At 39.8% G+C, this 72,089-nt stretch overlaps 2 protein-coding genes across 2 annotated transcripts; one reads left to right on the top strand and one right to left on the bottom strand.

Annotated features, from left to right (window-relative positions):
• Positions 1 to 17,945: 17,945 nt before the first annotated feature.
• Positions 17,946 to 19,493, bottom strand: LOC131654974 (uncharacterized). Its single transcript, XM_058924895.1, has one exon. The coding sequence runs from the start codon at positions 19,491 to 19,493 to the stop codon at positions 17,946 to 17,948; it is 1,548 nt and encodes a 515-aa protein (XP_058780878.1).
• Positions 19,494 to 39,982: 20,489 nt separating this feature from the next.
• LOC131654962 (uncharacterized) lies at positions 39,983 to 52,603 on the top strand. The gene is made up of 3 exons (XM_058924885.1): positions 39,983 to 40,805; positions 40,899 to 41,344; positions 52,238 to 52,603. Exons 1-3 carry the CDS (start codon positions 39,983 to 39,985, stop codon positions 52,601 to 52,603), a joined length of 1,635 nt encoding a protein of 544 aa, XP_058780868.1.
• Positions 52,604 to 72,089: the final 19,486 nt, after the last annotated feature.

The raw sequence follows: 72,089 nt of genomic DNA, 5'->3' as shown, positions 1-72,089 counted from the left end.
CATGGTACTTGTTTACGACGGAGGTGCTCGGTATTCGTGTCCCCCGAAGGACAATGAGTCTGTTCGATTAAGAGAGCGGATTTTTGTCTTTTTGTTTTATTTCATTAGGTGCTCAGCATGTACCCAGGCCGCACCTGTGTTTTTAATTGTAATATTGTTTGAGCTTTTTAACGTTCCAAGGTCGAGCGAGTTCTTCTCCTTGTAGGTTTTCCAGATAATACGCCCCGTTCTCGGTCTTTGCTCGGACGCGATAGGGGCCCTCCCAGTTGGCGGCCAGTTTGCCCTCTCGGGAGTCTTTGTGGTTTCTTTTGAGTACTAGGCTGTCTACCTCGAATTCCCGTTTAATGACCTTTGCATCGTGTCGTAGGGAAATTTTTTGCTTGAGCGAGGCTTCGCGGAGTGCGGCCCTCGTCCGGATTTCTTCGACCAGGTCAAGCTCTTCTATAATTTCCTCGAGGTTGCCTTCTGTTTCGAGGGGTTCCTCGGTGCGCCTGGAGGGCACATATTCTTCGACGGGGATCACGGCTTCTGTCCCATAGGTAAGTCGGAAAGGGTTTCCCCGGTGGTAGAGTGTGGGGTAGTACGATAGGCCCAGAGGAAGATGTGTAGTTCCTCCACCCATCCCTTTTTGCTTTCGTCTAGTATTCTTCTAATGCCCCTTAGGATTACTCTGTTGGCGGCCTCTGCTTGCCCGTTTGCCTAAGGGTGTTCGACTAACGCGAAGTGTTGTTTGGTCCTTAATTTCGTGACGAACTCTTGAAAGCGCCCATCGGTGAACTGGGTACCATTGTCGGTGATGATGGCAAAAGGTATGCCGAACCGTGCGAGGATGTTCCTTTTGTAGAAACCAATGGTTCGGCTTCGATCCATTTGGTGAAGTAGTCGACCGCGACTATGAGGTACTTGTTCTGATTGCTCCCGGTCACGAACGGATCAAGGAGATCCATGCCCCACCAGGAGAATGGCCAGGGAGACGACAAAGACTTGAGTTTGTTGGGGGGTGCGAGGTGCATGTCCCTAAAACATTGGCATTTGTCGTACTTCTTTACGTATTCTTTGGCGTCGTGCTGCATGATGGGCCAATAGTAGCCGGCCCGGAGTACTTTCCGAGCGAGGGATCTCCCTCCTAGGTGTTGGGAGTTGATTCCCTCGTGTGTTTCTCGGAGTATGTGGGGGGCCGTGCCCTCGTCGACGCATTTAAGGAGAGGTATGGAGAATCCTCGTTTGTAGAGTCGATTTTCGATCAAGGCGTACGAGCAGGCTCTCCTCTGGATTACGGAGGCCTCTTTTTGATCATCGGGCAGAAGATCGCTTGTTAAATAGTTGTATACGGGGTCAACCAGCAGGACGCTTCTCCGATTGTGTTTACGAGCGCTAGCCCGGACGAAGATTCGGTGCTGGGTTTTGGTAGTATTTCCTGGATCACGGATTTGTTACCCCCCTTCTTCCTCGTGCTGGCTAGTTTTGACAGGACATCTGCTCGAGAATTATGTTCTCTTGGGATGTGCTTTACTTTGGCGCTCCTGAATCGGGCCAGTCTTCCGCGCACGAGGGTTAGTTACTCGGCGAGGGTCTCGCTTTTGACTTGATATTCGCCCGAGATGTGGGAAGCGACCAGTTGGAAGTCAGTGAATACCTCGATTTCTTCGGCTTCTAGATCGTTCGCAAGGCGCAATCCGGCGAGCAGAGCCTCGTATTCGGCCTGATTGTTGGATGTTGGGAATAAGAGGGAGAGGGACACCTCTATGAGAGTCCCTTCCCCGTTTTCTAGGATAATTCCTGCCCCGCTCCCAGATGAGCTCGATGCCCCGTCTACGTATAGGTTCCATCTTCGGACATTGTTGTTTGTTGTTTCGGGGAAAGCCATTTCGGCTACAAAATCTACTAGGACCTGCGCTTTGAGGGCCTTTCTTCCCTCGTACTTTATGTTGAATTCCGCGATTTCTAGCGACTAACGGAGCATCCTCCCGGCCATGTCCGGACGTGCAAGCAATTGTTTTATGGTTTGATCTGTTCGTACGATTATAGTGTGGGCCAGAAAATAGTGCCTGAGTCTTCTTGCTGCAGTCACTAGTGCGAGTCCGACTTTCTCGATCTGCTGGTATCTAACTTCGGGTCCTTGGAGCGCTTTGCTCGTGAAATAAATGGGTCTCTGGCCCTTTGGAGTTTCTCGTATTAGGGCTGCACTAACGGCCTCGGTGGCTACGACGAGGTAGAGATACAAGGTCTCTCCAGTTTCGGGTCGGGATAATACTGGTGGGCTTGAGAGGGCTTGTTTGAGATGGGAGAGAGCTCGCTCGCATTCCTCCATCCATTCGAAGGCGGTTTCTTTACGCAGGAGTTTGAATAGAGGGAGGGCATGCTGAGCGGATTTGGCCACAAACCTGGATAAAGATGTGAGCATGCCGTTTAGTGTTTGGATTGGTTTTTTTGAGTCCGGAGTGGGCAAGTCTGAGAAGGCCCTGCATTTTTCTGGATTCGCCTCAATTCCTCTTTCGGTCAGGTAGAAACCGAGGAATTTTCCCGCCCGGACACCGAAGGTGCACTTCTCGGGGTTGAACCTCATTTTGAACTTTCGGGCTTGTTCTAAGACCTTTTTGAGATGGGCGGCGTGATCGGTTTCCTTTTGGAATTTGACGATCATGTCGTCCATGTAGACTTCGAGCATATCGCCAATTTCGGCCTGGAACACTTTGTTCATCATGCATTGGTATGTTGCGCTGGCGTTCTTCAGACCGAAGGGCATTACGTTGTAGTAATAGTTACCCAATTCGGTCATGAAGGCCGTGTATTTTTTGTCAGTTTTAGACATGGGTATTTGGTTATACCCGGAATATGCGTCCATAAACGATAGTAATTTAAAACCGGCAGAATTATCAACTAGTTTATCTATGTTGGGCAGGGGATATGCGTCTTTCGGGCAATGCACATGCGCCATTTTCCATTTGATTTTTTAACAAGTACAACGTTGGAGAGCCAAGTGGTGTATGTCGCTACTGCGAAAATTAACAGAGTCGCCACTAACATATTTATCCTGAAAAGGAAGGGAATGCCAGCAAACCGCAAAACAAAACAACGGTCTCACGACCAGAGAAAAAAAGGTAAGGGAGTCGGTTACGCGAGGGGAAGGTATTAGCATCCCTCGCGCCCATCGTACTCGATGGTATCCACGCTTGTGTCTAAATCTATGGGTGTGTAACAAATCTACGCTAATCTGGACTAAAATGAATGCAGAATGTAGGGAAAATAAAGGATTGTGCTCGTACGGGCCCTACCCCACTGCCTACGTATCTGTTTTGCAGAATCAGAGCTACCGTAGCTCGGCTAAATAGTTTCTGTTTGTTTTGTGTTTTTTAGGTGAACAAGTTACATTCACACTCCGCTGCTCGACCTTTGGAGACTTATGCTTGGGAATGGAGCGGAAATAACAAGCTCTTAAGAAAAGAAAATCAAATAGTATGGTTTGTGTTTTAAAGAGTACATGAGGAAAATCTAAGCTAAGGGGGAAAGCTTGCTACCTAATGTTATCATACAAAGGGTACAAGTCTAAACTAACCTATCAACCTACGAAGGAGAGGGAAAGCAAACAAGAGTATCACACAAACGAGCTCCGCTCGTAAAGCAAACAAACCAACGGCACTGGCCGAATGGTAGAAAAGTGGTCCCGCCATAGCCAAGGGGAGCGAATCACCCGAGTCAACCAAGCATTAGACCTCGCGAAAATGATCGGGCCATAGACAAGAGGAGCGAGTCCCTCTCAGCAACCAAGCCGTCACGGATCGGAAAGGAAAACGGTGCGTGCGTACACCGAGCATCAATGTCGAGCGACGTGAGCTATAGGAAGTGCAGGGGCCCGGTTGCATGAACCCTTTTCCTCACATACTCGATAACTAGATATTGTGCAGGTTCAGAAGCAAGCAACGCGTAGCGTGCGCATACTGAACGGGCTCGATGAGACTGGGCGGGGGTTGATTACTAACCCTTTTCGCATGCCTTCCAAGAGGACTTAACGGAGTGCCATATAGGACTTATTACACCGTGACTCCCTGCCGCAAAGCACAAATGTAAACACACCAAAAAAAAACAGAGCCTCTTTCGAGGGCTTGGTCAGATGCATGTCTAAGTCCTACTTCTCATGTTAAAGGATGATGCGAGAAAGCGATAGAGTGCGAGAAAAATAAAATGAAACGGGATCAATACCAAACGGATGATGATCCGTAAACTGTAGCGAAGAGAGAAAGAAAACTAAGGATCCCGCGAGCGAGCTAGCAAAGCAAAAGCAAATAGTCAGCACACCGATTAGCCATGAAAGCACACAAATGTCGACATGCGTGTCGAGCATAATCACAATACACCTGCAAGAGGAACAAGCAAACCAAACAAGCAGATATAAAGTAATAGGAACGTGTCTCCAAGATGAGAACACGAAGCGAGTGAATGAAATCGTGTCCCGCAGATAAAGCGGAACATTCAGGTAATAAGCGCCGATTCGTGACTATCCAAAAGCCTTGCACACAAGTTAGAGATAACAACATATCGCAATCGGAATTGCGTTGGTGCTTTACACCGAAAAAGGATAACGAAATGAGAAATTTGACATTAACACACTTTTAAAACATAAATCGAGCGAAAGTAAGATAACAACCAGAAATAACACTCAAATATTAGTCAAATATGTACACAAGTATTATGGAAACCAAAGCAAGTATTTACAAGTCAAAAGATACACCGAAACGGTAAAATCGGGTAAAAACGATAAAAACTAAACTTGTCGGAATCAAATCAAAATTTTATGGTAAGCTAGAAACATGCCAAAGAACTCAAATATGCGGTCGGAATTTATTAAATCGGCTCGGAAGCACGATTTCCGAAACGGGACAGTAGTGAAAACGATAAAAAAGTCGGCCGAAACCAAAAATAAACCTCACCATCAGCTCCGGAAGCATTATTCTACTCAAGAAACATTATTCACATTCGCAAAAATTCAACACGGTTCAAGAGTTATGACATTTTGAAGTAAAGCCGACACACCGCGCGCGTTATGGAAAAATTCGGAAAGAAAGCAAATAGCATGGTATAGCAGCAAGTTCCAGCACTTATAGGCATTTATTAACACACGAGAAAGCTCTACTATCACTTATAATTAACAAACAAACAACACAACAAAGTTTAGACAAAAATCCTTCAAAAAACTATGTTTTCATGAGTTGAAAATAATGAAATGCAACACGAATACAAAGCCAAGAAAATTCTGCATTATGTTACCTTTAAAACAGCCCCAACAACTCATAGAAATCACACATAAACACAAAGAAATGGCTCATGGAAATTGACACATCAAATTATATTATTGGCAAGAGCAAAGATAACATAGAATCATGATTTTCAAGAGTGTAATCACTACAATTCTCCACATTAAACTCACATTTGTGCACCAAGTATATTCAACTTCAATCATTATCATCAAGCACAACAACAAAAAGAATCAACCTCAAAAATTCAGCATCATGTTCATGGTTATAATCTCTCATGTCAACACCAATTATCATGCTTAAGTTGAAATTCACATTCTAAAATTGAACCAAACAAGTCGTACTTCTAAAATTCATCCACATGCACCTTAATTCACAACAACTCAATATTATCAAATCATCACAACTCTCATAATCAAATCATCAAACACTTTATGTGCATATTGTTATACCCCAAAATTTGCCCGCATCTTTTTTCAGAGAGAAGGCAACTGACTTCTGTCTAAAAATTGGGAGTTTCATATAATCTTGGATTTTATTTCATAAATATCCCGGTTTTATGAATACTCAGTTTTTTAGAATATTTTTTATACGGTATTTTGGTTCGCTGTTGAATTTATTCTTACACAAACACCAAGTACTGTTTATCACTTCACACACGCTGTTTATTTGAGATTTATTTGCAGATAAATAGTACTGACGCAATTGGTACAGAATTAAATTTTGCAGGCACAGAGACCGGGGATTCAGACTGTACTGGTAACAATTAAATTATTATTGGTTTTTTGTTTCCACTAATTTTTGTACTATATTATTGTTTTCAAATCTCTTTCTTTCTTTTCAAATCTCTTTCTTTCAAATCAAATCCTAACTTTATTCTATACACCTTTCTTTTCAAACCCTACCATACACTTTTTTTCAAATCCTACTACCACTCAAATTTTCCTTTTTTGTACGGTATCGCTTCATTCCCCAACGTCTCCATCCTTCTTTTCTCTCTATAAATACCCCTCATTTTTTCCATAAAATCTCACATCAAATTTCATTCATCTCCCAAATTTCTATCATATTATCTCCTAATTATTTTCTCTTCTTCCCCAGCAAAAATGGAAAAATGGGTGGATACGTTTTTTCTTATGGTCATCACTGTTTTTACGGTGATCATGTCCTTTTTCTGTCTGCATAGTCCTGAAAAATGCGGACCTGGGATGCTTACACTTCCGTGCATCTACTTTCTGTTGTTTATAGCATGGGTCTTTAATCGTCATATTTAAAGTTTGTCGTATCTTTCGCTTTCAAACAATGTACCGTTCATTATATTTGTCGTACTGTTCGTTACATTTTTTCTGTAATATTCGTACCGTCAGTATTAAATATTATACTATCTGTTATATTGTCGTTTAATTATCGAGATAATATTATGTGTGTTTATTGCTAGTTAAATATTTATTTCTGTGCATTAAATCCTTTTCAATTTTATTATCGGTAATTTCGTTCGCGTACGGTATATTTTAATTATTTATTATGTTTGTGTTTTTCTAACAAATCATGTAAATAATTTTTCACCATTAACACAACAAAAACAAAAGAAAAAATTAACTTTAACTGTTAAGTTTTCCCTTTAACTGCTATGTTAATACCCGAACAGCCAGTTAACAGTCAAACCCGATGACAACACGATTCTCCGTGTTTTGTATCATCAGTCAAATCAATCTTTCACATTTCAAAATTCCAAGATTTTTGTTCTAGAAGTCTTCTGATAATCACAGGATCAGCAAAGACTCAACACTGCACAAAAATCAGGTACGCTTAACTGTCTCTTACACAAACAGTCCCTAATTAGGGTTTTTGTTTTTTTTCCAGGAGAACAAGTTTTTTGAGACCTCAAATGGATTTCAAGGATCTCCATATGTCTCAAATTACCACCAGACAAATTTTCAAACTTCGATTCGCTCGGACGCACAGTCAGCAGCTCAAACAGTCAACAGACGACTAGTTTGACCGAAAAGTCAACAGACAGTCAAAAATGAAATTTTTTGTCAACATCCATATTTTGTCAAAAGATTCATCATTTGATCAATGGTTGATCATAATTCATCAAGAAAAGTTCAGAAATCAACAAAATCCTAAGTTTCAAAATTAGGGTTTTCTCCTGAAAAGTCAACTGAACTTTGACCAGCCGTAACTCTCTCCTCGTTCATTCAAAAAATTCCAACCAAAGCTTGTTTTGAATGAAATTAAATTATATTTCAAATGAAATTGATCCCATGGTCATTGGATTTACCATTTGGAAAATATGAGCTCAGACATTACAGGTCATTTTCAAAGTCAACAAAAAGTGGTTTTTGTCAAAGCCCATAACATCAAGATAACTTCTCCAAATGCAAAACAGGTTCCAAAGTAGCTTGTAGAGGACATCTTGAGGTTTCTAAAAATTACAAGAACTCTGTGGACCTCCGTTTTTTCGGGCCATACCTCTGAGCGGGAGAGATACGTGAACTGACTCTTTTTTATCGCTTAATGCTTTCGCATTTTTGAAAATTCACAGAGTCGCCGCCGACCTTTTATTTTATCCAATTAAGGAAAGGTTTATAAAAGAAACAGAAAAAAGACCTTTAAGAAATTCTGGGTAAGGGGGTAGGTTATACAAAGGGAAGGTGTTAGCACCCTTTGTATCCATGGTTATCCATGGGCTCTTAAGTTTGCTTAGCTCACTTGTTTTTCGATTACTTTTCAATTGCTTTAGAATGCTCATATGTGGTTTCAAATACCTTTGTAAATTGAATTTTGTAATGATCCTTGTGTGGATGTATACAAAATGTTTGTTTATCTTTCGAAAGATGTTTTGAAAAGAACGTTAACTTTGTAATGATCCGTGTTTGGATGTATACAAAGTATTGTCTTTTCGGAAATTTTGTTTTGAAAAACAACAGTGTATGAGAATTTTGTTTGTTTTGATTTGAGCAAGCAAACTAGGAGGTCTACCCTGAGTTGTAAGGTCTTTATCCTTATTTCCTTTAAAAAATCTATCCTTTCACCGGATACAAACAAAAGGTTCGATTTTGTACTCGAAACAGTAGAATTTTGACTTTGATTTTGAAAAGAATGAGAAGGGATTACCTTAAGAGGTGCAAGTGTGATTGTGTTTGTATTCAGATATTTTATCTTTGAAGTTAGTGATCTAACGGTTCAATTTTATCTTTGACATACACGCAGTTTATATTTGCTGGAAATTAAAATGCGGAAATGTAAAGTGCGGAAAGTAAATCTACGCTATTACATCGATTGTGCAGGAAATGTAAACTAGCCTATTTACATGAATTTGACATCCTATACATTTATCTAGGAATTTAAATTGCAAGAAAAATAAAAGGCATGTTTTTGGATTTTTTATGATTTATTTTAATTATGATTAATGCATGATTAATTAAAATAAAATGAGGGAAAAGATGAAAATAAATTTTAAACCTAAAAATTAAGTTCAAAATATGTACAAAATATTTGTCAATTAATTTTAAAACAAAACTATTTTTTTTGGAATTTTTGAAATTGATTTGAAATTGATTAAGCTAATTAATACATAATTATACAAATAATTATACAAATAATTATACAAATAATTAAAACTTAAAGAGAAAATTATCCTAAATATGTACAAAATTAGTTTATAATATATAAACAATATTTAACATAAAGAACAATTTTTTTATGATTTTTTGATTGGTTAGAATAATTAAAAAGCAAATATATAAATATATACCAATTAATTATGCAAAATATTGAAATTATGAAGAAAAATAAAATATTTTTATTTCAGAAAATAAAATATTATTTTAGAAGTCTAAAAATATTTTTTGCGTATTTTTTGGATTTTTAAAACTATTTTTAATTAATTTAACAAAGAAATTAAAATAAAAATAGAAAATAAAAGGATATTAATCAGATGTGGTTGATTGGAGAGTCCATGGTGTGGAACACTTGTCAGGTGCGTTGGATGGAAAGTTGAGAAGATCCAAGGGCTCAGATCATGAGGGAGCATGATATGATGGTGGGGAACATGTGCTGAATCCAAGGAGATTCAAACTTTATGACTGGGACCCACAAGTGCACGCGTGGATGGGAAGACTGGTTGACCAGCCAATGATCAAGAGCCACGCGAGCGGAAGGAAGAGTCAGCTTTGACTGACGAACCACGCTTGGACGCGTGGTCGTCTTCAACCTCCGTCTCTCTTATTTTTTCAAACAAATAGCGGGGGTTTTAAACCTCCTCTATTTTTACGATAAAAACGCCATTTTTGGTAGCTTCCCAAACCTGCAAAAATAAGCGTTAGGAATAAAAACAAGTGACCCAGATCCCCTAATTAGGATGCTCTGAGTCCAAATATGATGTTAGTTTCGCTGTTTGAGAGCTGTAGCTATGGATTCGATGGAGTTGAAGTTTTAGCACGCATGAACCTTTGTTAATGGCATGGGATGATTCTCACGTGGTAGCTTACATGTTAAGGCCCAGATCTAGCTTATGGGACCACATGAACTCATTGGAATGATTAGATTACATTGAGGTTGATTAAATATATGAAAACAAAAATTACTTATGTATGAACATGAAGAACACTATGCATGTGCTACGACTCTCATGGGACCATATTAAGGGTTCATTCTTACTTTATATGATCTTAGAAGATGATTGGAATGATTGTTTTGTATTGATATTGATTGGAATATGGAATTCGAAAATTACAAAGTGTATGGAAATTTTGAGAAATTTGATGAGTTTTCTTGCTATGCCTTGGCTATAATTTCGTGTGTGTCTTGTTGTTGATGTATTCCACTTCATTTATAGGCCAAGAGCTGCTTGGAAGTGAAGCTAAGAGCATTGATTGCTTGGTTGAAAGTTTGATTTTTAAATATTAAAAATCCTTGAATATTTGACCAAGTCTTCCTCTCCTTTACTTCTCTTGCCTTGTGCTTCAATTCTCTGCAGAAAATCAGAGATTCCTTGGGTGACTCATGCTTAGATTGTAAGCTACCCATTATCCATTCATTTTTCTTTTTAATTTAATCTTAAAATAAGATAAAATTAAGCAAAAAATGAATAAAAATGGTATGGGCTTAGTCTTGGTCGTGGGAGGCCCATAATATTATGGAAATGATGTTTGAACCATGAAAACTTGGCCCCATTTGGAAAAAATGCATTTTTGAGCAATGTTGGTTTCATGCATTTTCCCAAAATTTAGCCAACTTCAACAAGGTGTAAATCCCTCAATTTTTGTCATATGAAGGAGTTCTTGCACTTTTTGGAAACCTCAAAGAGTCCTCTAACCAATGCCTTTGGTCTCATGTCAAAATGATTTTTGATGCTCCTTGTGTGTCCTTTTGAAAAAAGTGTCTTTTTGTTGAATTTGAAAATGACCTGTAATGTCTTTGGTCATATTTTTCAAATGGTGAATGCAATGACCATGGGATCAATTGCATTTGAAAGATAATTGAATTTCCTTCAAAATGAGCTTTGGTTTGAATTTTTTGGATGAAGGATGAGAGAGTTATGACCAGTCAAAGTTGAGTTGACTTTTCAGGCAAAAACCCTAATTTTGAATCTTAGGGTTTTGTTGATTTTTGATCTTTCCTTGATGAATTATGATCATCCAATGATCAAATGATGAATCCTTTGACAAAATATGGACTTTGACAAAAAATTTCATTTTTGACTGTCTGTTGACTTTTTGGGTCAAACGGGTCGTCTGTTGACTGTTTGAGCTGCTGACGGTGCGTCTGAGTGAATTGAAGTTTGAAAATTTGTATGATGGTACTTTGAGATATATGGATGTGCATGAAATCCATTTGAGGTCTCAAAAGCTTGTTTCTCCTGTAAAAACAAGAAAACCCTAGTCAGGGACTGTTTGTGTAGGAGACAGTTAAGCGTACCTGATTTTTGTGCAGTGTTGAGTCTCTGCTAATCGCGTGATATTCAGAAGACTTCTAGAACAAAAATCTTGGAATTTGGAATTGTAAAAGATTGATTTGATTGATGGTACAAAACACTGAGAATTGTACTGCCAGCAGTTTGGCTGTCAACTGACTGTTCAGGTATTGACGTAGCAGTTAGAGTGAAAAATCAACAGTCAAAGTTAATTTTCTTTTTTGTTGTTTTTGTTTTATGTGTAAAATTAAAGTTTATTTACATGACTTGTTAAAAACACAGACATAATAAATAACTAATATATACTGTTACCAGTACAGTATGAGTTTCCTGATTCTGCGCCTGCAAAAGATTTAACTCTGTACCAATTGTGTCAGTACTATTTATTTGTAAATAAATAAATAAATAGCATGTGTGAAGTAATAAACAGTATTTGGCGTTTGCGTAAGAATAAATTCAACTGCAAGCCAAATTACTGTATAAGAAAAATTCTAAAAACTAAGTATTTCATATGTCAGGATATTTGTTGAAATAAAAATCCATGATTATATGAGACTCTTAATTTTCAGATTGGAGTTTTCTTGAAAAAAGATGCGGGCAAATTTTGGGGTATAACAAACTCCTTCATATGATCAAAATTGAGGGAGTTATGCCTTGTTAAAGTTGGCTATTTTTTGGGAAAATGCATGAAACCAACATTGATCAAAAATGTTTTTTTTCCAAAAGAGGCCAAGTATTCATGATCCAAACATGTTTCTAATGATGTTAAAGGGCTCCCACGACCAACATAAGGCCCATGACATTTTTATTTCTTTTTTAATTTAATTTTATTCCATTTAAAGTTAAATTAAAAGAGAAATGGTTCAAGATAATGATTCAAGGCTTTTATCCTTAGCACGAGCCATCAAAATTGATCCAAACTCTGCAGCATAGAGATGTATAGCAGGCCTATAGCAAGAGGGGTGAAGAAAATTGGAGCCATGGCCAAGAAATTCAAACTTTTTATTATTAAAAAATTCAAAAGTTCAAAGACAATCAATGCTTGTTAGCTTAAGTTTGCAGCACTCTTATTGCTTATAAATTGCTTAGCACACTTCAGTAATAGAGGACACACGAAAATCCATCAAAGAATAGCCAAGAAACTCACAAATATTCAAAAAAATATCAAACTACTTGTAATCTTCGTTTTCATATTTCCAGCCACTATCAATACAAAATAATCATTCTATTACTCTTGTATAACATCATAGGTGAGGATTGAACCATAGCATGTGATTGAAACGACCTCAAACATGTGCATAATCATCTTCATGTTCATAACTATGTAGCTTTCATTTTCTTATGCACACTTAATTATAATGCAAACTAACCCTTTGAATGGAATCATAGCATGATATAGAGTAGATCTGGGTGGTTACATGCAAGCCCTAACGTGATTTTGAAGCTCCACCATTTTTGAGCTTCAAAGATGTGAAGCTTTCGTTTTCCTAGATGGAGGAAGTTTCAGTCGAAACTAACACCACCAATGAACTCCCAGCATGCCATTTAGTGGATCTGGGTTGTTCTTGTGGATTTATTCTCACGTTTTTGCAGGTTCCAAGAAGTATGGAAAAAGGAAGAAAAATCCGCAGGTAAATCGGCTGCTAAATCCGCAGCAAAATCCGCAGGAAAAAGGAAGAAGAAGATGAATAGTGGCGTTGAAAGTTTGACTGCCTGCGTGGCCAGTCCTTGCTTCTTCATTGGCCAGTTTTGGCGCGTGTGGGCCCAGTCAGAATTTTGAATTCTCTTTGAATTCAGTGCAATCAGTTACACCATAATATCATGTGATCTCTCTCTTACAGCCATTGGATCAATCTGATTGCCCATCAAACGCACCAAAACACGCAACCATACCATGGACACCCTAGCCTACCACACAGGATCACAGTTTTAATTTATTTTTCTATTTTATTTAATTTTCTTTGCAAAATTATTTAAAAATAGTTTTAAAAATCAGAAAAATATGAAAAAAATATTTTTAGGTTGATAAAATATTGTATTAATTTTTGACACAAAAATATTTTATTTTTCTTAATAATTAAAATATTTTGTTTAATTAATCAATATATATATATATTCATATATTTCTATATTAATTATTTCTAACCTATCAAAAAAATCAAAAAAATAGTTTCTTTTTATTAAATTAAGTTTATATATTATAAATTAATTTTGTACATATTTAGGATATTTTTTCTCTTTAAGTTTAATTTATGTGTATAATTATTCGTATAATTATATGTTAATTAACTTAATAATTTCAAAATCATTTCAAAAATCACAAAAAAATTAATTTTATTTTAAAATTAATTAACAAACAATTTGAACATATTTTAGACTTAACCTTTTAGGTTTAAATTTTATTTCTAATTCTTAACCTTTTAATTAAATTAATTATGCATTAATTTTAATTAAAATCAACCATCCAAAAAATCCAAAAATATTTTCCCTTTATCTTATTGCAATTTAAATTCATAGATAAATGTATAGGTTGTCAAATTCATGTAAATAGCGTAGTTTACATTTCTCGCACAATCGATGTAATAGCGTAGATTTACTTTCCGCATTTTACATTCTCGCACTTTAATTTCTGTACATACAAAACTGCGTGTATGACAAGAATAAAAATTGAAGCGCTAGATCACTAATCTCAAAGATAACATATCTGAAAATAAAACACAATCACACTTGCACCTCTTAGGGTAATCCCTTTGTTACTCTTTTCAAAATCAATTCTACTGTTTCAAATATGATTCAAATAATTTCTTTCTGTATCCAGTCAAAGAAAATTTTCTAAAAGAAATAAGAAAGGACCTTACGAACTTAGGGTAGATCTCCTAATTGCTTGCTCAATCAAAAACAACAAAAGCTTTTCCACATCACTGTTTTTCAAAACAAACTTTCAAAAAGACAACACTTTGTATATATCCAAACAAGGATCATTGCGAAGTTAAAAATCTTTTTTTGAATCATCAAAATATCTTTCGAAAAGATAAACACTTTGTATACATCCATACAAGAATCATTACAAAGTTAATTCTTTACAAAAGTATTTAAAACCAGATACAAGCATTTCAAAGCAAGACAAACGATTCAAACAAGTGAGGTAAGCAATTAAGAGCCCATGGATAACCATGGATACAAAGGGGTGCTAACACCTTCCCTTTGTATAACTTACCCCCGAACCCAAAATCTTTTTAAGGTCTTTTTCTGTTTCTTTTATATACCTTTCCTTAATTGGATAAAATAAAATTCGGTGGCGACTCTCTGATTTTCACAACTCAAAAAATAAAAGAAGAGTCAGTTCGCATCCCACAAAAAACCGAGGACGACAGAACTGGCGACTCTGCTGGGGATTTCAAAAACAAAATGTTTTCAAAAGGGGTTACCTTAGAGATTAGATCACTTCGATGTTTTCAATTGTTTGTCTTGTTTGCTCTATTTTTCAAAGGTTTGTTTAGGTATTGAATTTACTTGTGTGAAAGATTCTAACCCGAATCTCGAGATACCTTAAGTATGTGACAATAGACCAAGGAAACTGTACGGCATGTACCGATACAGTTGATCTGGTAGTCACCGTTAGTGCGACACTTTGGTCTGTACTGATATCCCTTGAAAACGATCAAGGAGTATGTTAGGCTTCCGAAATGTCATTAAGCACTAATTTGTCTTAGAACCTTTAGTTGAACTTGACTTGTGGCCTATTAAGTGTCTGGCTTTGAAATTGATCGAAGTTGGTTATCCTCGAGGAATGTTTTGATCGGCCGTCCGAGTGCCTTATTGAGATGTTGTCTCCAAGGATCATAGAACCCGAATACCATTTTAAGACAGGTTTAAACCAACTCAACTTCAGTGGGGAGGGTATCACCTATAAACCTCGTGCAAGCCTTTAAACCTAAGGTTATTGTGTGATTTGTGTGTGTTTGCCACATGTTTGACATCATGACATCATAAACATCATAAACATATCATTTTCTCACTAATCATTTCAAGGATCGAAGAGTTTATTTTTGTTCTGTGATTGCAGGTAATGGCTCCCGCTACCAGAGATTACATCCGAATCAACATCTCAACAGTACCATCTGAATTAAAGGACTTAATATCAGAATTTCCCAGAAATGCTCAATTCACCGAGAGGCACGGTCACCTACTCCATTTGGTTACCTCAAAATTTGAAGAAGACATGATACGAGTCCTGTTCCAGTTCTTTGATCCCGAACATCATTGTTTTACATTTCCTGATTACCAGCTAGTACCCACCTTGGAGGAATTCTCTGAATTAATTGGGCTACCTGTTCGAGATCAATTACCTTTCACTGGTTTAGAAAAGATTCCAAAGCCTAAAATCATTGTTGCGGCCTTACATTTACGAAAGCCAGAAATCGAGTCCAATTGGGAAACAAAGAGTGGAGTCAAGGGTTTTCTTGCTATGTTCTTAATGGGAAAGGCTCGATCACTATTAAAAGATAAAAGTTACCAAGATTTTGAAGAAGTTGTGGCTCTTTTGATTTATGGGTTTGTTTTATTCCCTAATCCCGACCAATTCATAAGTGTGCACGTTATCAACATTTTCTTAACCCGCAATCCGGTACCTACTTTGCTGGGAGACATTCTACATTCTTTACACACTCGTACCATGAAAAAGCGAGGAACTCTTATGTGTTGTGTACCACTACTGGCTAGATGGTTTACATTACACCTTCCCCGATCAGTATTGAGAAACGAGCAAAGGATGCAATGGTCTCGCAGGATTATGTCTTTGTCTCATTCAGATATCCGGTGGAACAACTTCTTTCAAAAAGACATCACTCTCATTGACCATTGTGGGGAGTACCCTAATGTACCACTCCTTGGCATTAGGGGAGGCATCACCTACAACCCCTCTTTAGTTTTGCGCCAATTCGGATATGCACGAAGAAATGGTCCTCATGACATGATTATCCATGGCATTGTGTTCGACTACGAAGATGATTCCCAAAGATATCGACGAAGGTTTATACATGTTTGGGGCAGTGTCTACAAAGTAGAAAGCGAGACTTTAGGACAATGGAACTCTATTCCCATGGAGCCTTACCTCAAATGGGTGCGTGCTCGTGCTCAGAAGTTCATCATGCCATATCCCGCTATCCTACCTGTGACCATTGAGCCAGAAGTCGAAGGGGAGGAACCTCGAGTTATTTTACATCCGGACATGCCGACATGCCTAGAAGAGCTGCATAAATCTTGGGTTCAACTAAGAGAAGAAAGAGACACCTTCAAAGCACACTGTCAAGACTATGAGATCGGATGAACACGAACGCGGACACGACACGAACACGAACGCGAACACGAAGCGAAGTCGAAGTTGAGAATCCGGAGAGAGTGAGAGGGGAGGCGCGCAAGATATAGAGAGAGGAGAATTAGAACTCGAGATTTTGATCTTCAATCCATGTTGTTCTTGAATTTGATGAAGATCAATGAATGTTCATGAAGATTGATGAAAGTTTTATGATATTTGTGGTCTTGATCTTTGGAAATTGAGAGAGAATTGGGAAAAAGTGTTTATGAAGATTTTTTGGTAAATTGAAGTTATGAGAGAATATGAAGAAAAATAACTTATATAGTGTGAGTGGTGAAATGTCCAAAACGCCCTTAATTATCTCTTTTTTGACTCGTTTTCGAGGAAACTCGGCTCGACTCTGAATTCCAGAACGAAACCAATGTCATTATGAAGATGACCAAATTCGTGACTCGTAGCCGTGAGAATCGTCTCAATCCGATAAGCGATGAAGAAATTACGTGCGTTTGAATGACGAGAAACGTCGATTCATCTGGCACGACTGTGCAGAATTTTGTGAGTACCGCTCAAAGAACTCGATAAAACTCCATCTTCGGCTTGAAATCTGAACAAGCATGTGTGACGAAGAATCGAAGCTAACAAAATTTCTGAGAAAATTCCGCCGGAATGGAATTCATACGATAAAAATCGAAGAAGTTTTGAATTTTCGAACTAGGCGCGACATACCCGAAAACACACTTTTTATCGAAAGATTACGGCGCTCTTCAAAATGCTGGGAGCTTTCAGTGCATAATTGGTCTTCGGGAAAAACATATGAAATCTCGGGGATGACGATACGGAGCTCCAATTAAATTTTCGAGCGAATCCGACGAGCGGATCATGAGATATAAGTTTTCTGAGGCCCGAAACCCTACATTCAGCACCTTTTTCCATTATAAAAATCCAAGTAATTTGCAAATTCGACGACATTCCTCAAAGAATTGGCTTCCGAGCCGAACACGAAAGTTGTAGATATCGTCGAAACTGTCGGAGTCACGCGGAAATTCAGCTCATATCACATTCCCACTAGGACTTGTGAATTTTCTCATATTTCCACTGTTTGAACCATATTGCAACCGCACTTCCTTAAAACCTCAAGAACTCTTTATTGTTTTTTCTTCAACTTTTGAACAACGAAATTAACGTCATTATTAACTTATAGCTCAAATAAAGAGGGAAAATTTTGGGGTGCAACAGTGTACTTGGTCTCAGATATAAATTTCGCCTCTAGGAGGTCTTTTACAGCTAGTTCGGCCGCGGTCGTTTTCTCTGGTGATTGTTTTCTCCTCCTCTGGGCGACGGTCTTGCAAGCGGGATCGATAGTCAGGTGATGGCAAGCTACCTCTGGGTCGAGTCCAGACATCTCGGCTGCGCTCCAGGCGAACATATCGGCATTCTCGCGGAGGCAAGCTTTGAGTTATTTTTTTGCGAGTTCCGGCAGGTCAGCTCCGATCTTGACTCCTCTGGTCGGATCTTCCCCGAGGGAAACGAGCTCGAAATCTCTGTCTGGAATAGGCCGGAGGCCCTTCTCAGATGTCTCCGAGTGGGTGCCCTGCTCGGGCTTTTTAAGGAAGCGGTTGTCTAGGTCGACAGTGTCGATGCGCGGGATTGGTTTGTTGGGTTCTGAGATGGCGCTGGTCACTGTCTTGTCTTGAGGAACTGTCTTTATCGATCTCAGACCTTTGGCGGAGGCTTCGAAGCACCTTCTGGCCGCTTCGATGTCACCGTTGAGTGTCGCGACATGTCCTTTGGCCGTGTAGTATTTGAGTTTGAGGTGCACGGTTGAAGGGACCGCGATTAACTCGGCCAGGGTTGGGCATCCTAAGATGCACTGGTAGATCGAGGGGCAGTCAATGACTAGGAATTGGACCTTGACGACCCTCGTGGTTTCTACCGATCCAATTGAAACGATGAGCTCTTTGGTCACAGTGCCATTGAAACCTTGTAGGTCTGATCCTACATAGGGGGTAAGGTGGCTGTCATTGAGCTGCAATGTTTTGAATAGTTGGGAGTACATGATGTCCACCGAACTTCCTTGATCGACCAGTATGCATCGCACGTCAAAGTTGGCCATCCGAGCTCGGATGAGGAGGGGTATGGTCGCGTTGGGCACTCCGTCGGGCAGTTCCTCTTTGTAGAAAGATATAGAGGATGGGCTGCTTTGGGCGTGGTCGAGAGCGGCGGTTTTGCTCGAACTGGCAGAGAGTAACTCGTCGAACTTTCGTTTTACGGATCCGACGGTGAGTTTGCTGAATCCCCCTCCGGATATGACCATGACGGAGGGGAACGTTTCCCACGGAATGAGAGGAGAGGGGGCGGCTTCCGACCTAGCCCAATCAGGGAGGCGAAAGTCCTCTGGCCTGGTGATGCTCATGGCTACTTGCATGGCGGGCGTGACCTCCGTTGGCTTTTCTTCGGTGACCGGTTTGGCTTCTTTTGCAGCTTCTTGCTTCTTCGCGTATTGCTTCAGATGCCCTTCCCGGATTAATATTTCTATGGCATCCTTTAGGTGGATGCAGTCCTCAGTGTTATGTCCGTGGCCTTTGTGGAATCGGTAGAACTTCGATTTATCTACATTTGGTCGTGCCTGCATGGTCTTAGGGAAGCGGACCTTGCCCGTCTGAAATTCGGCGTTCGCGCATTCATTTAGGATGCGTTCCCTCAAAGCGTTGAGCGGGGTGTACTCTCGGAATTTTCCGGCCGGGGCCTTGTAGTCCTTGGGATCTCGGCCCTTGTCGTCTTTCTTTTTGCCTGTTCCCCGACGGGAATCGTCTTGACGGCCATTTTTACTGCTTTCTTCCTGCCTGGAGTTACAGACTGCATGAGCGGCTTCTTTCTCCTCATACTGTATGTATGTCTGGGTTTTGAGAAGGAATTCGTCCAGAGTGGCCGGTGTTTCGATCCCAACGGCCTTTGCGGAGTTTGAGCGTGGCCGGAGGCCTCGCTCGAGCAAGAATTTTTTCATATGGACGGTTGTGGATACCTGCACGACTTCCTTGTTGAATCTTTCTATATAAGCCCGTAGGGACTCGTCTTTTCCTTGGATGATGGCTTCCAAGGAGGATTCTGACTGGGGGTGTCTTCGGGAGGCCGTGAAGTGTCTGGAAAAAAGTTTCCCGAGCACATTCCACGAGGTGATGGACTCATCGGGCAGACTTTTATACCAAGTCATGCCTCCTTTGCGCAGGGTGGTAGGGAACAAGCGGCATTTGATGGCACCGGACACTCCTCTGTAATCGAGAAGGGCGTCGATGTTCTTTATGTGTTCGTCCAGATCGGTGGTCCCGTCGTATGTGCCCAGCGACGGGGGTTTTTCAAGACCGGCCGGTAGGGGTGCTTCCAAGATTGAGTGGGACAGAGGGCCCCTGCGCTCCTCTTCGTCGTCGCTGGCGGAAGGAGTGGAAGATCGGCTTCGACTCCACCGATGTCGCCTCCGGTTATCATCGTGCTTTGTCAGAGGTGACCGGGATCTCCTTTTTGGTCGAGGGGACTGTGATCGGTGTCGGGAGCGGTGGTCGCTCGACCCTTTCTTGGAGGGTGGACCCGCGTTCTCCCTGGGGGGGGAGACCGAGGGCGTTTCTTGGGAACCATGTCGTGCTTAGAGCGATGCTTGTGACCGGGGGGAGTCTTCGATCGATGTTTTTTCTCGAGTGCCCCGATCCCGTCGTTTTGCTGCTGAATGAGCGCGTTGGTCTGGGCAAGAGCGGCCAGAACGGCGGTCAAGGCCTGGTCCTGGGGGGGGCTGGCCTTTGGAGAGGAAAGGGTTGCCCAGAATCTCTTCGTGGTTGTCTTTCCCTCCTGTATTCTCGAGATGCTGGAGTGCATCGTCCTGGAGATCTCTTGGGGAGGGAGATGCAGTGGCTTCGTCGCGAGGAACGGTGTTTCTGGAAGGAGGTATGACGACGAAAATGTCGTTTTTGGTGAGTATCGTAGCGTCTAATAAAGAGGAGTCTTCGTTATTGCCAGCCATGAGTGAAAGTTGTTCTGAGCTTTGGTTTCTGGGTTCTTGCAGGAGACAAGAATGAATCAAGAAAGTGCAAGAAGAGGAACGGGGGAGCTGTTGTTTCCCACAGATGGCGCCACTGATCTTACCGAGCAGATCAGATGGCCAGCAACAATGAAGACTTGAAGTTCCGAACGGTCGAGAGGGGAAAAAAGGGTTGTACCTGCAAGGCACTCCGATGCCAAAGTAAGTATGTGTTCCACAAGGTACAACAAAGTGAGAGAATTTTTGGGGGTAAGAAAAGATACCTTGCCCTCTATGGCAAGAGGGCTATTTATAGGGTGTCCTTATGCGGAATTGACTCCTCCTTCTGAGGCGGAGATTTAGGTGACGCGCGAACTGGCTTCTTACCGGACACGAGGCTCTCTCGTGGTCGGTTGTCTTGGTGTTTGTCCGGCACGATCCGAGGGGGGTTGCCACGCGTGGTCTAACGCAGCTTGGGCCGAAGGCTGGATAGGCCCAATTAGAATGATTGGGTCGGTCCAGAACATGTACTGTCAGTATAAAATATTTTACACAGTTAATGCATTACAACCCTTAAAAAAATATTTTATATGTGATTTAAAAAAAAAAAGTCAAACTTCTACAAAAATTAACGACTATATATTTCTATTAAATCCAAAAAATTATTTCAAATCAATTGATGGATTTTTTTTTTTTGGTTTAAAACCATGTGATAGATTGAGTATTACTATTTAATAAGAGGTGGTAAATTTGAAGAAAAAAACTTGAAAAATAGTGAAAATGTAAAAGAAATTTCTCGATTATATTCAATGAATCTAAATACATTTTCACCATAAAAAAAATATATTAATTTTAACATGCAATTCAAATCAACATGGTCAATAACCCAAGACTAATTCAGTTCAAATTACAACCATCCATAAATTCAATTAAAAAAAATTAAAATTAAAATAAATTTTATATTTTCTCTTTCTTTTATAATGAGTTATTTTATTTCTATGGTTGTTTCTATCTAAGAATTTAAGGTAGTCTATATATAAACGTTATTATGGCTACATGCATAGTAGTAGTACCAGTAAGCACTTTACCTCGTCATAGTGCAGTTTCTCTTTTTGCTGCATCAATATGGAGTGTCAGATCCGAGCCACATGGGTGCAGCTCAAATTTATAAATTCATGCCCAATGAATGTCCTAACAATTCTGATCTTAAACTATTCAACTATATAGCATGCATGCATGCACCTACAAAATCCAATGCCTTTTCCTCTCTCTCTTCTGTTTAATTTTTGCCTTTTTCAACTCTACCTTTCTTACTGTGTTCGCAGGCTCCTGCGTAGCTACCTTAATTTAAAGGCTATGTATGAGCTAACAGTATTTATGAGAAATATATGGAATATTTAATTTAATATTTAAAAATATTGATAAATAAAAGAATATATAATCATGGAAATCATATAACATATTAATTTTTTAATTATAAATAATTGTAATTTGATTATAAATCTTTTTATATATAAATCAGGGTTAAATTTGATTGACGTTTAAATATTTCATATTTTAGTTTTAGTTTTTCAATTTTTTTTTAATGAATGGTTTTTTTAAAATTTTCATCCACTTTTTTGGTCTCTCCAGTAATTTAGCAATAAAATTAGCGATAGTTTTAGTGACTGAATTAGCGACGATTTTTGCAGAAAAGGAAGTAAAAATGTGGATGAAAACTTTTAGAAGAACCATTATTCAAAAAAAAATTTTATAAAAACTTTAATCGAATTTAATTTATTTATAAGGAAGAAAAACATATGTAACCCTATAAATAAATAATGCATAATTAATGAATATAGACATATTCTAACCCTTGTCACTAAAACCCTGTTATATCAAGGTCAATTGAATTTTTCATGTTTAGCCATAAGCTTCCAGTGCCCTGTAAATACTTAAGTATCCTTTTTATCACTTTCTAATGATCTAGAGTTAGGACACTCACAAATTGAATCAGTCTTATTGACAACAAATGCTATGTTTGGTCTTATACTTGTTAGCTACTAAATTACACCTATTGTTTATTTGTAAAGTGTTGGATTTAGCATTGGTTCACCATCAGTTGTGAGTCATACGCCTTGTACTTGGTCTTGAAGATCCATTTTGAGTATGATGTTCTCTTGACCTTAATATGGCACCAGCTTCCAAGTTTGATTGGATATGAGAGCCTTGAACTGTTTGTCCATTTCTTCCTTCCATAGTGTCCTTTCTATTACTTCCTTAGAACTTTGTGCTTCTCTTTGATTTGAGTCAGTTTCTTTCAATCCTACGTAGGGACCTTTGGTTGGTGAATGTCATCTATGCTTTTGGTTTTCATCTTATGGATGTTGTTATCATTGTCTTTTTGTTGATCATGTGGAGTGGCAATAGAAGTATTTATAGTATTATTGTTTGTTGACACAGTTGATCCAAATGCAGTACTAGTTGTGTTGTTGTTTATTGAATCATTTCCTTAATCAATGTTGGTGTTACTTAAAGCTACTTCGATTGCACCTTTTTGATTTTCAACACTAGAATTTCGCTCAATTGTGTTGAGGTCGTTGTTACATGTAATACGAGAAATCCATCATGAAAATGGAAGAAATTTTCATTGAACACTACATGTCTTGACACAAAGATTCTTCTATATGAGTTGAGATACGTATATTCTTTATGTGAGTTACTACAACCCAAAAATATGCATCTAGTTGCGTGAAACTCCATCTTGTGTTGATTGTATGGCTTAAGGCATGGGTAACAAGCACATCAAGGGCTTTACAGGATTTTGATTGTGTGAATCCGCAAGTATACAGGGTGTATCAGAGTAATATAAAAGGTTGTCAAACTCACAGAAACCTAATGGTCAATCTATCGTTTTCTATTGTTACGGTGTTTATCTAAGGCTATCGCTAGAAGGTTTGAAATAAGCAGAACAAAATAAAATAGTAAACTTTGAATAAATTCAGAATAATAATGCTAGAATGTAATAAAATAATAAACTTTGAATAAATTCAGAATAATAATGCTAGAATGTGATTCGCATTGATCAATAGTACTCTTATTATTTCTAAATAGGATTACTTACTAGGCAACATTTTCTACCTTGAAGAAGAACTAATTGAATAGGAATTGTCGCTTCCGCGTATTCAAAACCAGATTTTACTCTATAACCTTTATTGTGGTTGTCACATTCACAGTTGTGTTTGCGTCAAAGAAGTAAATCTCTTTTTAAGAAATTAGATCTTATATTTAGTTGAAAATTACTATCAATTTGAAAGTTTACCTTAAAAGGGTTCCGACTCTCGCTCGGATAACCGGGTCCTAATCCAATAAATGCATCCACAAATAGTTATAAAATCACTTTCCAGAAATATCAAACTTTCCTAGTTAATTAACAAATACCTTCTGTGGTGTTTATTAATAAAAAACAAATCAATTTTAGTCTTAAGTAATAGAAGACTTTCGTTCTTACCCGACGTGTTCACAGCTTTACTTTCGTAATAGCGATCAGATTAAGTTTAGAAAAATTGCATAAAAACCAAAACAGCTCATAGTATCAATCCTAAGAAATAAAATATAGAGTATCATCGACGGTCCTCACATTCCAGCACAAGTAAATTAGCTGGCATAATCACGGTAAAAGTAAAAACGTTTGTTTGAAAGACTGAATTAAACATGGTGATAATTGAGAACGTGCGATGAAATAAGCGTGCGAAATAAAGTAAAGTAGATAGATTATAAATAATATGCTTAATTAAATAAGAACCTGCTCCAAAGGGAGGCTTGAATCAGGTGCAACGGAAATAAACTTCGACGGAATGTTAATGGCAGAAATAAATTTCGACAGAAAGTAAATGCAGGAGGATAAATAACTTCAAAGTAAAGGTGCTTCAAACTCGACAACAACAACAATGCCATAACTCTCTGATGTGAATAATTAAAGCCTTTTGAATATAAATTTATGCCTAAGTTATATTAAGTTTGGATGAAACAAAAAGTGAAAAGAAACTACTATTTATAATGCTTAGAAACCCTAAAATGTAACTTGGTGGTTGTTGATTTCATGTGAGAGAAGTTAGGGAAGAGTAAAGGAAGTGGAGACCTAGCCAATGCCCATTTTCCAACTGCCTGGAAAAATCAAAGAGTGGCGAACACCATCTTCCCAGAATGGAGAAGACTTGGTCTTTCTGATCGTTAGTGGGTGGAACACGTCACTCTCCTTTTGGCTTTCTCCATAGTGAACGCAGTGTTGAACGCCTTGAGTGCAAATTAATTATTTTCCTTTGTTTTCTGTCCAATTTGTTTCGTTTCTTCGCGTAAACCTCTCATATGGTCAAATACCTGAAAAGCAGACAAAACACCAACATAACACTAGGATTAACAATTAAACAACGATAAAACATGTGTAAATCAAGTCAAATATGTGATTCGTTTCAGTGTTATCATATTATACTCTGGTTTTTTATTGAAGATAAGTGAGTATGGATTTCCATTTGAATTTATGAATGAAGGAATTCTATTCATAAAGTAGACAACAATGAAAATTAAATGCTTTCCACCAATAATGAAGTGGAATTTTGGCTTGTGCTAACAGTGTTAACCCTAGCTCAAAAACATATATGTGCTTTCTTTCAGCCCTGCCATTTTATTATGATGTATATGAATATGACATTCTGAGTTGAATTCATGAATCCACACATATTGTTTGAAATAGTTTATACTCACACCACCATCACATTGGATAATTTTTATTTTCTTTTCAAATTGATTATCCACAATCACATAATCTTCTTTTTTTTTAAAGGAAAAATCCATGTGAATATGTTAAAATCATCAATAAAATGCAAATAGTATTTAAAATCACATGGTGACAAAATTGGGGCAGGACTCCATGCATGAACTAGTCTTAAAGGTTCCTTAGCATGATACAAGGAAGGTTGGAAAGGTAACAAATGTGGAGCTTCACAAAAATGTAAAGTTTTCATTGGGTGAGATGTTTAATTTGCACCTTTTCAATACTTTCTCTTGGACTTTATTGTTTAGATGTCCAAGTTTCCTATGCTAGCTTTCTTTGATAGGCATGCAGATACATGAATCTTTATTCTAACTATAGTGATCACTTGATAGTTGATATAGGTGTTCTATAAGTTTTCCTTTTAAAAGTGTCTTCCCTGTCGGTTTATCTTTCACAAGACAATAGCTTGAATCAAATTCAACAAATATATTGTTGTCGCTAGTTAATTTGGACACATTCAATAGATTTGTGGTGATAACGGATACATACAGGACCTTATGTATATTTAGATTATTTAGTTTTAATGAGCCACATGAAACAATCTTAAGTTTTTTACCATTATCTACTAATAACAAATTCTTACCATTGTTGTCATTGAGCTTTTGTAGCTTCTCCTTGTGATGAATCACATGATTGCTAGCATCTCTATCAAAAGTACCATTCATAGTCATGATTGTGATAAGGTGAAGTTGGAATGCACATGGTGTTCCGTATTTGTCATTTTTAGAATTTTGATTCATGCTTGTGTAGGTTTTGTCAAAATAGTATGTGTGAGATATTGGATCGAACTCTAGTATTGTCGAAGGGTAGCTTCTTGGTTCGACAGTTCGACAGAGTTAAGCATGAAGTCGAAGGATTGTTCACATGCTGGTGTCGAAGTGTGCATGCTGTAGTGGAAGATGGGTCTAGCATGCAAATGTCGAAGATGCTAGAGTTGTTAGCATGTTAAATTAGGTTTTAGTGTTTAAACTCTAATTTGTTAAGTTAGCTTGTTTATTAAGTTGGCTTGTGTAATGGGCCTTGCTGAAAAAGCCCATTAGTTAGTATGTTAGGTTTTATTATAAATAGCATACTAGTCTCTCATCATTGCTAAGCTGCAAATCCTAATTTAGGGTGAGAGAGGTTATTTGTTATTCTTGTAAACTTGTAATCTTGTTTTAAGAGAAAGTAAAAGAATAGCAGTTATAACCAATTCTTGTGTTCTTATTCTCTTCCCTAATTCCCTATTATACTTTGTTATTGGTATCGTTTTTCACAACAAATTGGTGCGGTGAGCGTGGAGAAGATGCCTTCAACAAAGTATGAGATTGAAAAGTTCACCGGAGTGAATGATTTCGGTCTGTGGCGCTTGAAGATGAAAGCCCTACTGGTTCAGCAGGGTTGTTTGGAAGCGTTGAAGGGAGAGGTAGCCATGAATGCAGAATTGACGGCAGCGGAGAAGACAAATATGATCGAGAAAGCACACAACGCAATTTTGTTGAGCCTTGGTGATAAGGTTCTCTGGCAGGTATCAAAGGAGACGACGACATCAGGGTTATGGGTGAAACTTGAAAGTTTGTATATGACCAAATCGCTGGTAAATCGACTCTACCTGAAGCAAGCTTTGTATTCATTCAAGATGATTGAAGACAAAGTATTGGCTGAGCAGTTGGATATGTTCAACAAGCTGATTCTTGATCTTGAAAATATTGATGTGAAGATCGATGATGAAGATCAAGCGCTGTTACTATTGTGTTCTTTGCCTCGATCACATGCTCACTTCAAAGAAACTCTCTTGTATGGAAGGGAGTCCCTGGCGTTTGAAGAAGTTCAATCAGCCTTGTACTCTAAGGACTTGAATGAACGAAAGGAGCATAAACCTTCGACTGTTGGCGAAGGTTTGGCCGTTAAAGGAAAACTCTTACGAAAGGATGGTAAGTTCGACAAGAAGAAAGGCAAAAGTCAGTCGAAGACTTACAGTGGCGAAGCATCTGGCATTCGATGCTACCATTGTAAGAAGGAGGGTCACACAAGAAAGGTGTGCCCTGAACGCTTGAAATATCATGGAGGTAAGGATAATGGCAACGCTGCCATTGTTCAAGATGATTTCGAATCATCTGATGTTCTTGTGGTTTCAAGCAGTGACTCTAAGAAGGAGTGGATTATGGATTCAGGTTGCACTTGGCACATGACTCCAAACAAGACTTGTTCGAGGAATTATGTGATCAAGATGGTGGATCAGTATTGCTGGGAAACAACAAGGCTTGCAAGATTGCAGGTGTTGGATCTGTGAGATTCAAGCTCCATGATGAGTCAATAAGGTTGTTGACTGAAGTCAGGTATGTTCCTGATTTGAAGAGAAATCTGCTTTCTCTTGGTGAATTCGACAAGAAAGGATATGTTTTCCAAGGAGAGAAAAGTATCCTAAGAGTCATGAAGGGTTCGAAGGAAGTCTTGAGAGGCGTGAAGAAACAAGGCTTGTATACCCTTGAGGCTGAAGTTGTAAGTGGTTCGACAAAATGTTGCATCCACGAAACCTTTGTCGAAAACAGAAATCTGGCACATGAGATTGGGCCATGTCAGTGAAAGGGGTCTGGTCGAATTAGGGAAACAAAATCTGCTTGGTGGAGACAAAATCGAAAAGCTGAAGTTTTGTGAACCCTGTGTACTTAGAAAATCTTGCAGAGTGAAGTTCAACAAAGGCAAACAAAGAACACATGGATCCCTTGATTACATCCATGCTGATCTTTGGGGGCCTGCAAGGTGTCCATCACATTCAGGAGCAAGGTATTTTCTATCCATAGTAGATGATTATTCCAGAAAATTATGGGTATTCATCCAGAAGACTAAGGATGAAACTTTTGAGAATTTCAAAAGTTGGAAGACTCTGGTTGAAAATCAGACTGGCAGAAAGGTCAAGAGGTTGAGAACCGACAATGGCCTTGAATTTTGCAATGAGGCATTCGACAGTTTTTGTGCTGCCTCTGGTATTGCAAGGTATAGAACTACTGCAGGTACTCCACAGCAAAATGGTTTGGCTGAAAGGTTTAATCGAACTATTTTGGAGAGAGTCAGATGCATGTTGACTAGTGCGGGGTTAACAAAGGTGTTCTGGGCTGAGGCTGTTTCGACAGCAACATATCTGATAAACAGATGTCCTTCGACAGCGTTAGATATGAAGACACCTGAAGAAGTTTGGTCGGGACATCCACCAGATCTCGACAAACTGAGAGTATTTGGCTGCGTAGCCTATGCTCACATTAGGCAAGACAAGGTCGAACCTAGAGCTCTGAAATGCATGTTCATGGGATACCCTGAAGGAGTCAAAGCTTATAGGCTATGGTGGCTAGAGCCAGGTCACAAGAGGTGTATCACCAGTCGAGATGTAGTTTTCAATGAAGCTGAAATGGCTTTTAAGAAAACTGATGATGTTGGTCGAAGTACAGAAACATCTGACGAAGAGCTGGAACAGGTAGAGATTCCTGTTGAGGTGGAGCATGTTGATGCTGAATTGCATATCCCAGATGAAGTCGAAGAAGAAGCAGAAGATGCTGAAGTTGAGGAAACTGACGATGACTACCTATTGTCGAGAGATAGGTCGAGAAGAGTCATCAAGCCACCTCAAAGACTTGGATATGCAGATCTTATAGCTTATGCCTTAATCTCTGCAAGTGAGGTTCTAGACGAAGAACCTAGAGACTATAAGGAAGTTATGAGGAGTCGAAATAAGACTGAATGGCTGAAGGCCATGGATGATGAGATAAAATCTCTTCATGATAATCATACCTGGGAACTGATCAAGAAACCTGCTGGGGCAAGGTTATTCAGCTGTAAATGGATTTTCAAAGTTAAGGAAGGAATTGAAGGAGTAACGTCGAAAAGATACAAGGCAAGGTTAGTTGCAAGGGGTTTCACTCAGAAAGAAGGTGTCGACTTCAATGATGTGTTTTCTCCTGTTGTGAAGCATAGGTCCATTCGAATGTTGCTTGCCATGGTGGCACAGTTCGATCTTGAACTGGAACAAATGGATGTGAAGACTGCGTTCTTGTATGGTGATTTAGATGAAACGATCCTGATGAGGCAACCTGAAGGGTATGTCGAAAAGGGGAAGGAAGATTATGTGTGCGAGTTAAAGAGATCTTTGTATGGGCTGAAACAATCTCCTCGACAGTGGAATAGGAGATTCGACAAGTTCATGGCACGCATAAGTTTCATTAGAAGGCAGTTCGACCACTGCGTTTACTTCAGATTTCGATCTGGTAATTCATTTGTTATTTTGTTGCTTTATGTGGATGATATTCTCATAGCAAGCAACAATGTTGAAGATGTGACGAGGGTGAAGGCTGAACTCAATAAGGAGTTCGATATGAAGGATCTGGGAGCTGCTTCCAGGATTCTTGGAATTGACATTCGAAGAGATAGAAAGAAGTCGAAGTTATGCTTATCTCAAAAGGCATATCTACGGAAGATTCTTGAAAAGTTTGGTATGTCGAATTCGAAGCCAGTTGTGACTCCAAGAAACCCTCAATTCAAGCTGAGTATTGATCAGTGTCCCAGTACTGATGTCGAAAGAGCCTATATGAATAGCATTCCGTATGCTAATATAGTTGGTTCTTTGATGTATGCTATGGTTTGTACTAGACCCGACATAGCTTACGCAGTCAGTCTTGTAAGCAGGTACATGGCGAATCCTGGAAAGGCTCACTGGCAAGCATTGAAGTGGATTTTAAGGTACATAAATGGGTCTCTAAATAGAGTCCTAATTTATGGTGGAGCCTTGGGTGAAGATAGTAAAGCAGTAATAGAAGTATATGTCGACTCTGATTATGCAGGTTGTATGGATTCCAGAAAATCTATTTCTGTATATGTTTTCACTATGTTTGGCACTGCAATTAGTTGGAAAGCAACACTTCAGAAGGTTGTTGCTCTATCAACCACTGAAGCGGAGTATATTGCCCTAACTGAAGCTGTGAAAGAAGCATTGTGGCTTGAAGGTTTTGCGAAGGAGCTAAAACTTCAAGGTCAAGGTATCACTGTTAAATGTGATAGTCAAAGTGCAATACACCTGTCGAAGAATTCAGCCTATCATGAGCGAACTAAGCACATTGATGTGAGGCTGCATTTCGTCAGAGGAGTAATCGAGCGTGGAGAAGTCCAAGTGCTGAAGGTTTCGACTGAAGACAATGCTGCTGATATGATCACCAAGACATTGCCGAGTTGCAAGTTTTTCCACTGTATGCAGTTGATAAAGCTGCATGAAGAAAGCTAGTTTGTTCCTTGACGTTGTAGAGATAGGTCCAAGGTGGAGATTTGTGAGATATTGGATCGAACTCTAGTATTGTCGAAGGGTAGCTTCTTGGTTCGACAGTTCGACAGAGTTAAGCATGAAGTCGAAGGATTGTTCACATGCTGGTGTCGAAGTGTGCATGCTGTAGTCGAAGATGGGTCTAGCATGCAGATGTCGAAGATGCTAGAGTTGTTAGCATGTTAAATTAGGTTTTAGTGTTTAAACCCTAATTTGTTAAGTTAGCTTGTTTATTAAGTTGGCTTGTGTAATGGGCCTTGCTGAAAAAGCCCATTAGTTAGTATGTTAGGTTTTATTATAAATAGCATACTAGTTGTAGCAACCTGCCTTAAAAATTAGACTTTTAGAGTCGCCACCTATTCTGAAGGGCGAATAGGAAACCCTACGCAGATATGAGATTCAGGGTAAGTTATTACAATCAGGTTGAGGGAAGGTGTTAGGCACCCTCAAACCTTTCCTAAAGGCTAACATTTAAAGATAAAGGTTTATGGCAAAAAAAAAAAAAGGTTTATAGCTAATGAAATGAAAAAAGCAAAAATTAAGGTTTAAGACTTAATTGAGATTTTTAGGGGGGAGACTCGCCTTGTTGCCAAATGCCTACGTACCTCCTTATGGAGGTTCAGAGTCAACGTAGTTCGGGCACAGGGTTGTACGCCTTAGGATTGAATTTTGTGGTTTGAAATTATTTAAAGGCTTTTTGAATGGCCTGTTCGTAGCTTGAATTTGATTTGAAAGATGAAAGTGTTTTGAAGTTGGCGTACAACCCTGATTTGATTTTGGCACCGTTAGATGCGGTGACCAATGGATTTGGTCAGTATAGCTAACGGATTAAAGGCATTGCTGATTGCTCAGATCGATAGATTGATCATCGCGGGCAGCAAATTGAAAGTGTTTTAATTTGTGTATTTTTATCTCTCGTCTACAGCGGCTGATAGTTTCAGTCGGGTCTAGGAGAGAATTAATAAGAATGATTTGATTAATTAAATTAATCAGAACAATTTATTTCTCGTCTAATACGACTAATGGATTTAGTCGGTTCAAGGAGAAATTAAGTTATTAATAAAAACAATTAAACAAATTTCAGAAATTTATTTAATTAATTATCAAAAAGATAATTCACAAAATTTAGAAATTTTAGAAATTAGTTACATAAAAAAACAATTTACAAATTTTAGAATTTAGTTAAAATTTATTTTTGAAGGCAGGGGGTGCGTATGGTTAAGATCAGTAAAACTGGGGTGTGTCAATAACAACGGGTCAGGCCCACTATGGTTTTAGCCTGATTGATTCGGTATGGGGAGGTACGCAAGGTATCATGGTACATCAGATGAAACGTAAGGACAGGATTTACTCGTTCCAAAATCCAAGGCCTGTACGGGATCTAAAAAAGGAGGCGCATGGTATGGATAGCACACTGGATCATATCCGGTGATGCTGCCAAGTGTCCATGGGAGGACAAATGGCTGAGATCTAACGGCCCAGGGGAAATTAACCAAGAGCTTCATGAAACTCCCCCCCCTCATTTTTCCTTCTCTTTCTCTCTCTAACTTCTCTTTACTCTATTTCGCTCTCTCCTCCCCCTCATGAACAAAGCCCAGAGGACCACCACCCCCCACCGGCCGGAAAGCCCTTGGCCGGCGTCTTCACCCCCAACCACCCCCTTAACCATCATCAAAACCCAGTTCCCGGTTGATCTTCAACCGGAGAACTCAAACCTTTAATCCTCGCAAGCCCAGAATGCCCAGAATTTTGAACCGCGATGAAGATCTTCATGATCTTCATCGTCCCCGCCCCCAACCTTTAATCACAAACCCAGAATCCTAAGATCCCCAACCCTAACCCTTATGCACAATGAACCCTAATCCCAAATTCGTACCCATATTAACCTATAATCAATGATCAAGCATGCGATTCATGGACATTTAAGCTAAATGGATTCGATTTGGTACCTTTTGTCTTGTATTCTGGACGTGTAAGCTCCGATTCTCCTCTCTAATCCTTCTTCTCTGTGCGTGATTTGCAGGTACGATGAGGAGTCTCGCGGCGGCGCTTCGAATTCTTCCCGAAAATTCAAGATCCCCTCTTCTGTTTTCTGATTTTTCTTTTATAGAGTTAGGGTTTTGTTTGATTAGGAAAACTTAGATTAAGATTTGATTAAGAATCTGTTTGTGAATCAATTTACGTTTTTTTTGTTCTCAAATTGTAATTGGTTTATGATTTTAATAAAAAAGATTCAGATTTGATTTTGTTATATTTAGATTCAATTTGCGTTATTGTTTTGATCCGGGATTTGATTTCGTCTTTGATTCAATCTGGAGAATTGATTGCACTTGATTTGTGGGCTTGGGTGAAGATTGAGGATGATGTTGGTGGAAGGGGCGGCAGCTAGGGTTTGGTGGTGGTGGTGGCTGCGCAGAACGTTGGGGGAGAAGGTGAATAGGACTCGGGTTGTTTGACCCGGTCCGTGGACCCGCATATGGCCCAGCGTTTTTTGTTTGGCCCAAAACGCAAAAAAAGAAAAAAAGAAATGGCCCAACAATAGCCAAAAAACGTGATAACATTAATAATAAAAAAAGAAAAATCAGATAACCAATTTGTTTATTTAATTAATCTCTTAATCACCTGAGATAATTGCAAATGATTATTAAGTTTAATATTTATCAATTAATAATAACATCTAAATAATACTAGTATTATCTTAAACATTAATAATAATGAATTTAATTAAACCAATAATAAAATACTAAGAATCTCAAAACTAGTAAGAATAATAATAAACATGGTTAAATGTAGATAAGCAAATGGGCCTATTGGGCCCTTTTTTCTTAAAACACACCCCTCTCTTTTCTTTTCCTCAGAAGCAAAAGGAAAGACCAAGTGCCAATTGAATTTAAAAAGATTTTGCTATTTACGCCCTTATCGTTTTAAACCAATTTATGAAGGAGTTTTATAGGAGAGCGAGTTTAATAATAGATATATCAAACCCTATGGCTCCTAATTTTTAACGCCCTTAATAAATTGAAATGAGAATCACATCGGGTAAATTTTGGGGTATGACAGCTGCCCCTATTTAATTATCTTGGATCGAATGGTTGTGAGAATACGCAGTTCTCACGCTTTTTGGATCGAAGAGTTATTAAATAATGGAAGACCCCTAAATTTACCTCGTGCCTGAGTATGAGTGAGAAAAATTGTCCTGCTAAAGCCTGAGTCTTACATAGCGAGGACTTACCGTCAGTTGTGTGATTAGCTTGCTATAGCCAGTAAGCTTTCGTAGTTTGTGGACCCCAATAGGATTGCTTGCTATAGTTCTAGCAAGTTCACCTGCATCAATAGGATCATTCGCGAGGGTTATGATTTGGATTGAAGTTGAAGGAGCCATTATCACTGCCAAGGGACTAACGTGATAAGACGTAACGCGAGGGTTACGATTTAGTTTGAAATGCCATTATCACTGCCGCGATAAGACGTAACGCGAGGGTTACGATTTAGTTTGAAATTGCCGTTATCACTGCCGTGATAAGACGTAACGCGAGGGTTACAATTTGGTTTGAAATTGAAGGTGCCATTATCACTGCCAAGGGACTAACATGATAAGACGTAACGCGAGGGTTACGATTTGGTTTGAAATCGCCGTTATCACTGCCGTGATAAGACGTAACGCGAGGGTTACGATTTGGTTTGAAATCGCCGTTATCACTGCCGTGATAAGACGTAACGCGAGGGTTACGATTTGGTTTGAAATTGCCGTTATCACTGCCGTGATAAGACGTAACGCGAGGGTTACGATTTGGTTTGAAATTGCCGTTATCACTGCCGTGATAAGACGTAACGCGAGGGTTACGATTTAGTTTGAAATTGCCGTTATCACTGCCGTGATAAGACGTAACGCGAGGGTTACGATTTGGTTTGAAATTGCCGTTATCACTGTCGTGATAAGACGTAACGCGAGGGTTACGATTTAGTTTGAAATTGCCGTTATCACTGCCGTGATAAGACGTAACGCGAGGGTTACGATTTGGTTTGAAATTGCCGTTATCACTGCCGTGATAAGACGTAACTGTCATACCCCAAATTTGTCCTACCCTTATTCATCTGGCTTATAATTCACATGCATACACCATTTAGGTCATAATACAACTCATGCATTCATACCATTGGTATTAATCAGAGACTAGCAAGGGATATCTTTTATGGCAGAGGATTTCCTACCAAATGTGTGGATCTGAGGTGTAATCATGTGGCTCTATGTTCACTAAAGTCCTCCTGGATTGAGGTGTCTCTCTGCTTCAAATCAGGGCATTGATTGAAGAGTGCAAGCTTGCAAACCGTCTGGTTCTTTAAATCAAGGTTTCTTTGACCAAAGTCAACCAGTTGACTTTCTGGTCAACATTTAATCAGGGATGGCTTCTATGTGTGGAAAACTTCTCATGCCGACCTTGTGGAGGTGTTTGCGTGACCGGAATTGATTGGAAGGGATTTAATCAGGAATTTCATCAAGAATCAGAGAAAATCAGAACAGTTGACTTTTGAGTCGAAATCAGGTCAATCACTCAAATATTGACTTTTGGTGGAAAATCGGTCAAAGGAAGTCAACAAAACAAAATAAAGTCAAGAAGTAGTTAGATTTGCCATTTTTGGAAATTAGTTGAAAAATGAAATTTCCAAAAGAGGAAAGTTTGATACTTAGAAATATTTTGAGGATTTTCAAAGAGTGGATCAGCTGACTTCATGGTGGATTCACACGTGGATAGAGGCACGATCTCAAAACAAGTTCAACTACAAACTTGCTCATTTCATGGCCCTCTACAACATTGTAGTTGGGTATTTTGTCAAATAAGGCATGAATTAAGAGTTACGGATGAGACAAGTTTGAAGAATCACTATTGTCCAAGTCATGTTGCCTGGCAGATATTCCTGGGCATAACGCAAGCAATTCATCAAACACGTGGATTGCAATATTAGAAGCCAGCTTAAGATCGCTACAAGCATCCATCAAGTACAAACTTGGTATCCACCTCTTCATCCCCATGTCCTCTATCCAAAGATCAAAGAATCACAAATATTGGGTGTGTGTATCAAGAGATATAGGGGCCCAAAGTCGTGACCTCGCCGAGTCACGCGTTGCTAAAGGCATGGAACAGAATCCCAGAGCACGCATGTGCATTCCGTCAAACAGGTGGTGGGACATTTTCGAGTCCATTTTTAGGGAGTTAGAAGCCCCTCATCGACCCACCATGAGTTCCAATCCCTTAAATTCCATGTCCTCTCTCCATTAATCAAAATATTTGGGGATTTAGTTGTGTTTGTGCCAAGTTATGAGGTCTTGAAGTCACATGTCCGAAAACTGTATTTTTGTCAGCGCCATAGTCAAGTCATGCCCAGCCCGTGTCTTGCATGCAAATAATCGTGAGGAGCATAAATCCCATACCAATTTCAATGAGCTACAAGCATCATTTTACGAAACCCTCAACACCAAAGTTGTCCTTTCCCATCATCTCTCTTAATTGAGCATAAGTTTTAATCAAGTGGAGGTCTGAGTAAGAAGCTGGATGCGTGTGAAGTCACGGCCATGACCATTCCATTCTTGCCATAAAAAAGAAAAAGCAGTTCTATTACAGCCTAGCATCATAACACCGACCATCATCATGCCTTACCATAAATGGCCCTGCAGCTTTCTGAATACAAAAGAGGAGTAAGCAACTCACTTCAAAGGCAACACTTACTTGTTAAGTGGTATGGAGGGAATTCTATGCTACACTCTCCCTCACCATAAGACTCAATGCACCTCACACTATATAAGAACCAAAGACCTTCAAAACAGGGGACGAGGCATTCATTCTCACTCTCTTCATTCCCTTTTCTCCATTCTCTTCTCGATCCTCTCTTCTCTTATCTTCCATTTTTCTGTTACAAGTTTGTTACAAGTTTGTAACAAACTTTTCTCTTCGCAAACTCCATTGAAGCCACTTCAAGCTTCGAATCATCTTCCCCTGAGCCTCATCTCCCCCAGTCACCATCAATCCTTCACTACCTTCTTCTGTAAGCAAGCAACAAAGTATCTTCTCCATTGAATCAAAACCAGAAGCTCACTTTCTTCATCAATGGCGAAACTTCGTATTTCTTGACTCAGTGCGTATCTCCTGAAATCAAAGGCTCTATCACGTTCTAATCATCATCCCTGAGCTACTGGAATCATCATCATGCTTCCGTATTCATGATTTCGAGGAGTTTGACCTTCATTTTCTTCGCGAGGTAGATCGAGTTGGACTACGCGTTAGAACAGACTTCAAACACAAGTGAGCATTTATTTTGCTCAATCGGAGTTCTCTGAAGCTTTCTGGATCATTAGCATTCTTCAAGTATTCCATTAAAGGTCTCTTCGAGCTACTCCGATTCGCAGGTAAGCCTGAACCTCTAAGTGCATGAAATCATCATCATTTCGCCTAATTCTTGATGCTATCCTATGTGAAATTGCTTGCTGATCATTAACCCTATGCTTGCGTTCATTTATCATGCGTATTAGTGATTTAATTTCTGATTCAGAAGTTAGGGTTCTTGGATGTTCTTGCTCGATTTGTGAGTTTCAGTTAGAATCAATGGAATCTAATTGTATATTTGAGATCGTAAGACTGAGACGAGTTAATTGATGTTCATTTGAGGTGTTTATGGAAATTGTGGCCACGACTCACGGTGGCAGACGGTGGCCGGAGGTATTAAGATGACGAAACTCTGTTTGTAGTTTCTTTTGGTTTTGATTTGGAATCTGTGACGTGGCGTGGTATCACTGGTCCGTTCTTTAATTTTGTCTTTACTCAAATGATTGGAATGTGAGGTGTAGCGATAGGATTGGTTCAGGTTTAAACAAGTTATCCTTTTTTTAACCGATCGGCCCCTGACACGTATAATATCACATGTGCAATAATAAAATGAAATGGAAATGAGACCTGGGCCACACATGATTGGGCCTGAGCTGCTTCTGGATTTCACCCCCAGACTACTAACGCCAACGCAGCCAGTTGTATTTGGGCCCTGAACGCTTTGCTCTTACCACCCCCTGAATCAGGCCCAATTTTGCTTGTAATTAATTGTAGTTCATTTGAATAATGCTGTTACACCCTCCCTGGCAGTCTAGTTTTCATTTTAATTTTGTTTTCTTTTTTAACTCATAAATCCTTTCAATTCAAATATTAAAAATACATAAAAAATTGCTCTTAGTTTTTAGGTTGATTAAATAATGTTCATAATTTTTGTCGATTTTTGTTAATTGTTTTGACGCTTTTAATAAACTTCTTCCTTTACAATATCTTGAATTCTCTTTTGTTTTTTGAGCTTCTTTGTAAATAATTCTCTAATAGACTTAGGAATTGATTTTTAGTCTCGATTTTTTGTATAGAATTAATGGATGTATGTGTGCTTGTGAATAACGTTTGTTTGCTATAGTTCTCAACTTCATTTGTCGCATATTGATTTTCCTTTGCTTATTCCATGTATAAGTGTATAGTTTTTTCATTTTTAAATCCCTTATATTAGACAACTTAGATTAGATTTAGAAATAGTTCCCTTCCTTCATTCTTTTTCTTTTTAACTTTTAAAACACTTAATAAATATCGATGAAGATCATACCGTTACTATATTTCATAGTAGGAAGGGAATGATTGGGGTGTAGGCCCCGATGTACGTTCTTTCCTACTTAGCGGAGAAGAAATGATTGAAGTGTGAAGCTTCGATGTATTTCTTAACCGTTGTTTAGAGAGACGATCGTGGTGTAGGCCTCGATGTGCATTCTCTAAACACTCACAAAAGAACTCTTTTTTGTATCTTTTTACTTAGCGGAGAAGAAATGATTGAGGTGTGAAGCCTCGATGTATTTCTTAACCGTTATTTAGAGAGACGATTGTGGCGTAGGCCTCGATGTGCACTCTCTAAATATGCAAAACAAAACTCTTTTTGGTATGATCTAAGTCACAAATAAAATCCCCTTAAAAAAACACCAACCAAAAACACTTCAAAAAAACACTAATAAATGGTCAGATTTAACACAAAGTAAGGAAGTGATGCGAGACCTTGTAGTGGGTTCTCGTCATCATGGAATTACCCTAAAAGACACAAACCAATCTCTTTTTTCTTTTCTTAAGGGCAAGTTATCTCCGCTCCATTGCATCCTAGGCGATCCCTTATGCAAGAGCGTGAGCGTTAACGCCGCCCAACTAAAAAACACAAAAACAAACAGAAAATCTTTAGCCGAGCTACGGTAACTCTGATTCCTGAAAAGGATACGTAGGCAGCGGGGTAGGGCCCGTGCGAGTACAATTCTTTATTTTCCCTACATTTTGCATTCATTTTGCATTTAGACATAGACATAGTTATACACCCTTTAGATAGAAACAAACGTAGGCGGATACCATCGAGTACGATGGGCGTGAGGGGTGCTAGCACCTTCCCCTTGCGTAACCGACTCCCGTACCTTGATTCTCTGGTCGCAAGACCCTGTTCTTTCCTTTGTTAGGTTTCCTGATATTCCTTTCCCTTATGGGATAAATATATTGGTGGCGACTCTGTTCATTTTTCGCGAGCGTGCGACAGCTGGCGACTCTGCTGGGGATGTTGCTAGACCTGTTGCTGGTCCATCCATAGCGAGTCGATCCTAGCCTGCGTTTGTTTGTTTATTTACTGGGTGTTTATTTGCTTTTATGTCTATACCTTGTATATATGCTTGCATGTTTATTTTTCTGCTTGCATATCATGTTTATTTCTGTCTGCACATCATGCATATGGATTATATTCTGTGTTCCTTGGGGTCTTCTGTTCTGTTTTGCAGGTTGGGTGGGATGTTCTATGAGGTAAAAGGCCCAATACCCAGGCTATGAGTGCACTTTAGGTACCCTAGGATAGAGTGGGAGCATGGTTTGTCTCGAGGTGTACGTCTCGGGATGGATCATGTGACTACGAGCAGAGTAGTGGTTTCAAACGGAGGTATTATCGTCACCCGCATCCGCGCTGTGATGATGCTTACCTTCGGGCGGACCGTATACTGCGTTTCATGACCTTACCCTGACCTAGATTCACCTGTGAGTGGGGAGGGATATACATGACAGGTACCGTTGGTGACTATTCTGTTCTGTTGGTGACTATTGTTCTTATGGTTGTGTGGCACCTATGCCGAACCTTTGACCTTATGACTTGTGATTCTGCTCAGAGACGACACAACAACTCTCTCATATTGGGAGAATCTCCATTGCATCATTTTCATCATGGCATATTTATTTTCCAAAGAAAAAAGAAGAAAAGATGTAATAAAAAAAAGAAAAAAGAAAAAAAGAAAATAGTATTATTTCTCATATGCATGCCATTTTTCAGGGTATCCGAGGTTATTACTTTTCACCCAGGATGGCTAACAACGTGACCGCTACCAGAGAAGCTACAAGGCGTACTCACACTTACAGTTTCCATCGCGAAGGCTTGATTCAGTTGGGGCAATTGGGTGGATTGATCACTGGTCCTAATAAAACTGTGTTCACTGAGAATTATGGAAACATCTTGACTCTTTTGGACTCACACGTCGACGAATGGGGTTTATCTACTCTTCTCCAGTTCTATGATCCTGACTTGCGTTGTTTCACCTTCTCAGGCTATCAGTTGGCTCCCACTCTCGAGGAGTACTCTCACTTTCTCAATATCAAGGTTCAACACAAGGTTCCTTTCGTTTGTGTCCCAGAGAAACCGGATTTGGACAACATTGCCAACGCTCTTTATTTGAGCATAGAAGACGTCCTTGGAAATTGGAAAAAGAATGGTAGCACTCAGGGTTTCTATATGAGTTTCTTGGTTGAGAAGGCCCAAGAGTTGGCTAACAAAAAGATGTGGGAGGCCTTCAACGCCCTTCTGGCCGTTTTGATTTATGGGATCGTGATGTTCCCTAACATTCACAAGTTCGTTGATCTGGCTGCTATATGTCTTTTTGTGGAGAAGAATCCGGTCCCTACTTTGCTAGCCGATACGTACTATTCTGTTCACTCTCGATATGGGAAAGGAGGAGCCATAAGAAATTGTTTGCCGTTGTTATACACCTGGTTTAAGTCCCACCTACCTACAAGTGGTCCTTTCGTTACTTCTACTCAGAAATGGCATCAAAGGATCATGGGGCTTACTGGAAATGACATTGTCTGGTGTCCTACTGGGATGGACGTAGAGAAAGTTATAACTAGCTGTGGTACTTTTGACAATGTTCCCCTCATAGGAACAAAAGGTGTTATCAATTATAATCCTAAGCTAGCGCTGCGTCAGTTGGGTTTTGCACTTGAAGACCAGCCTTTGGACAAAGAGATATTCGAGTCCGTTTGCTTTGAGAAGGGAACCGATCCAAAGGGTCTAGAAAAAGTGAGGAGTGCCTGGAATAGCATCCATACAAATGATCAGATTTCTCTTGGTGAAAAGAATCCCGTTGCCAGACAAGCCTACACAGATTGGGTTGAAAATAGAGTTAAAGATCGCCTGTTGCCTTTCCCGAAGGTTAACCCATTGTACAAGCAACCACCTAAGGTTCCAATTGCCACTATGCCTGCTGAGAATTGCATCCCAGTAAATATGGAAAGCACCCAATTGCACGAAAAGAAGTCGGATGTGCAACCGAAACATTGTCTTGTGGACAAGAAAAGAGTTGAGTTGACACACGAAGCCAAAATGCTGAAGGGAGGATCTTCCAGAGTTCAAAAGAGGGCTAGAACGGAAAAAGGTGAAATAGATACTACTGTTATTGTCGAGGATCACCAGAAGATCCTAAAAAGGGCCATGAAAGAGGCAGAAGAGAAACTCAAGCGAGAGTACCGAGAAGACTTGAAAGCTTATAAGCTCAAGATAGAAAGGGATGCTAGAGTTGAAGTGAAGAATCTGAAAAAGAAACTGGAAGAAGAGACCACTAAAAGAATGGCAATTGAGACTCAACTGAAAGGAAGTCACCTCCGTAATACTCGACTAACAGAAGAAAATGCCAAGCTCAGAGATCGAATGATGGAGGACATATCTGAGAAGGATTATCTCCCAGAATGCAAAGGATGTGACGAACTCAGGGAGTGCTGCAAGAAGCTAGATGGGCATTTGTTTCGCAAAGATGAGGTGATTCAAAGCCTTCTTAAAGGAAGAGATCGAGAGGCAACCAAGAAACTGTTTGATGAAACTAAGAAGTGGAGCGACGAGCACTTCAGACAAGGAGGACCTCTGTTTTATATTCAGATGGATTGATGTTTGAGTCTGTATGTTTCGACCACCACCAGACTTGTTGGATGGGGTCTTTTATTTCCCTTGCTGAACTATCTTGTCAATGTATGGCTTGCCCAAGTTTAAAATTCTTGTTATGAATAAAAAGAACTAGTTTCTCTTGACACTTATCTTTTGTCACATTGTTAGCTATTCTGGATCAATATTAAATCTTGGATACTCTGAAAATGGCACATCACGTCATACGCACACATGCACTCATACATTCACATTATCACATTGCATTTTTCAGGTTATTGTACAAGAAACTAATTGGGGTCCCTTTCAGCAACAGATTTCTTTTCCGACGACGAAGCTGACTTTCTTACATCCTTACCATACCCGGAGCAACGAGAGACTCATGGATCAATTTGAGCAGAACCAAGCTGCCCTCCGTAGGGATATGGATGTTATGGGGGAGAGAATGGCCCAACTTATGGAGACTCTCCATGCCGTTGTTCAAGGACAGGATGAACTCAGAAAGAGTGTCGCTAGTTTGGTCAAAGATACTCCTACCAATTCTGCTGACGGAGGGGTGAAAACTAAAGAGACCCCTATTAATGAGACACTTAAAGTGGTGGACGACCACCATGAGGTTATTGATCTTGAACATGATCTCACTGCTGAGTTGACCGAGACTGCTAAGATGTACCAAGCTCTTGAAGAACGCCTTAAAGCCGTTGAGGTTGCTAAAACTTCGAGTTTTAACACTGCTGCTATGTGCTTGGTACCTGGGATTGTTATTCCCCCGAAGTTCAAGGTGCCAGATTTTGATAAGTACAAGGGAGTTACCTGCCCAGAGACTCACATTCGTTCCTACTGCCGTAAGATGGCCGCTCACGCTGAGAACGAACCTCTGCTTATGCACTTCTTCCAGGATAGTCTCGCTGGAGCCCCGTTGGAGTGGTATATGAAACTCGAGAGGTCTAATGTCAGTACTTGGGGAGAACTTGTTGATGCCTTCCTGAAACAATACCACTACAATACTGCTATGGCTCCTAGCCGTGCCCAACTGCAGAATATGTCACAGAAATCTGAAGAGTCCTTTAAAGAATACGCCCAGAGATGGCGTGAACTCGCTGCTCGAGTCCAACCTCCTTTATTGGACCGAGAGTTGATTGATCTGTTTATGGGGACTCTAAAAGGGCCGTATCTTCAACACATGGTTAGTAATACTTCTCCTTCCTTTTCGGATGTGGTCATCATTGGTGAGAGGGTTGAGAATTGTGTCAAAGCCGGTACCATTCAAGGTGTTACTAATCCTAGCACCTCAGGTGGTAATGGTAAAAAGCCGTATTCTGGGTTTGTGAAGAAGAAGGAAGGTGAGACTAGCACCGCTTCTGTTGACCAAAGCCGAGCTCCTGCATATTCTGCTGTTCCACCTCCTTATTATCCGATGCCTTATGTTGTTCCTGGTCCGTATGTCCCTCAAGCATATGCTGCTGCTCTTCCACAACCATGGATGGCACCTCAACAGCCTTTCGTACCACAACAACAAGCTGCTGCTCCTCAGAATCGTCAACAGAACCCTAGGCCTCAAGGTCAAAGGGGCCCGCAAAGAACAAGATTCCAAGATAGGCGTATCGATCTGGTTCCGATGTCATATGCTCAGCTTCTCCCTCAGTTGCTTGCTGGTCAATTGGTACAACTCCGTGAACTTGGACCTCCACCTAGTCCTCTCCCTCCCGGTTATGATGTTAATGCTCGATGTGAATTTCATTCAGGGGCTCCAGGCCATACTATTGAAAAGTGTAGAGCATTCAAATTGAAGGTTCAGGATCTCCTTGACGACAAGCTTATCTCATTCGCTCCCACTGGTCCTAATGTGCAGAATAACCCTATGCCTCCTCATGCTGGTGCGACCAATGCTATTGAGTTATGTGATGATCAGATCCTGGTAAATGATGTTAACGAGGTCAGGATGCCGCTAGCAGTTGTCAGAGAGTATCTTATGCAACAAAAGGTTTTGTGTGAACTACATGACTACTGTTTGCAATGTTCTTCTAATCCAGAGGAGTGCACTAGGTTGAGAGAAGAAATCCAGGAATTAATGGATGAAGGTGTTCTTAGAGTGGAAAGGGTCGTTCCTGTCGAAGATGTGGCTACTTTAGAGATCCCTTACTACCCTGCTGAGATATCAAAAACTCAGGACACTTCTTTGGTCATTCATGCTCCGAGTACTCCTTTGGTCATTCAGGCTCCGAGGACTCCGTTGGTTATTCAGGTTCCAAATGTTCCTTCAATTCCTTCAACCTCGTCTCTTGTTCCCTCTCCTGTGAATGATTCTAAGGCTGTTCCTTGGAGTTATAATACCGTGTATATTCGAGGGAAGAAGTTTGACTGTCCTCCAGTGGGTAATTCTAGCATCACTAATATTACTGGCACTAGTGGCATTACTCGCAGTGGGCGGATCTTTGCTGCCCCTCCTCCGCCTCCTAAAGAGACCAGTAAAGAGACTAGTACACAAGCAAAAGGAAAGCAAGTTGCTGTTGATCCTCCTGTAGCACGTAACGCCCAAGATGCCGAACAACTCTTGAAAATCATTAAGAAAAGTGATTACAAAGTGATTGACCAACTTGATCAGACCCAAGCCAAGATCTCCATCTTGTCTCTCTTGGTACATTCTGAAGCTCATCGTGATGCCCTGATGAAAGTTCTGGCTTCCGCTCATGTAACTCAAGACATTACCGTGCCTCAGTTTGAAGGGGTTGTGACCAACATTGCTGCTGGTAATTGTTTGGGTTTTTCTGATGATGAGCTTCCACCTGAGGGTAGAGCACACAACAAAGCGTTGCATATCTCCGTCAAGTGTCTGGATGCTGTGTTGTCTCGAGTTCTGATTGATACCGGTTCTTCTCTTAATGTGATGCCCAAGGCCACTTTGTTTAAGCTGAGTATGGATGGGATTATGATGAGACCATGCACTATGAGTGTCAGAGCGTTTGATGGCTCCAGAAGGTCCGTAGAAGGGGAAATTGATCTGCCTGTTTTGATTGGCCCTCACATGTTCTATATTGCCTTCTATGTCATGGATATAAGTCCTTCATACACTTGCCTCTTGGGTCGTCCTTGGATCCATGCTGCTGGGGCTGTGACATCTACCCTCCATCAGTGTTTGAAATTTGTTGTGAATGACAAGATTGTTGTGATCACTGGTGAAGAGGATTTGATTGTCAATAATCTGGCATCATACCGTTATGTTGAAGTGGAGGGAGAGATACAAGAGACACCTTTTCAAGCCTTAGAGATTGTGTCAGTTGACAAACTCCCTGTGGTCGAGAATAAGAAGGAACTCGGAGCGCCCCTCTCGTCTTTAAATGATGCTAAGGCTTTCTTAGAAGCTGGTACTCCCCATGGTGCCTGGGGCAAGCTGATTGACGTTCAAGAGAAGCGAGACAAGTATGGCCTTGGATATCAACCATCTTCTCCTATTCAGCTCAGCATGATTCCTGGAAAGAAGGTGATTCCCCCCATTTCTCAAGTGTTCGTCAGTGCAAGCACCAGTTCTGGAAGTCAAGTTCTCGCCGTGGATGATGATGATGAAGAAGATCTCACCAGATTCATTTGCCATGCTGCGCCTGGACAGGAACTCAACAACTGGACTATCTTGGACATCCCTAGAGTCACTTTTATGGAGATGTAATTTTCTTGTTTCGATAAGTCATGTGCTTCGCCCTAAGCATTTTGACCACTTGTATAAAGAAGGGCCCCCCATGTTGTTTCAATTTGTTTAATATTGAATGAAAATCATATCTTCGCATGCAATTACTGTTCCATTTCTTTCATTTTTGTTTTTTACTTTAAAAAACTTTTTCAAAAATGGCAAAGATTTCCTTTTTTTCCTTTTTATGTGTTGCATTCTAAGGCATAAATCATCCATCGTGTAGATCCGGCTCGAACTCCATCAAAAATGATAATGTTACAGTTCCACGTCTTGATATCTTTGAGAATCCAATTGACCAAGCTGATGAGGATAGTGGGGAAGATTGTGAAGTCCCCGAGGAATTGGCAAGACTTTTGAGACAAGAAGAGAAATCTATTCAGCCACATCAAGAAGCCATAGAAATCATCAACCTCGGTACAGAAGAGGCAAAGAGAGAAGTCAAGATAGGGGCCGCTTTGCAAAGTGATGTAAAGAGAAGGTTGATTGAGCTGCTTCGAGAGTATGTTGACATCTTCGCCTGGTCATATGAAGACATGCCTGGTTTAGACACGGATATAGTTATGCACAGGTTACCGCTCAAACCAGAATGTCCGCCTGTGAAGCAAAAACCGCGAAGAACTCGACCTGATATGGCTTTGAAAATCAAGGAAGAAGTTGAAAAACAGTTGAAGGCTGGTTTCTTATCTGTGTGTGAGTATCCTCCTTGGATTGCAAACATAGTACCTGTTCCTAAGAAGGACGGAAAGGTACGCATGTGTGTTGACTACCGAGATTTGAATAGGGCAAGCCCGAAGGATGATTTCCCACTGCCTCATATTGATGTGCTAGTCGACAACACTGCTCAGTATTCGGTGTTCTCTTTCATGGATGGTTTTTCTGGCTATAATCAAATAAAGATGGCTCCTGAAGATATGACCAAGACTACCTTTACCACTCCGTGGGGTACGTATTGTTATAAGGTGATGCCTTTTGGTCTTAAGAATGCTGGTGCAACATATCAACGAGCAATGGTGACCCTCTTCCATGACATGATCCATAAAGAGATTGAGGTGTACGTCGATGATATGATTGCAAAATCCCAAACTGAGGAGGAACACTTGGTATATCTTGAGAAACTGTTTGCTCGTTTGCGTAAATTCAAGTTGAGGCTTAATCCAAACAAGTGTACTTTTGGAGTGCGATCTGGAAAGTTACTTGGATTCATTGTGAGCCAACGAGGGATTGAGGTCGACCCTGATAAAGTAAGAGCAATACAGAACATGCCAGCACCGAAGAATGAAAAAGAAGTTCGAGGGTTCCTTGGGAGATTGAATTACATAGCCAGGTTCATTTCTCATCTCACTGACACCTGTGAACCCATCTTCAAACTGCTGCGCAAAAATCAAGATATCCGTTGGGATGATCATTGTCAAGAAGCCTTCGAAAGGATCAAACAGTATCTCCAAGAGCCACCAATCCTCATGCCTCCGGTTCCTGGAAGGCCGCTTCTCATGTACTTAACTGTGCTTGAAGGATCTATGGGGTGTGTGCTGGGCCAACATGACGAGTCTGGTCGAAAAGAGTGCGCCATTTATTACCTGAGCAAAAAGTTTACCGATTGTGAATCCCGCTACTCACTACTCGAGAAAACTTGCTGTGCTTTGGTATGGGCTACTCGCCGACTGAGGCAGTATATGTTGACTCACACCACTCTATTGATCTCCAAAATGGACCCGATAAAGTACATCTTTGAAAAACCGGCCCTTACAGGAAGACTAGCCCGGTGGCAAATGCTTTTATCAGAATATGATATCCAGTATGTCACACAGAAGGCCATCAAAGGAAGTGTCCTTGCAGAACATCTTGCTCATCAGCCATTAGAAGAGTATCAGTCAATGAAATTTGACTTTCCTGATGAAGATATCATGAAACTGGATGATAATGAAGGACCCGAACCAGGAGAGCGATGGACTCTCACGTTCGACGGTGCATCAAATGCTATGGGCCATGGTATTGGGGCAGTTTTGACTTCTCCTCGTCAAACTCATATTCCTTTCACAGCTAGAATATGCTTTGATTGCACAAACAATGTCGCAGAGTACGAAGCTTGCATAATGGGCCTCGAAGCAGCCATTGATATGAGGATCAAGATCCTTGAGGTTTATGGGGATTCTGCATTGGTCATACATCAAGTAAGAGGTGATTGGGAAACACGACACCCCAATTTAGTTCCTTACAAGGACTATATTTTGGAGTTGTTGCCCGCTTTTGAGGAAATCACTTTCAATCACATCCCCCGAGAGGAAAATCAATTGGCAGATGCTTTGGCTACTTTGGCGGCTATGTTCATGGTTAGCTCCCCTAAAGAAGTGCCAGACATAACGATCCTCCGTTACAAAGAGCCTGCCCATGTGTTCCCTGCTCATTGCCTCACTACTGAAGATGTGTATGATGAAAAGCCATGGTATTATGACATCAAAAGGTATGTTGAGAAGCAAGAGTATCCCGAAGATGCTACGATTGGTGATAAGCGAACGCTTCGAAGGTTAGCATCCAAATTCTTCTTGTCAGGAGACGTCCTGTACAAAAGAAACTATGATTCAGTTTTGCTCAGATGCGTGGATAGACACGAAGCAGAATTGATCATGCGGGAAATTCATGAAGGATCTTTTGGAACTCATTCCAACGGACATTCTATGGCCAAAAAGATCTTGCGAGCAGGGTATTATTGGATGACAATCGAAAGTGATTGTTATGTGTACGTGAAGAAATGTCACAAATGTCAAGTGTATGCTGACAGAATTCATGTTCCTCCAACTCCTCTGAATGTCCTGACGTCGCCTTGGCCCTTTGCTATGTGGGGCATAGACATGATTGGACGGATAGAGCCACAAGCTTCAAATGGACATAGATTTATTCTTGTTGCTATCGACTACTTCACCAAATGGGTTGAAGCTGCTTCTTACAAGAACGTAACCAAGCAAGTCGTTACTCGCTTCATCAAGAAAGAAATCATATGCCGATATGGGGTTCCAAACAAGATCATCACTGATAATGGGTCCAATCTTAATAACAAGATGATGGCAGAGTTGTGCGAAGAGTTCAAGATTGAACACCACAATTCATCACCCTACCGGCCAAAGATGAATGGCGCAGTCGAAGCTGCTAACAAGAATATAAAGAAGATTGTCCAGAAGATGGTTAGAACGTATAAAGACTGGCATGAAATGTTACCGTTTGGCTTGCATGGCTATAGAACTTCGGTTCGTACTTCAACTGGGGCAACTCCCTTCTCTCTCGTCTACGGTATGGAGGCCGTACTACCTGTCGAAGTGGAAATTCCTTCGTTGAGAGTCTTGATGGACGCCAAACTCGATGAAACAGAATGGGTTCAAACGAGGCTTGATCATCTCAATCTAATGGAGGAGAAACGCTTATCTGCTATCTGCCATGGCCAGTTGTACCAAAAGAGGATCAAGAAAGCGTATGACAAGAAAATTCGGCCTCGAGAATTCCACACAGGTGACCTAGTCGTAAGGAAGGTCTTGCCAATTCATACCGATCCAAGGGGCAAATGGACTCCCAACTATGAGGGACCATACATTGTGAAGAAAGCATTTTCAGGTGGTGCTTTAATCTTGACAAAGATGGATGGGGAAGATGTTCCACTCCCAGTCAATTCAGACTCAGTCAAAAAATACTACGCATAAAAGACCCGCTAGGTCGACGTACCTAGGCAAAAATAAGGGCATCCCGGCAAACCAAAAGGGTTTGGGCAAAAATTAGGGATAAAGCAAAAAAAAAGAGAAGAATAACCCGCTAAGTTGAAAACCCGAAAGGGCGACTTAGGCAAAAAGGGGCATCCCGCTGGATTGAAAACCCGAAAGGGCGATCCAGGCAAAAGTTAGGGATCAAAAGCGAGAGGCTGCAGTCTGAATATCTTTCACAAAGACCCCTATACGCCCTTGGCAGAACGGACAGATCAATCCAACCATTACCCTTCTGAAGCAAAGCATTGAGAGGATCGAGGATATGGGAATTGTAGCAATATCAGTTTTAATGGAAACTCGAGCATTTCTCTTTGCCATTTTGCTTTTTGCATTTTATTTTCCTTTCGCAACTACCTCATTTAGGAGTTGCTTCCTTGTACAGAAGCCTATTCACAGGCATCCCATCAATAAAATGATCTTTTGATAAGAAGTGTTCTTTCTTGCTTTTCATTTTTTCGCATGCGAGGTGTGATTTAATTCGTTATTAAACATTGCATTGAAAACATGGGGAATAATAATCACAAAATCAAAACGAAACATGATGTTACATAGACATAAAAGTGCTCTAAGGGGCACCATTTGCGTCCAAACGTTGTTTTCCGTGCAGGTTGCAGGTTCTAGTCGTCATCTTGGCTTACGACATGCCACAAAGGTCGTCATCATCCCGCGTGAAAGTTCAAGCATATAATTCATCAGTACTGGTAAGCACAAGACACCGGAAGAAATCCATGTCTCTCCCCTACACGGCAAACAAAGAAGTGTCCATCAGAACCCACGTTTCCCCAAGCAGTATAAGATGTAAGGAAAGTCGAGCAAAGTCACTCCCTCCCCAACAGAGTTATGTTCTAATCCTCCACACAGTTGCCAATCATCTTTGGCACTATGAGGTTTTCAACGCCCACCCGCAATGGCGTCTCAAGATCACAAGCAACGGACCCCAATGATCCTACTCTTCTGTCCCACCAAGGGCCTTTATTTGGCACCCTCTGCATATAGTATTCATTGCATATAGCATTGCATCCTCGAAAGCGTAGCATATCCATTACAGTGGATCATTACGCCATAAAAACTCAAACATGCATACGGAACACAAGCCAGATAATAGGAGCCAATGTTGAATCAGAACAATGACCCATCCTCTCAAAGTTGTTACCTGTACAAACTTTGCCTGATATCTGCTATCATACTACAAACACTTTTAAGCCACGGTGCCGATACGAGGTATCCTCAGTTTCTGATGAGCGTCTGACACAATGTCTTCTTTTGTCTCCTGATGTCGAGTCGATGTTGAGTCATAGATCGCCACGAGACCTTATTCCTGTCCAAAAGTGTGGAAAATCGCACGAGATTTACTTCCGGTGTTGAGTCATAAGATCGCCACGAGATCTTATTCCTTTCCAAAGTGTGGAAAATCGCACGAGATTTTCTTTCGATGCTGAGTCATAAGATCGCCACGAGATCTTATTCCTTTCCAAAGTGTGGAAAATCGCACGAGATTTTCTTTCGATGCTGAGTCATAAGATCGCCACGAGATCTTATTCCTTTCCAAAGTGTGGAAAATCGCACGAGATTTTCTTTCGATGTTCAGTCATAAGATCGCCACGAGATCTTATTCCCTTTTCTTTTATTGACGAGTTGATCGCCACGAGATCTTCTTTCGAGGTTGAGTCATAGATCGCCACGAGATCTTATTCCTTTCAGTCCTGACGTTGAGTCATAGATCGCACGAGATCTTCTCCCTTCTGTCCTAAAGATCGTACGAGATCTTTTCTTTCCTCTCCTGTTGTCGAGTCGATGTTGAGTCGTGGATCGCACGAGATCTATTTCCTTTCAGTCATTGTTTCGTGAAACATTTCTTTTGGGAACCTTGTATTGGCACCTTAGGCTACGTTACAAGCTATCACCCTTCTTCCAATTACTCACTGTAAATATGTCCATCAGAAAGGCAAAATTCTCTTTCCCCAGCAGATATCAAAACAAAAGCAAAAAATAAGGATATCATTTATACCATCCTCTCTTTGGGACAAATTTCTGGTACTTTGATATTTAATCTTCTTCTACCTCGAATGTTCGAAAGGCTAACGCCAATCTCACCTTCAAGTTTAAGACGATTAAATAGGGGCAGCTGTCATACCCCAAATTTGTCCTACCCTTATTCATCTGGCTTATAATTCACATGCATACACCATTTAGGTCATAATACAACTCATGCATTCATACCATTGGTATTAATCAGAGACTAGCAAGGGATATCTTTTATGGCAGAGGATTTCCTACCAAATGTGTGGATCTGAGGTGTAATCATGTGGCTCTATGTTCACTAAAGTCCTCCTGGATTGAGGTGTCTCTCTGCTTCAAATCAGGGCATTGATTGAAGAGTGCAAGCTTGCAAACCGTCTGGTTCTTTAAATCAAGGTTTCTTTGACCAAAGTCAACCAGTTGACTTTCTGGTCAACATTTAATCAGGGATGGCTTCTATGTGTGGAAAACTTCTCATGCCGACCTTGTGGAGGTGTTTGCGTGACCGGAATTGATTGGAAGGGATTTAATCAGGAATTTCATCAAGAATCAGAGAAAATCAGAACAGTTGACTTTTGAGTCGAAATCAGGTCAATCACTCAAATATTGACTTTTGGTGGAAAATCGGTCAAAGGAAGTCAACAAAACAAAATAAAGTCAAGAAGTAGTTAGATTTGCCATTTTTGGAAATTAGTTGAAAAATGAAATTTCCAAAAGAGGAAAGTTTGATACTTAGAAATATTTTGAGGATTTTCAAAGAGTGGATCAGCTGACTTCATGGTGGATTCACACGTGGATAGAGGCACGATCTCAAAACAAGTTCAACTACAAACTTGCTCATTTCATGGCCCTCTACAACATTGTAGTTGGGTATTTTGTCAAATAAGGCATGAATTAAGAGTTACGGATGAGACAAGTTTGAAGAATCACTATTGTCCAAGTCATGTTGCCTGGCAGATTCCTGGGCATAACGCAAGCAATTCATCAAACACGTGGATTGCAATATTAGAAGCCAGCTTAAGATCGCTACAAGCATCCATCAAGTACAAACTTGGTATCCACCTCTTCATCCCCATGTCCTCTATCCAAAGATCAAAGAATCACAAATATTGGGTGTGTGTATCAAGAGATATAGGGGCCCAAAGTCGTGACCTCGCCGAGTCACGCGTTGCTAAAGGCATGGAACAGAATCCCAGAGCACGCATGTGCATTCCGTCAAACAGGTGGTGGGACATTTTCGAGTCCATTTTTAGGGAGTTAGAAGCCCCTCATCGACCCACCATGAGTTCCAATCCCTTAAATTCCATGTCCTCTCTCCATTAATCAAAATATTTGGGGATTTAGTTGTGTTTGTGCCAAGTTATGAGGTCTTGAAGTCACATGTCCGAAAACTGTATTTTTGTCAGCGCCATAGTCAAGTCATGCCCAGCCCGTGTCTTGCATGCAAATAATCGTGAGGAGCATAAATCCCATACCAATTTCAATGAGCTACAAGCATCATTTTGCGAAACCCTCAACACCAAAGTTGTCCTTTCCCATCATCTCTCTTAATTGAGCATAAGTTTTAATCAAGTGGAGGTCTGAGTAAGAAGCTGGATGCGTGTGAAGTCACGGCCATGACCATTCCATTCTTGCCATAAAAAAGAAAAAGCAGTTCTATTACAGCCTAGCATCATAACACCGACCATCATCATGCCTTACCATAAATGGCCCTGCAGCTTTCTGAATACAAAAGAGGAGTAAGCAACTCACTTCAAAGGCAACACTTACTTGTTAAGTGGTATGGAGGGAATTCTATGCTACACTCTCCCTCACCATAAGACTCAATGCACCTCACACTATATAAGAACCAAAGACCTTCAAAACAGGGGACGAGGCATTCATTCTCACTCTCTTCATTCCCTTTTCTCCATTCTCTTCTCGATCCTCTCTTCTCTTATCTTCCATTTTTCTGTTACAAGTTTGTTACAAGTTTGTAACAAACTTTTCTCTTCGCAAACTCCATTGAAGCCACTTCAAGCTTCGAATCATCTTCCCCTGAGCCTCATCTCCCCCAGTCACCATCAATCCTTCACTACCTTCTTCTGTAAGCAAGCAACAAAGTATCTTCTCCATTGAATCAAAACCAGAAGCTCACTTTCTTCATCAATGGCGAAACTTCGTATTTCTTGACTCAGTGCGTATCTCCTGAAATCAAAGGCTCTATCACGTTCTAATCATCATCCCTGAGCTACTGGAATCATCATCATGCTTCCGTATTCATGATTTCGAGGAGTTTGACCTTCATTTTCTTCGCGAGGTAGATCGAGTTGGACTACGCGTTAGAACAGACTTCAAACACAAGTGAGCATTTATTTTGCTCAATCGGAGTTCTCTGAAGCTTTCTGGATCATTAGCATTCTTCAAGTATTCCATTAAAGGTCTCTTCGAGCTACTCCGATTCGCAGGTAAGCCTGAACCTCTAAGTGCATGAAATCATCATCATTTCGCCTAATTCTTGATGCTATCCTATGTGAAATTGCTTGCTGATCATTAACCCTATGCTTGCGTTCATTTATCATGCGTATTAGTGATTTAATTTCTGATTCAGAAGTTAGGGTTCTTGGATGTTCTTGCTCGATTTGTGAGTTTCAGTTAGAATCAATGGAATCTAATTGTATATTTGAGATCGTAAGACTGAGACGAGTTAATTGATGTTCATTTGAGGTGTTTATGGAAATTGTGGCCACGACTCACGGTGGCAGACGGTGGCCGGAGGTATTAAGATGACGAAACTCTGTTTGTAGTTTCTTTTGGTTTTGATTTGGAATCTGTGACGTGGCGTGGTATCACTGGTCCGTTCTTTAATTTTGTCTTTACTCAAATGATTGGAATGTGAGGTGTAGCGATAGGATTGGTTCAGGTTTAAACAAGTTATCCTTTTTTTAACCGATCGGCCCCTGACACGTATAATATCACATGTGCAATAATAAAATGAAATGGAAATGAGACCTGGGCCACACATGATTGGGCCTGAGCTGCTTCTGGATTTCACCCCCAGACTACTAACGCCAACACAGCCAGTTGTATTTGGGCCCTGAACGCTTTGCTCTTACCACCCCCTGAATCAGGCCCAATTTTGCTTGTAATTAATTGTAGTTCATTTGAATAATGCTGTTACACCCTCCCTGGCAGTCTAGTTTTCATTTTAATTTTGTTTTCTTTTTTAACTCATAAATCCTTTCAATTCAAATATTAAAAATACATAAAAAATTGCTCTTAGTTTTTAGGTTGATTAAATAATGTTCATAATTTTTGTCGATTTTTGTTAATTGTTTTGACGCTTTTAATAAACTTCTTCCTTTACAATATCTTGAATTCTCTTTTGTTTTTTGAGCTTCTTTGTAAATAATTCTCTAATAGACTTAGGAATTGATTTTTAGTCTCGATTTTTTGTATAGAATTAATGGATGTATGTGTGCTTGTGAATAACGTTTGTTTGCTATAGTTCTCAACTTCATTTGTCGCATATTGATTTTCCTTTGCTTATTCCATGTATAAGTGTATAGTTTTTTCATTTTTAAATCCCTTATATTAGACAACTTAGATTAGATTTAGAAATAGTTCCCTTCCTTCATTCTTTTTCTTTTTAACTTTTAAAACACTTAATAAATATCGATGAAGATCATACCGTTACTATATTTCATAGTAGGAAGGGAATGATTGGGGTGTAGGCCCCGATGTACGTTCTTTCCTACTTAGCGGAGAAGAAATGATTGAAGTGTGAAGCTTCGATGTATTTCTTAACCGTTGTTTAGAGAGACGATCGTGGTGTAGGCCTCGATGTGCATTCTCTAAACACTCACAAAAGAACTCTTTTTTGTATCTTTTTACTTAGCGGAGAAGAAATGATTGAGGTGTGAAGCCTCGATGTATTTCTTAACCGTTATTTAGAGAGACGATTGTGGCGTAGGCCTCGATGTGCACTCTCTAAATATGCAAAACAAAACTCTTTTTGGTATGATCTAAGTCACAAATAAAATCCCCTTAAAAAAACACCAACCAAAAACACTTCAAAAAAACACTAATAAATGGTCAGATTTAACACAAAGTAAGGAAGTGATGCGAGACCTTGTAGTGGGTTCTCGTCATCATGGAATTACCCTAAAAGACACAAACCAATCTCTTTTTTCTTTTCTTAAGGGCAAGTTATCTCCGCTCCATTGCATCCTAGGCGATCCCTTATGCAAGAGCGTGAGCGTTAACGCCGCCCAACTAAAAAACACAAAAACAAACAGAAAATCTTTAGCCGAGCTACGGTAACTCTGATTCCTGAAAAGGATACGTAGGCAGCGGGGTAGGGCCCGTGCGAGTACAATTCTTTATTTTCCCTACATTTTGCATTCATTTTGCATTTAGACATAGACATAGTTATACACCCTTTAGATAGAAACAAACGTAGGCGGATACCATCGAGTACGATGGGCGTGAGGGGTGCTAGCACCTTCCCCTTGCGTAACCGACTCCCGTACCTTGATTCTCTGGTCGCAAGACCCTGTTCTTTCCTTTGTTAGGTTTCCTGATATTCCTTTCCCTTATGGGATAAATATATTGGTGGCGACTCTGTTCATTTTTCGCGAGCGTGCGACAGTAACGCGAGGGTTACGATTTGGTTTGAAATTGCCGTTATCACTGCCGTGATAAGACGTAACGCGAGGGTTACGATTTGGTTTGAAATTGCCGTTATCACTGCCGTGATAAGACGTAACGCGAGGGTTACGATTTGGTTTGAAATTGCCGTTATCACTGCCGTGATAAGACGTAACGCGAGGGTTACGATTTAGTTTGAAATTGATCATAGAGTTTGAAATAGGGTTCAAGAGAAACCCAGCTTTATCTGTAAAATGATGCTCTGCGAATGTATATGCTTATGACTTATTGCAGATGCATGCATGCTTATGCAGATGGCACATATGTGAGTGTATATGAATATGGGTATGTATGATGATTTTGACGTATCATCTCTTGTCACCCATTGGGTTTGTTTAGCTTTCCGAGCGGCTTTGCGGGTCTCAACTCAGATCGTCTGAAGTTAGTCTACTGGGATAATGCTTTCGGGGCCAGGTGTATATCGACTACCGGAGATGTCGTGGTTTTCGCCCCCTTTATTTTAGTCTGGTAGTTTGTAAGTTTCTTGTTTTAAGTTCAAAGTTTTAAATTTATGAGAAATAAATTATTCTTTGCACTTGGTATTGATATGACGAGATATGCAGTGTGAAAGGAAAAAGCTTTTATTGATTATTGCCTTAAATTGGCGAATGTACAAAAGGTATGAGAGAAAGAAAAATGACAAATAGAAATGACATTAATACTGCTATCGCTCTTTTTTTATCAAGGGTCCCAGTAATCCTTCGACCTTAGAAGCAGATGATTGCACGAATCCCTATCCTTCGTAGTTTGTCTTCAGCTTATGACCAATAATTCTGCCTTTGTTAGGCGTAATATTTCTTGACCGCATCGGAGTTGATTGGGTGCGGTAGCTCGTCTCCATCCATTGTAGTGAGAACTAACGCTCCTCCTGAGAACACTGTTTTTACAATATATGGACCTTCGTAGTTAGGTGTCCATTTTCCACGGGCGTCAAGTCGAGGTAATAGTATTTTCTTGAGAACAATATCACCTTCTTTGTAAGTTCGAGGGCGGACCTTTTTGTCGAATTCCCTTTTCATTCTCTTCTGATAGAGCTGTCCATGACACAAAGCCGTCAGCCGCTTTTCTTCAATGAGATTAAGCTGATCAAAACGGGTTTTTACCCATTCCGATTCTTCTAACTTTGTGTCGGCTAGGACTCTTAAGGATGGGATCTCCACTTCAATAGGGAGGACTGCTTCCATACCATAGACCAGGGAGAAAGGGGTTGCCCCCGTGGATGTGCGCACTGAAGTTCTGTAGCCGTGCAGGGCGAAGGGAAGCATTTCATGCCAGTCCTTGTAGGTCTTCACCATTTTCTGTATTATCTTTTTGATATTTTTGTTTGCGGCCTCAACAGCGCCATTCATCTTAGGCCTGTATGGTGAAGAATTATGGTGTTCAATTTTGAATTCTTCGCACAGCTCCTTCATCATGTTATTGTTCAGGTTCGACCCATTGTCAGTAATGATCCGGCTTGGAATCCCATATCGACAGATGAGGTTATGCTTGATGAACCGGGTAACCACTTGTCTTGTTACATTGGTGTAGGAAGCAGCTTCAACCCACTTAGTGAAATAGTCGATGGCCACCAATATGAATCGGTGTCCATTAGAGGCTTTGGGTTTGATCATCCCTATCATATCAATTCCCCACATCGCAAATGGCCATGGTGAGCTTAGTACATTCAGTGGATTTGGCGGTACGTGTACCTTGTCAGCGTATATTTGGCATTTATGACATGTTCTTGCGTGTTGGAAACAATCAGCTTCCATTGTTAACCAGTAGTAACCGGCTCTTAGTATCTTTCTTGCCATTGAATGTCCATTCACATGAGTCCCAAAGGTTCCTTCATGGACCTCCTTGATGATTTCTTTAGCCTCATTCTTATCCACACACCTTAGTAACACCGAATCGTAGTTTCGCTTGTATAGGACGTTACCGTTTAGGAAGAACTTAGATGCCAACCTTCTTAGTGTCTTTTTGTCAATTGTGGAGGCATTTTCTGGATACTCTTGTTTTTCCAGGTATTCCTTAATATCATGGTACCAGGGTTTGTCATCAGCTTGTTTCTCGATTGTGAGACAATAAGCAGGCTCATCAAAGTGTCTAACCGTTATTCGTGGCTCGTGGTTTGGCCAGGTCACTTTGAACATAGAGGAAAGTGTTGCTAATGCGTCAGCCATTTGATTTTCTTCCCTTGGGATATGAGTAAAAGTGATTGTCTCAAACTCAACCATTAACTCCAGTATAAGGTCATGATATGGGATTAGCTTTGAATCTCGAGTATCCCATTCTTTGTTGACTTGGTGGATTACCAGTGCTGAATCCCCGTACACCTCAAGCAGTTTAATCCTTAAATCGATTGTCGCTTCTAACCCCAGTATGCATGCTTCATATTCTGCAATATTGTTGGTGCAGTCAAAGCATAATCTTGCAGTGAAGGGTAAGTGTCGATTGTCAGGAGACGTTAGGACTGCCCCTATACCATGTCCATATGCATTTGAGGCCCCATCGAACGTAAGGGTCCACACCAATCCTGGTTCGGGTCCTTCATCAGGCCCAGGTATTTCATAGTCTCTTACCAGCATAATGTCCTCATCAGGGAAGTCGAATTTCATAGACTGATACTCTTCAATGGGCTGATGAGCTAGATGTTCTGCCAGTACACTCCCTTTTATTGCTTTTTGGGTGACGTATTGAATGTCATATTCTGACAGTAGCATCTGCCATCTAGCGATTCTTCCTGTGAGAGCCTGTTTCTCGAACACGTATTTCAAAGGATCCATCCTCGATATTAACCATGTGGAATGGTTCAGCATATATTGCCTTAGACGTTTGGAGGCCCATGCTAGGGCGCAACATGTCTTTTCCAACGGTGAATATCGGGATTCGCAATCGGTGAATTTCTTGCTAAGATAGTAAATAGCGTGTTCTTTCCTCCCTGTTTCGTCTTGCTGTCCCAGTACGCATCCCCTGGACCTGTCGAGGACGGTGAGGTACATGATCAATGGTCTTCCCGATACCGGGGGTACGAGTATCGGTGGTTCTTGTAAATAACGCTTTATGGTTTCGAAAGCTACTTGACAATCGTCATTCCACTTGATTGGTTGATCCTTCCTTAGTAACTTGAATATGGGCTCACACGTGGCGGTTAAGTGTGAGATGAATCTTGAGATATAATTCAAGCGCCCTAAGAAGTCACGAACCTCTTTTTCTGTCCTCGGGACGGTCATTTCTTGTATGGCTTTTACTTTGTCAGGATCTACCTCTATGCCTCGTTGGCTTACTATGAATCCTAGCAATTTTCCTGATCTCACGCCAAATGTACACTTGTTTGGGTTCAATCTTAACTTGAATTTTTTTCAAGCGTTCAAACAACTTTTGCAAGTGTGGGAGGTGTTCATCTTCAGTACAGGACTTGGCGATCATGTCATCCACATATACTTCGACTTCCTTATGTATCATATCGTGGAACAGTGTGACCATAGCTCGCTGATACGTTGCCCCAGCGTTTCGCAATCCAAAGGGCATCACCTTGTAACAGAAGGTACCCCAGGATGTCATGAAGGTGGTTTTCTCCATGTCTTCGAGAGCCATTTTAATCTGATTATACCCCGAGAATCCGTCCATGAATGAAAACACTGAAGCTTGCGTGGTGTTGTCCACTAGTATGTCTATGTGTGGCAGTGGAAAGTCGTCCTTTGGACTTGCCTTATTCAGATCTCTGTAATCAACACACATGCGCACCTTTCCATCCTTCTTAGGCACTGGCACTATATTGGCGATCCATGGTGGGTATTCAACTACGGCGAGGAAACCTGCGTCAAACTGCTTGAGTACCTCTTCTCGGATTTTATTATCCATGTCGGGTCGAACTCTTCTGCGTTTTTGTCTGACCGGTGTACAACCCTCTTTGAGTGGTAGCCTATGCACGATGATGTCTGTATCCAGCCCAGGCATGTCACGGTATGACCAAGCGAATATTTCCACATAGTCATTGAGGAGTTTGACCAGTGTCGTTTTCACATTCTCGTTCAGTGTTGCCCCAATCTTGATGTTCTTGGGTTCCTTGTCTGTACCCAAATTTATGATTTCAATGGCCTCTTGAGGAGGGAGCATGCTTTTGGATTCTTTGTCCATTAGCCTTGACAATTCTTCTGGAAGTTCATCGTCTTCCTCATCCTCTTCCTCAGACTGATTAGCGAGAGCCTCGAGTTTGTATAGAGTTTCAGCAGTATTATTATCGGTAGTGTTAGAAGGTGATCTGCACAAGTTTATGTTTTTTTGTTTTTAGTATGCAATTATGATTGTGTTTTTGTTTTATGCAAGAATGTTATTTGTCATTTCGAGAAAGTGAATGCAAGAACGAGATAGAGTTTTCAATACCAAATGCAAACGACAATTTTATTAATAAACTCAACTTTGAAAGTAAATGGGGCCCTTACAAACCAACTCTATGCTCTGGGCGAGGCATGAGCGACGTTGTTTTTTATTATTAATTGAAATAAAACACACGGCAAAACAAATTACTTTGAAACATAAACTATCTCCGGTATCTCTAGGCTTGTCCAGTTTTGAAGTTGTTCTCCTGGTCTGATCATCCTGATGAAGTTGGACGTACCCTCCATGCTGGATATCATGGATACATGCTCAAATCCACCTGTGACAAAAGTTTGTGCAATCGGAGGGAATCGTTGTTCTTCCTTTGCAGCCTTCTTTGTTGGCTGGCATCCTAACCCCAGACGATCTCTTTTCTCTTGCACTTCTGGAACCTTGCCCCAGCCTTCCATCCTTGTGTCTTGCAGGTCTCTCCAGGATGTCACCGCCCTTCGCATTTTCTCAATTGGTAGCGTGACAGCAGTGGCAATCTCTAGCGCTTGGAATGAAGTTTCTAATGCTTTTTCTCCAGCCTCAATGTATCGGTATGAGTCTAGATTGCTGACAAATATGTCCTCCTCCCCATTGACAGTTACTATAGAGTTCCCATCTATAAATTTCATCTTTTGATGCAGAGTGGAGGTAACTGCCCCAGCAGCATGGATCCAAGGACGTCCCAATAAGCAGGTATACGCAGGTTCAATCTCCATTACTTGGAAATTGATGCAGAATGTATGGGGGGCTATTACCACAGGAAGGTCCACCTCCCCGAATACCGGGCTTTGCGATCCATCGAAGGCCTTGACCACCAGACGGCTTGGTCTTATTATCAGTCCTTCCAAATCTATCTTGTCTAAGGTGGCCTTTGGCATCACATTTAATGAAGACCCTGTGTCGATCAGTACTCTAGACATATGAGCTTTTCCACATTGCATGGAGATATGCAGGGCTTTGTTATGCTCCTTCCCTTGTGAGGGCAACTCGTGTTCACTGAAACTTAAGCATGCCCCAGCAGTAAGATTAGCCACCATTCCATCAAATTGATTTACAGTGATGTCTTTAGTCACATGGGCAGCGCTCAAGATCTTCATCAAGGTGTCTCGGTGTTTTTCTGAATGTATCAGCAGCGAGAGGAGTGATATCCTGGACGGAGTTTGGTGTAACTGGTCCACCACCTTATAATCACTTTTCTTGATCAATGCCAAGAACTCTTCAGCATCTTTGTTAGTGGCCTCTTTGTCTTTGGATGTGCTCTTTTCAGTAGGGACCACAGTAGTTTGATCACTTGCTTGTGCCAGGTTCTCGTTTGGTTTTGCAGTATTGAATATGCGGCCACTACGAGTCATGCCCCCAGGCCCAACGATGTTTGTCACGTCGGTATTAGACTCATATTCCCAAGGGACTGCTTTCATTTTGTCTATAGGGTATGGGTCTCTGACCGGGATAATCCTAGTGTGCACCTGTGTAGGTATCAACAATGGTGATTTGGCGCAGGGAATGATTAATGTCTTCCTTCCCCCTTGCCTAGGTATTATCAATGGTTCATTCCTCTCCAGCATGGCCACATATTCCTCTTCCGGATATTCCCTAAACCGAACCACCCCTTGATCGACCAGTCTTTGCAGGGTTGTCTTAAAGGCTTCGTTATGTTCGAGGAGAAACCCCTTTGCAAGTAGATACCTCTTAAGGGTATCTATGGGGGAGTTCCGTTGTTGAACAAACTCTTGCTCAGTGACCACCTCTATTGCATTGATTGTGCCATCATGGCGAGGCATAGGGTTTGTCTTTACGTTAGGTTTGTCAAAAGCAATAGCCCCTGACTCTATTAGGTTTTGAACCTTGTGTCTAAATGCCCAACACTTTTCCAATGTATGTCCGGGAGAGTTGTCGTGAAATTCACACCTTTCATTAGCCCTGAAATTAGGGGCAGCTTTTCCGGGAGGTGGAGGTGTCATAGGCCTGAGTTCTACCAGTTGCTCGTTCAGCAAGTACTTTAGTATTTCGCTTTTGGAAATGGGTAGAGGATCAAATTTCCTCGGAGGACCTTGGAATCTGCTTTGTTGAGGTGGGTAGGACATAGGAGGTCTAGGTTCTTGATGCACTACCGCGTTGGTCTCCCCTTCCTTCTTTTTAGCGAAGGTTGAGGTGGGCCTCTTTGAGTGATAAGAGTTAGATGATGCTCCTTGTATTTTCCCGCTCTTAATTCCGTCTTCTATCCTTTCACCAATGACCACTAAATCTGAAAACCCTGAGGACACACTCCCTACCATTTTATCGTAGTATGGCCCTTGTAATGTAGCCATAAACATTTTTACGAGTTCTTTCTCCAACAGGGGAGGTTGGACTAGGGAAGCCATTTCCCTCCACCTCTGTGCATATTCCTTGAACGATTCCTCTTTTTTTTGTGACAAATTTTGGAGTTGCATCCGATCGGGTACCATGTCCAAATTGTATTTATACTGCTTCAGGAATGTATTAGCGAGGTCGGTCCAACTTCGGATATGAGACTTCTCTAATTGCATATACCAGTCAACCGATGCTCCACTCAAGCTATCTTGGAAAAAATGCATCATCAGCTTTTGATCATGAGCATAAGCAGCCATTTTTCGCGCATACATGCGCAAGTGACTCCTCGGACAAGAGAGTCCCTTGTATTTTTCAAAGTCGGGGACTTTGAATTTATGTGGAATTGTCAGGTCCGGGACTAAACTCATCTCAAAAGTGTCTACGTCGAAAGCATCATATCCTTCTACAGCTTTCAGTCTCTCTTCCAATGCCCTGATTTGTCCACTCTCCTTAGAATCCTCCCCAGAATTAGTGGAGGTCAGCTTTGGTTGAGGGACTTGATCTGTGTCATTAGTGTCCCCATATTGCAAATCCAGGTAATCCTCATCCCTAAGCGAATTGTTGATAGGAATGCGAACTGTGCGAGACGTCCCTTCTTTCTGAGTAGTAGGAATAAACCCTTCTTGAGAGGCCTCTCCCTCTTCATGAGTCGTAGTGACCCTTTTGGATGCGTGAGCATTCGTTTTGTGAGGGTCATGGCCTCGAACATATCCTAACAATGGGTTTTTATCATTGGGCATCTCTTCATACTGTTCCTGAACCTCCTTAGCTTTGTCTTGTCTATCCTTGAGGTCTTTCATAAAACTCAGCATTTGGGCCATTCCTCCCTTGAGGTCCTCAACAGTGCCTTTTAGCTGGGTCATCTCTTCACGAAGGGCGGCTTGATTCTGCTCTAGTTGTTCCATCGCTTTTTTTTCTGAGCTCTTGTCTGGATGAGGGATCGGGTTGCAATGGCGTGACTGGAGATGAAGACAGTTTTCCTTTTAATGTTTTGAAAAGAAATGCAATGCTACGCGTGCTATGAATGATATGCAAATGCTATGCTCATGTCTTATCCACATTGTTATTATAACATATTTATATATATTTATATATTAACATGTATGTCTATATATATATATATATCTATTATTTCTTTTTTTGTTTTTTTTTTTCTTTTTTAGTAGGAACCCCTTTTTTTGAATAATCCTTTTTTGGTGAAAAATTGCAAAGAAATCGAATAATACGGAAATAAACACACTTTATTAATTTAAAATACTTTAAAGAAAGTACAAATTAAAATTGTTCAACTTTGTGAAAAGAAATAAACAATCAAAGAAATTAAACTTTCAAATAAAATAAAGCTATAAATGACTAAGAACGCCTATGCATGTCCTCCTTGAATTTGTCCACCATGTCCCTAAAAAGCTTCATGAATTCTTTGACTTCTTCAGGAAGGATAATAAGAGATGATTCCGCCTTTGCTAAGCTCTTTGGAATGTCTAGGATTAAATCATTGCACAAATAGACCAACTTGTCATAATTGTCACGACATTTCTCATAGTCTTTAAGCATCTTAGGAACCATACTCACGTGCTCATAAGCTGTAGAAACAATTGTGTATTGTCTCTCCCAATAATCCCTTTCATCCCTTGCAGCATCGCACAACTCTTTTTGCCTTAGTAGTAATTGCCTAAGCAAAGCCAAAGCCTGAAGTGCTCTATGACGCTCATCGGTGCGCTGTAAAAGTGCTTCTTCCGCGGCCAATCTTCTTGTGCGTTCTTCTTGTCCAGAATTGCGGGCTTCTTGAAGATCAAATTTTAAATCCCTTATTTCCACCTCTTGATCTTTAGTTCTATCTGTTAATTCAAAGACCACAGCTTCTAGATTTTTCTCGGATTCCGCTTTGTCATGGGAAGCTTTTTCATAACGCCTTCTCCACCTTGCAATTTCTATATCTGCTTGTGCCAACCTCTCATTATGTGCTTCTAGATTAAAATTAGCACTTAGAACTCCTTCGGTTGCTCGCTTTCTTTTATTCCTTTGTCTATCATTCTCTTCCTTAGCAGCTTGAAGCTCTTGGTTCTTTTCCTTAAGATCGAAGCGTAGTTGGCTTTTTTCGTTGGAAAGTTGATGTATGTCAAGCTCTAATTTTTCCTTTTCCTTACGGGATGCCTCTAGGGCAGCCTTGATTCCTTCTATCTCTTCGATGGATAGAGAAATAGGATTAGGAGAATCGGGCTTGTATGTGGGATCCACAACAAAAGGTAGCAAAATCTTTCCAACTCTCTCTTGAACCCATCTAGTGTAAGGTTCTTTAGCAACAATATTCTTCGGTCCATAGTTCTTTGTTTGAACATGCTTCCAAGCTTGAATTACTTTCTTTAATGTTCTTGGTTCTCCTTTCCCATTATCATGCAAAATTAATCCTTCCACTTGTTGATCGGAAGGCTCACAATCCATAGAATGACCCAATTGGCGCAATGCAAGCACGGGATTATAATTAATACAACCCAAAGTTCCCATTAAAGGCACATTATTAAATTCTCCACATTTATAAATAATTCTTTCAGAATTTAATTTCCTTGCAAACCAGAAGATAGAATCCGCATTGAGAGCTCTTAGCTTTTGAGACCATTCATGCCTAGTCAAATCTTTGATTAAATAGCTAGCCTTGTAAAGGTGAGAAGTCAACCAAGAGTACAATAAATGAAGACAACAAGATATCGCTCCCCTTTTCTTTTCATACCGATCATGGATAGTATAGTAAATATTAGCAAGAATAGTAGGAGTTGGATCCTCATTTGAATTTCTGAAGGAGGTGAAGACATGAATAGCAGCATCATCAACATATTCTGCCTTATTAGGCAGTAGAATAATACCAAAAATTAAAAGAGCCAAAAAATGTCCGCAAATGTCCCATTGTTTCTTTTGAGCATAAGACATAGCTTGAGCTTCCAAATAAGTTCTTTTAATTCCTTGTATTCCTCCATCGGTTTTGTGATTAGCTTCTAAATCCGCAACGGGCACTTCCAAAGCTTTGGCTAAATCAGACATTTCAGCCCTTTTTCCAGCACCTGTATAAAATACTTTTTTAATTCTTGAAAACCCAAGCATAGCATCCATCTCCTCCAAAGTAGGAGTCAACTGAAAATCCTGAAAAGTGAAACATCTGAGCGGCGGATCATAAAACTGGATCAAAGCGGTGATTGCTTCTTCTTGAACCTTAACCTTGAGCAAGTCCAAAATATCTCCATAACGGCCTTCAAACCTGTTCAAAGCAGTTGATGACATCTTATCCCTTATATTTCTCAATTTCTTGATGTCAGGTACTGAGACGGTGAGGTGGACAATAGGCTTCTTAGCATTCATTTTTCCTGAATTTTCACCAAAAAGAATTATTATTATTTTTTTATTCTTCTTTTTTTTCCTCTTTTTTTTTTACCTGTGGATAAGACATGATAAAAATATGCATATGATGTATGATGCATGCAAATAATTATACAAAAAACACAATATTATAATAATAATAATAATAATAAGCATATATTCAACATATAATCACATAGGCCCTAAGTTCATAGGTTCGACATAACGGCGCGGGAGCCTACCCTTCCCATGGGAAAGTTCTAGAAGGTCTCATGGGATCATTCGTAGCCGCCGAGACTTTTTGTCTCTTTGGATTTTAGAACAACTCATTGGTCCATGAGGTTCGAATTTTAGGGGTTAGTTCCCAGAGAGATCAGCTAACCACCCAGTCCACCCCTCAACAAGGTCGAGCCTCGTATCAGAACTTTCCGAATATTTAACCCACTCTGAGTGGAATTATAATAAGACTCATAGGCGATGTAATTCCCCTCTGGTCATTATTATAATCCCCACGCTTAGGCTTAACAGCAGTAAAATATACCCAATAATGCAAATTATATAACAACTAACATTTAATGCAAATATGGCAAATAAATATTTAATAAAAAACAATAAATAAATAAATAATTAAAAATCATTACTAAAAAGATAAACCTTCCCCCAAACCCTAAACGTGGCAAGTTTGCCAAACCCTAAAATGCGCCACAAACCCTAAACCACAAACCTAAACCCTCTCAAGCCTTAGGAGCATAATAATTCACCATATGTGTTCCCCAGCAGAGTCGCCAGCTGTAGCAACCTGCCTTAAAAATTAGACTTTTAGAGTCGCCACCTATTCTGAAGGGCGAATAGGAAACCCTACGCAGATATGAGATTCAGGGTAAGTTATTACAATCAGGTTGAGGGAAGGTGTTAGGCACCCTCAACCCTTTCCTAAAGGCTAACATTTAAAGATAAAGGTTTATGGCAAAAAAAAAAAAAGGTTTATAGCTAATGAAATGAAAAAAGCAAAAATTAAGGTTTAAGACTGAATTGAGATTTTTAGGGGGGAGACTCGCTTTGTTGCCAAATGCCTACGTACCTCCTTATGGAGGTTCAGAGTCAACGTAGTTCGGGCACAGGGTTGTACGCCTTAGGATTGAATTTTGTGGTTTGAAATTGTTTAAAGGCTTTTTGAATGGCCTGTTCGTAGCTTGAATTTGATTTGAAAGATGAAAGTGTTTTGAAGTTGGCGTACAACCCTGATTTGATTTTGGCACCGTTAGATGCGGTGACCAATGGATTTGGTCAGTATAGCTAACGGATTAAAGGCATTGCTGATTGCTCAGATCGATAGATTGATCATCGCGGGCAGCAAATTGAAAGTGTTTTAATTTGTGTATTTTTATCTCTCGTCTACAGTGGCTGATAGTTTCAGTCGGGTCTAGGAGAGAATTAATAAGAATGATTTGATTAATTAAATTAATCAGAACAATTTATTTCTCGTCTAATACGACTAATGGATTTAGTCGGTTCAAGGAGAAATTAAGTTATTAATAAAAACAATTAAACAAATTTCAGAAATTTATTTAATTAATTATCAAAAAGATAATTCACAAAATTTAGAAATTTTAGAAATTAGTTACATAAAAAAACAATTTACAAATTTTAGAATTTAGTTAAAATTTATTTTTGAAGGCAGGGGGTGCGTATGGTTAAGATCAGTAAAACTGGGGTGTGTCAATAACAACGGGTCAGGCCCACTATGGTTTTAGCCTGATTGATTCGGTATGGGGAGGTACGCAAGGTATCATGGTACATCAGATGAAACGTAAGGACAGGATTTACTCGTTCCAAAATCCAAGGCCTGTACGGGATCTAAAAAAGGAGGCGCATGGTATGGATAGCACACTGGATCATATCCGGTGATGCTGCCAAGTGTCCATGGGAGGACAAATGGCTGAGATCTAACGGCCCAGGGGAAATTAACCAAGAGCTTCATGAAACTCCCCCCCTCATTTTTCCTTCTCTTTCTCTCTCTAACTTCTCTTTACTCTCTTTCGCTCTCTCCTCCCCCTCATGAACAAAGCCCAGAGGACCACCACCCCCCACCGGCCGGAAAGCCCTTGGCCGGCGTCTTCACCCCCAACCACCCCCTTAACCATCATCAAAACCCAGTTCCCGGTTGATCTTCAACCGGAGAACTCAAACCTTTAATCCTCGCAAGCCCAAAATGCCCAGAATTTTGAACCGCGATGAAGATCTTCATGATCTTCATCGTCCCCGCCCCCAACCTTTAATCACAAACCCAGAATCCTAAGATCCCCAACCCTAACCCTTATGCACAATGAACCCTAATCCCAAATTCGTACCCAGATTAACCTATAATCAATGATCAAGCATGCGATTCATGGACATTTAAGCTAAGTGGATTCGATTTGGTACCTTTTGTCTTGTATTCTGGACGTGTAAGCTCCGATTCTCCTCTCTAATCCTTCTTCTCTGTGCGTGATTTGCAGGTACGATGAGGAGTCTCGCGGCGGCGCTTCGAATTCTTCCCGAAAATTCAAGATCCCCTCTTCTGTTTTCTGATTTTTCTTTTATAGAGTTAGGGTTTTGTTTGATTAGGAAAACTTAGATTAAGATTTGATTAAGAATCTGTTTGTGAATCAATTTACGTTTTTTTTGTTCTCAAATTGTAATTGGTTTATGATTTTAATAAAAAAGATTCAGATTTGATTTTGTTATATTTAGATTCAATTTGCGTTATTGTTTTGATCCGGGATTTGATTTCGTCTTTGATTCAATCTGGAGAATTGATTGCACTTGATTTGTGGGCTTGGGTGAAGATTGAGGATGATGTTGGTGGAAGGGGCGGCAGCTAGGGTTTGGTGGTGGTGGTGGCTGCGCAGAACGTTGGGGGAGAAGGTGAATAGGACTCGGGTTGTTTGACCCGGTCCGTGGACCCGCATATGGCCCAGCGTTTTTTGTTTGGCCCAAAACGCAAAAAAAGAAAAAAAGAAATGGCCCAACAACAGCCAAAAAACGTGATAACATTAATAATAAAAAAAGAAAAATCAGATAACCAATTTGTTTATTTAATTAATCTCTTAATCACCTGGGATAATTGCAAATGATTATTAAGTTTAATATTTATCAATTAATAATAACATCTAAATAATACTAGTATTATCTTAAACATTAATAATAATGAATTTAATTAAACCAATAATAAAATACTAAGAATCTCAAAACTAGTAAGAATAATAATAAACATGGTTAAATGTAGATAAGCAAATGGGCCTATTGGGCCCTTTTTTCTTAAAACACACCCCTCTCTTTTCTTTTCCTCAGAAGCAAAAGGAAAGACCAAGTGCCAATTGAATTTAAAAAGATTTTGCTATTTACGCCCTTATCGTTTTAAACCAATTTATGAAGGAGTTTTATAGGAGAGCGAGTTTAATAATAGATATATCAAACCCTATGGCTCCTAATTTTTAACGCCCTTAATAAATTGAAATGAGAATCACATCGGGTAAATTTTGGGGTATGACACTAGTCTCTCATCATTGCTAAGCTGCAAATCCTAATTTAGGGTGAGAGAGGTTATTTGTTATTCTTGTAAACTTGTAATCTTGTTTTAAGAGAAAGTAAAAGAATAGCAGTTATAACCAATTCTTGTGTTCTTATTCTCTTCCCTAATTCCCTATTATACTTTGTTATTGGTATCGTTTTTCACAACAGTATGTTTTGCCAAAACAATAAAAGCATTGAACTGGAGTGTATCATATTTTAGTTCATGCATGGCACATTGGCTTAGACCTACGGCCTCTTGATATACTACCTTCCATGCCTCTAAAGTTAGAGCCTTTACAATTTCCTCGTGATCCAAATTTGTTTTACCTTGAATCTGTTTTACTTGCCAAATTTGCATAAGCATTTAGATTGAGACTACTGAAATTGTTCAGTTGCTCTAACCTTCTTTCAAAAGACAGAAAGTGTGCTTGTAGATCTACCCAGATGAGATCACTTTGGTCTAATATCAAGACCACCACATGGTTGTATTATGAGTATAGACCATTCAAGGTGTGATTGATTAGATTAATGTTGGAGAGAGGTAAACCTTCAAGCCTTTGCCTCTCTGCAATCCTTTTCAATTTAAGTAGGTATTGTTTCATCTTCCTATCCTCTTTTCTTGTGCTATGAAATTCTAATTTGAGATAAGTCACCAATGATCTCGTGTGTGCACATGTTAGTTTATGAGCTTCATCTCAGAGTTGCTTAGAGGTCTCACAATGTAGAAGTTGGGTAGCAATGTGGATTGCCATTGCATCCTTCGTCCATCCTAGCGAGCCCTAAGCCAAGCCCGACCCAAGGATCAAGCAACCTACGCTACGCTAGGACTTTAGGTCTCAATATTTTGAACTTAAAAAAGACCTCAATTTTTTTATTTAGTTATAAAAATATATAATGATATATTAGTTACATATATTATCATAGTTGAGTTGTTAAAATGTAGGCATCTCTAAACGGGTTGAACCGGCCTCGCCCTAAGCATGTGCTTGTGAGTTCTCATACTCAAGATTGGTTTCTTGTGTTTGTGTTGAGCTTGTCCTGTTGATAAATTGATCATGATATTTCTTTGTCCCCAACATGCAGCCTTCAAGCTTACACCCCTTGATTAGTGTTAAAACCAGAGATTTCAAAAGAGAGTAGTTTCCCTGGCCAACTTTGACATAAACATTTGAGGAGGTTTTTTTGACATAATTGTTTTGTGGATCAAGAGTCTTCGAGCTTATATGCTCTTATGTCAAGTTAGAAAAATAATATTAAAGTCGTATTATTCTAATTAATCACATGTATTTAAATGTACATAAGTGTACAAACGATTGTACAAAAATAAAAACACCTTAATTAGTTGATTCAATTGTAATTGGCGTTGTACTTAGTAGGAAGAATCATGGATTCTCCGCAACTGCGATCGGGAAGGAATTTGACCCACTTGATGCCAGAATTGATCTCCCAAACCGGACTATACCGGCGATGATAAATAAAAAATATATATACAACTAATGAGAAATTAAAATGAACGACAATGAGTGACATGATCAGATATTGAATGAGAGATCGCAAGTTCTTCTCAGAAATGAATATAGACATATTCTAACTTTTAATATTTTGATCCAAATTAATTTTAATTGATAGTCTTTTAATAGTAGATAAGTTAAAATATATTGTATCATTTAGCCCAAATGAATTTTAGGTGAACACTTCGGTACCCTTGAGTTTAGATGGATACCAGTACCTTGAACGAATCAAATGTTATAATTTCATGCCATGTCACTTATTTATTTTAATTTATTTTAAAATAAATTAATATTTACTAACTGTTTACACTAAAGATATTGATACCCAACTTGAATTCATTGATACCAACGAATTTACCTAAATTTTATTGATTTTTAATATTTTGGTCCAAATTAACATTACACCAAAATTTTGAGATGTATACAATTTTAATTCCAATTCAATACATTTTCATAAGATAAAAAACTTTCTATAAATGTTTTTTAATATAAGCTATTGATATTGCAATTATGAATTGTCTTGTTTTTATCGCATACTCTCACTATTTTATATTATAAATAAATTTTATCTTTTTTAATTCATTCAATAATTGTATTTAATCTATATATAGACTAGATACATTAGATATTAAATGAATTTAAAAAGATGAAATTTGTTTATAATATGAAACGGAGGAAGTACCAAAATTAAAGAGAAATAAAAATTTTTAAAAGAATAAAGTTGAAGATTGATTAGGTTTTTAGAATGTTAGTAATCGATCTTTTTCATTGTTAATTTTTCAGCAAATATAAATTATACAATTTTAGAACATTATGTAATAATATTGATTGAAATAAATTATTTAATTACTTTTATTGATTTAAGTAACTAATAAAATTATTAATATATATTCCATATATACTTCTTTTCCTTGTAAATTTCAATGCCAAATGTATTTTTAAATTTTAATTTTTTTAGTAAAATTTATTTAATTGACAATTAATTGAACTTATAAATATAT

The sequence above is a fragment of the Vicia villosa genome, linkage group LG1, assembly GCF_029867415.1.
Source record: "Vicia villosa cultivar HV-30 ecotype Madison, WI linkage group LG1, Vvil1.0, whole genome shotgun sequence".
Lineage (NCBI taxonomy): Eukaryota > Viridiplantae > Streptophyta > Magnoliopsida > Fabales > Fabaceae > Vicia > Vicia villosa.
The sequence above is the reverse complement of the archived record's forward strand: the minus strand, read 5'-3'. Positions and strand labels throughout refer to the sequence as shown.

Excerpts from the sequence above, each read along its gene's own strand:
- LOC131654962 (XM_058924885.1), top strand. The coding sequence starts at position 39,983 with ATGGCTAACAACGTGACCGCTACCAGAGAAGCTACAAGGCGTACTCAC. Across the intron at positions 40,806-40,898 it reads GAAAGTTATAACTAGCTGTG|ACCAGCCTTTGGACAAAGAG; the intron begins GTACTTTTGACA and ends TTGCACTTGAAG. Across the intron at positions 41,345-52,237 it reads AAGGTGAAATAGATACTACT|ATTCCTGGGCATAACGCAAG; the intron begins GTTATTGTCGAG and ends GTTGCCTGGCAG.
- LOC131654974 (XM_058924895.1), bottom strand. The coding sequence starts at position 19,493 with ATGAAAAAATTCTTGCTCGAGCGAGGCCTCCGGCCACGCTCAAACTCC.